The sequence below is a fragment of the Carassius auratus genome, chromosome 21 (assembly GCF_003368295.1).
Source record: "Carassius auratus strain Wakin chromosome 21, ASM336829v1, whole genome shotgun sequence".
Taxonomy (NCBI): Eukaryota; Metazoa; Chordata; class Actinopteri; order Cypriniformes; family Cyprinidae; genus Carassius; species Carassius auratus.
The window spans coordinates 2,725,441-2,795,718 of NC_039263.1; the positions used below are offsets into that span (position 1 = coordinate 2,725,441).

The window sequence follows — 70,278 nt, forward strand, 5'->3', positions numbered from 1 at the left end:
ATACTTTTAATCATACTTATTCAATGTGTTATTTCTGTTCTCTGACTGATATAAATAAAGCTTCTACCCTCTTGATGAACAAAAGTGATGGTTTTATTTCTCCTCTGTGCAGATCTCTAGAAGACAAATCAAGCACCTCATTATAGTTTCTTCACTCGTTCTAAAATCTGTTGATTCAAAAGAGGAGCAACGACAGTGAAGGATGAGAGAGGACCAGGACTGGGCATGACAGCCCCTCGCGGATGACTGCCGCGAACAAACAAAAACCAAACACAAAATAAAGCCCAGGCCTGTTCCTCTCTCGTCCTTCACTGTCATTGCTCCTCTTTTGTATCCTTTTAATCTCCTCCGTGGGACTCGAGACCGGTGAGTGGAGCAGGTGTCGCTCATTTCCCAATTCACCGGCCTCGCTCTGTTCCCACGGCTCTCAGCCCCATCCCACTTGTCACAAAGGGTTTCATAGCTTATCTCTCCTCGTGTATATATTAGAGCTGTAGTCAAGTCCAGCTTTGTCGAGTCCAAGTCAAGTCCAAGTCCAGAACTAGTCGAGACCGAGTCAAGACCGAGTCCAAAGAGGTTCGAGTCCAAGTCAAGTCCAAGTCCAAAAGTTTAGAGTCCAAGTCAAGTCCGAGTCCAAATAAGAGAAAAAAGGGTCCTCTTCAAGACCACATACTTAACTACTGATAATGTTTGTGATGCGAGAGAAAGCATATCTCCTATTCTAAGTAAATAATTTTACATTATTATTTGTAATGATCAAAAAGCATGTGCAAAGTAACAACTCTGTAGGACAGGGGTCTCCAAACTACATCCTGGATGTCCAATGTCCTGAAAAGTTTAGCTCCAACTGGCCTTAACACACCTGGAAGATTAGTGTGTCTAGTAAGAGCTCGATTAGGTTCAAGTGTGTATAATTAGGGTTAAAGCTAACAGGGGCGTTACACAAGATCCTGGGCCCTATGCATAGGCAGTCCTGATGGGCCCCCATGCCCCCCACCCATGAAAATATCCAGGTAAAATAAAATATATTTCAGATTCATACTTTTCAAGGGCCCTCTCTTCCTTTGGGGCCCTGGTAATCAGTACTGGTTTTACCCCCATTCCGATACTGGGAGCTAAACTATAAAAGACACTGGCCCTCTAGAACAGAGTTTGGAGCTGTAAGGTCAAATTATTTTTATGTACTTTATTTTCATTTTATTTACTTAATAATGCTGCTTTTGCTGACATTATGTCTGGGGTCAAAATGTATATGACTGATGCCTTGGCACAGTGCACAGACACAACGCAAAGCTCGGGATATGACAAATGAGTGCAGCAAGGAAGGGATACGTTTGGCTCTACTGGGCATGCGCACATAAATACAGCGATATTTTTGTCATACTGTACTAGTGCTTGCATACATTGACTACTCGGCGCTGTCGGAAACAATCAACTACTCCAGCATGCATTAACCATGATGCATACAAAGTGTTTGCAAGTATGACGTGTATTTTAGAATTACAATATTACGTGGAGCTGTTACTATATGACCTTAACTATGTTGCATGTAAAAATAAAATATGAAATGTAATAATTAGGGTTGTGCCTGAAGCCGAATACCTTATTCTGAATGGCAAGGATAATGGCTTAAAAAACGAATAACGGACAAGGAATAATTCTGCCTGAATACTCGGCTGAAGCTGACACAGTCTGGTGTTTGCTAGATAACAGGTGAGCCAGGGCATCAGCGCCAGAAGTGAATGAATGTAAACTTTATGAGTGAAAAGAGCGCAAATCAAACTCCACATTGTTGTCGCCTCTCTGCGCATCTCTCAGAAATCAGAGTGTTGCAAGAGTAATTTAACCTATAGGCTACATCATACACGTTATAGTATTTGTATACATTTAAAAGGCAATGATTTAAAGCTTAGGCTACGATATGAAACGAATGATTAAGCACAGCGCGCTCATCAATCAAACAGCCACGCTGCGCGTCTCTCAAAAACCAAACCAGTTCTCTCTCAAGAGTAGGCTAATAATCAGCTTAGATACGGATACGTTGTCTACTTGTCCTACATGTTTGCATCTTTACCTTTTGCTGGTTTGCGTGGCACACGCACATTTGTTTAGTGAAGTTCATTAACATTAAGACTCGCTTAAAGTGTTCTGCGTAATGAAAATGTGCGCATTGAATGGATTGAGAAAGGATGTTCAAATGATCACTAAACGTTTGTCATGACATCTCTCTGCTTGCATGATAGATATTATTTTAGAAATTAATAGTTATTTTAGTTTAACACGACATACTTGTTCAGTGATAACTACGAAAAAAATATAAAAAGTCATAATGGTCTTATCAAGTAACTGTACGATGTTGTATCCGAATGCAGATAGGAAAAATTTTGTGATTGTTACAGATTCAAATACTAAACTTTTCAGGTCGCAGCAAGTGCACCGCTGGTCATGCACATCCTTCCCCGGGAAAAATACTTAAAGCTAAGATGGAGAAACAGATGATCATAGCTGTACAAGGATAGACATTTTTTAAATGAATCTATTATCAGAGCTACTGAAAGGGATGTTTAGTGCTGGAAATCCATTTATTCTTTGCTGAAACTTCTACGTCTTCATGGAGAGCGGGTCATGGTTGACCAGCAACAGCAGAAGCCACTGGAGCGCAAGCACAGATTACAGAGTGCTTTGGAAATAAGGAGAGCGGCGCGCCTAGCTTTTTCCACACGTTTTCAGTCGCGACATCATGCAAATGTGGTTTTGTTTTGAAGGATAATTTTTCTCTCTGTCGAGACCAACTAGTAGACTTGGCGAGTCCAATGGCCAAGTCCGAGACAAGTCCGAGTGCAAATGCAACGAGTCCGAGACAAGTCCGAGACCACAGAAAAATGTCTCCAAGACCGGACTCGAGTACTACAGCCCTAGTATATATATAACACATTCTATAGGGGTTAAAATAGAACTTTAACAAAAGAAAAAAGTAAATAAATGAATAAATTGTTTTATTTACAAATTACAATTGTACCTCTTGACAATTAACCATGGGCTATAACTTTATTATGACTCTATTTTATAGTCTCAAAATTTCTGAAAATATGCAAAATAAAATTAAGCAGTTTTACTATGATAAAAGCATGGTTTATTTTTGGAAGGGTTTTAATATGCACATTTTTTTGTTGAAGAAATTATAAAGGCTGTGTCATCTATAAAAAAAAAAAGCTGGCCAAAAATGAAAGATTAAGTGAATATTTGAAATAAGTGTTTGGTCAGTAGCTTAAACAAGGATTTGATCGTCCTGTTAGTGTAGCAGCAGCAATTACATGGCATTTGGCTCCCTTTGCAGGTATTTGTAATAACATGTTATGTACATAAATAGTTTAATTTGTATTAGTCTACATTATGTATTTTACCAATGTTATTATCCCATATCATCCCACAGTCCATTGATTGTGTCTTTTACGTAATATAGGTGCATACAATGCTATTATTATTTTTATCAATATATATCTATTCACACACATTACCATTGCTTTACTCACTGTTACTTGCTTTAATGGTGGATTAATATCTACCTTTGATTGCAGGTGAGGACACGTTCGAGCTGCATTCAGTGCAGCTTAAGCTGGAGGCAGTGGAGAAGCAGATTTGAGGAGCCTGATCGAGACGGTTCACAGCACGACACCCGGTCCTTGTCAGGACCACTGCCCACGTATCGACGAGGACATGAAAGGTTCAGTAGACTTGTTGCTTTAAATGAATGGTTGTTGTCATGGTGTAAAGAACAGAAACTGCTATTTGTTAATAATTGGAATCTTTTCTGGGAGCGTCCTAGACTTTTTTTCATCCTGATGGCCTGCACCCCAGCAGAATCGGAGCAGAACTCCTGTTGAAGAACATATCCTGGACACTTCGCTCCATATGACTAGTGTTTTGAAGAGAGTCAGAGGCATTCGGATCCATTTGCAGAACTTTATTCAGAGAATGGTCGGACAGGCAGAAATCAGGAATGGCGTCAGGTATGTTAGGGGTAACCAGAATCGAAAACAGAACCAAGCAGAGATCGAGCCAGGCAGCAGAGAATCAGAGTCGAAATACACAATCCAAGATCAGACACGGGAAGAACAAATACAAGAGAAAACGCTCAGAAATGCTAGACAGGCTAAACAAGACTTTGCAGTGAGTGAAAGTGATTGTGGTGCTTATATGTGTGTGTAAATGAGGTGTAGGTGTGGCTAATGAATGAGGTGCGGGTGCTGATTTGAATTTGAATTCGAAGTTGATTGTGATGCAGTGACTCATGGGAGATGTAGTTTGGGTGTGGTGCAACAGTATGATAGATGCTAGTGTCCAAGTGATGATACGGTGACATCCAGTGGTTGATGGGTGGAATGGTCCTGAGTGGAGTGCCCTCTACTAAAGTTTGTGGGCACTCGAGCTAATGATCGTGACATAGCCCCCCCCCCCCCAAAAAAAAAAAAACAATCTAGAAGGGCGGTGGAGTGGAGGCGGAACAGGGGTGTTCTTAGTTGGTGGGCCCCTCCTATTATTCAGATATATGTAACTGCATGCTAGTAAAGGGGACAGTGGCTATAAACTGTGACTTGACTAGGCTCATGAAGACCGTTGGCGACTTGACTTGGCTCATGAAGATCGTTGGCGACTTGACTCATGAAGATTGTTGGTGACTTGACTTGGCTCATGAAGATCGTTGGTGACTTGACTTGGCTCATGAAGATCGTTGGTGACTTGACTTGGCTCATGAAGATCGTTGGTGACTTGACTTGACTCATGAAGATTGTTGGTGACTTGACTTGGCTCATGTAGGTCAACTGTGACTTGATTCCTGAAGATCAGCTGTGATTGACTTGGGTCCTGAAGATCAACTGTGAATTGACTTGGCTCATGAAGATCAATGGTGACTTGACTTGGCTCATGATGAGGCTCTGGGGGTTCGGCTGAGACGTGACGAGGCTCTGGGGGTTTGGCTGAGACGTGACAAAGCTCTGGGGGTTCGGCTGAGACGTGACGAGGCTCTGGGGGTTTTGCTGAGATGTGACAAAGCTCTGGGGGTTTGGCTGAGATGTGACAAGGCTTTGGTAGATCCATGGTGATATGACTGGGTTCATGAAGATCGTTGGTGACTTGACCTTGCCCATGAAGATTATTGGTGAATGGACCTTGCTCATGAAGATCATTGGTGACTTGACCTTGCTCATGAAGATCGTTGGTGACTTGACTTAGTTCCTGAAGATCAACTATGACTTGACTTGGCTCATGAAGATCGTTGGTGACTTGACTTGGCTCATGAAGATCGTTGGCGACTTGACTCATGTAGATCGTTGGTGAATTGACTTGGCTCATGAAGATCGTTGGTGACATGACTTGGCTCATGAAGATCGTTGGTGACTTGACTTAGCTCATGAAGATCGTTGGTGACTTGACTTGGCTCATGAAGGTCGTTGGTGATTTGACTTGGCTCATGAAGATCGTTGGTGACTTGATTTGGCTCAGGAAGATCGTTGGTGACTTGACTTGGCTCCTGAAGGTCAACTGTGACTTGACTTGATTCCTGAAGATCAACTGTGATTGACTTGGGTCCTGAAGATCAACTGTGAATTGACTTGGTTCCTGAAGATCAACTGTGAATTTACTTGGTTCCTGAAGATCATTGTTGACTTGACTTGGTTCCTGAAGATCATTGGTGACTTGACTTGACTCATGAAGATCATTGGTGACCTGACCTAACTCTGGACGGTTAGCGGTGACCTGACTTGGCTCATGAAGATCATCGGTGACCTGACCTAACTCTGGACGGTTAGCGGTGACCTGACTAGACTCTGGGAAATCAACGGGGGCTTGACTTTACTCTGGGATCTACAGGGAACTGATCAACGGGGACCTGACTTGACTCTGGGAAGTCAATGAGGACCTGACTTGACTCATGAAGATTAACTGCTGTTTTACTTGACTTGGTTGTTAGTGGAGACATCATTGCCCTGTTCCCGATTTCCGATTTCCGATTCCCATTCCTTTTCCTTTCCTGTTTGTTTATTTGTTGGATAGATTTATGGTTTTGACCCCAGCTTGTTGATTTCGATTTGGATTACCCATTAAAACCCACACTGCGATTGGATCTCTTGTCTCCCGTGTTTCCCTGGGTCTCCTATCGTAACAGAAGGACTCCATCTATGTCGAGATCCAGCGGTGTGGGACTTCATTCCCGTTCCCCAGCCAGTATGGTGGAGCGGAGGGCGAAATATTTAAAATTAACCACCCTCCGCCAAGAGGTCAATGAGGTGGGTGCCATGGCACATGTGTTCTGGACCTTGGCGGAGGGTATGGGATATAATGAGGTGGCCCATAAGGACATTTTCAACACCGGTCTGAATGAACCGGTACCTCACATGGAAATGGAACAGTTGGACGTGTTTGGGTTCTGGGAATTCACTTTCTACTTACCACATCGGTCTCTGTGGAATACCCTAGCCACACCCGTCTCTCGGTGGGATGGCCGATTCTAGACCGGGGTCTACAAACAGGAGGACCACCAGCCCAGCGCCACTGCACAAGATGGCCACCAGCCCAATGCCACAGCACAAGGTGGTCGCCAGCCCAGCACCATGGTGCAAGATGGCTGCCAGCCCAGCGCCACAGCACAAGGTGGTTGCCAGTCCAGCGTCACGGTGCAAGATGGCCTCCAACCCAGCGCCACAAAACAAGATGGCCGCCAGCCCAGCGCCACAGCACAAGGTGGCCCAGTGCCATTGCCCAAGATGGCCGCCGGTCCAGCACCTCAGCACAAGATGACAGCCACAGTGGACCCTCCAGTGTCGAGTCAGGTTCCTGTTGACCCTCCAGAGTTGAGTCAGTTTCCCGTTGACCCTCAAGAGTCGAGTCAGGTTCCCGTTGACCCTCCAGAGTCGAGTCAGGTTCCCGTTGACCCTCCAGAGTCGAGTCAGGTTCCCGTTGACCCTCCAGAGTCGAGTCAGGTTCCCGTTGACTTTCCAGAGTCGAGTCAGGTTCCCGTTGACCCTCCAGAGTTGAGTCAGGTTCCCGTTGACCCTCCAGAGTCGAGTCAGGTTCCCGTTGACCCTCCAGAGTCGAGTCAGGTTCCCGTTGACCCTCCAGAGTCGAGTCAGGTTCCCATTGACCCTCTAGAGTCAGGGCTAGTCACCGTTGACCTTCCAGAGTCAGGGCTAGTCACCGTTGACCTTCCAGAGTCAGGTCAAGTCACCGTTGACACTCCAGAGTCAGGGCTAGTCACTGTGACACTTCAGAATCAGGGCTAGTCACTGTTGACATGCCAGAGTCAGGGCTAGTCACCTTTGACACTCCAGAGTCAGGGCTGGTCACCTTTGACACTCCAGTGTCAAGTCACCGGTAATCTTCATGGGCAAAAGCAAGTCACCATTGATATTCATGGACAAGGGCACCTCACCATTGATCTTCATGAACAAATGCAAGTCACCATTGATCTTCATGAGCAGACTCATGTCACCAATGATCTTCATGAGCAGAGTCATGTCACCAATGATCTTCATGAGCAGAGTCAAGTCACCAATGATCTTCATGAGCAGAGTCAAGTCACCATTGATCTTCCTGAATCCAGTCTAAACACCACGGAATTACCAGAGTCTCTCCACGTCTCAATGGAACTACCAGAGCCTCCCCACATCTCTGCTGAACCACCAGAGCCTCTCCACGTCTCTGCTGAACTACCAGAGCCTCTCCACGTCTCTGCTAAACTACTAGAGCCTCTCCACGTCTTGGCTGAACTACCAGAGCCTCTCCTTGTCTCGCCTGAACTACCAGAGCCTCTCCTCGTCTCTGCGGAACTTCCAGAGCCTCTCCTCGTCTCTGTGGAACTTCCAGAGCCTCGTTACGTCTCAGCCGAACTCTCTGAGCGCTCGACTGATCCTGTCGTGGCCACGGAGTCCACCCTTAACTTGTTCATGTTCTCTGTTTCAGACTTGCCTAACCAGATTTGCTCTCCTGTGTCATCGATCCCACTGTGGTGGTCTTCTACACCACCCTTCTGGGCTTCTGTCTCGACCACATGGATGTGGTGGTCTTTTGCGCCGCCTTTGTGGGCATCTGTCTCGAGCGCACGGATGTGGTGGTCTTCTGCACCGCCCTGGTGGGCTTCTGTCTGATCCTCCACCGGTCCACCTCCCTCCTGGGCTCCTTGTTTTTGTTTTTGCACTTCTTGTCTCTGTTTCCCCATTTTACCTGGTCCTCCGTCCCTCCCCCTGGTCCTCCACCGCTCCACCTCCCTTCTGGTCTCTGTGTTCCTTGGTCTCTTCTTGTCTTCAGGTGGAGCATCTGGTAGCTGCTCCGTAATGTCATGCTGTCTGGTCTCTGTTTCCCTGAGTCTCCACTAGTGGTCTCACGTCCCCATAGGCACCTCACTGTAGGCACTACAATTCCCACAAAGCCTTGTCCCTTCATCACAGTAATTGCACTCCTGTTAATGGCACTCAGGTGTCTTCACTTGATAGTTATTATCCTGCCTATATTAACCGGTCTTATTCTGTTTGTCTTCATGGAGTCCTTTCATTCCGTCACCCAGTTTCCTTGCCTTCCGAGTTCCTCGTCTTCTGAGTTCCTGTTCCTGTTCCTTTCCTGTTTGTTTATTTGTTGGATGGATTTATGGTTTTGACCCCTGCTTGTTGATTTCGATTTGGATTACCCATTAAAACCCACATTGCGATTGGATCTCTTGTCTCCTGTGTTTCCCTGGGTCTCCGATCGTATCACCTGACTTGACTCAGGGAAATCAACAGGGAACTGATGTGCAGTGGCGTTGGGCTGGCGACCATGACGTAAGTGAGTCCAGAGTAATGTGCCTCCTCTACACCCACAGTGAATGCTGAGCCAACAATCAGCAATGCATAGTCCATAAACTGACCAAGAGATGAGCGGGGACCCTCACTGATTACTGGATTACAAAATCCACCAGATCATAGAAATAAGTGAGGCCTAAGTACTCTTGTACATAGTCCTTGAGCGATCCAGTGCCCTGCTTGAGGGCTAATAACCAGTGTCCATACAAAAAGCTGCTGGATCCTGAGTGGCGAAGTCTTCTGTTATGAAGAGAGTCAGAGGCGTTCAGATAAATTTGCAGAACTTCATTCGGAGAATGGTCTGACAGGAAGAAATCAGGAATGGCGTCAGGTATGTTAGGGTAAAACAGAATCGAGAACAGAACCAAGCAGAGATTGGGACAGGCAGCAGATAATCAGAATCGAAATACACAATCCAAGATCAGACACGGGAAGAACAAATACAAGTGAAAACGTTCGGAAATGTTAGACAGGCTAAACAAAACTTTGTAGTGAGTGATAGTGATTGTGTTGCTTATATGTGTGTGTAAATGAGGTGCAGGTGTGGCAAGGAAATTGGCTCTTGAATGAGGCTTCATTGGCTGATGAAAAATGTAAAGTAAATGAACAAAAACAATTTTTAAAGTTTGGGCTCATAAATATTAGATCACACACCCAAAGCAGTTATTGTAAATAAAATGATCATAGATAATAGTTTTGATAGTACTCTGCTTGACTGAAACCTGGCTAAAACCAAATGATTATATTGGTCTAAATGAGTCCACTCCACCAAACTACTGTTATAAGCATGAACCCCGTCAGACTTTTTGTGGAGGAGGTTTTGCAACAATATATAGTGATATTCTCAATGTTACCCAGAAAACAGGATACAGGTTTAACTCATTTGAAATACTTCTGCTTAATGTTACACTGTAAGACATGCAAAAGAAATCTAATGTATCTTATGCTCTGGCTACTGTGTATAGACCACCAGGGCCGTATACAGAATTCTTAAAATAATTTGCAGATTTCCTCTCAGACCTTCTGGTTACAGTTGATAAAGCACTAGTCATGGGAGATTTTATGTTGATATTCATGTTGATAATACAAATGATGCATTAGGACTTGCGTTTACTGACCTAATAATCTCTTTTGGAGTCAAGCAAAATGTCACGGGGCCCACTCATCATTACACTAGATTTAATTATATCGCATGGATTGATCTTACTGATATAGATATTGTACCTCAAAATGATGATGTTACAGAACATTTCCTTATATCGTGCATGCTGCGTATCACTGATATTAACTATATGTCACAGCGTTATCGTCTGGGCAGAACTATTGTTCCAGCCACCAAAAACAGAATCACAAATAACCTGCCTGATCTATCTCAACTGCTATTTGTACCCAAAAATACACATGAACTAGACGAAATGACTGGCAACATGGGCACTACTGTATGTTCTCTAATACATTAGAAGCTGTTGCCCCCATCAAATTGAAAAAGGTAAGAGTAAAACATACTGCACTGCGCCATGGTATAACAGCAATACTCACTCTCTCAAGACAGAAACTTGTAGTCTTGAACGCAAATGGAGAAAAACGAACTTGGAAGTTTTTAGAATTGCATGGAAAAACAGTATGCCCAGCTTTAGACAGGCTCTAAAAACTGCTAGGGCAGAGCATATCCACAAACTCATAGAAAATAACCAAAACAATCCAAGGTCTTTAATAAGCACAGTGGCTAAATTAACAAATAACCAGATGCCACCCGATTCAAATATTCCATCAACTTTTAATAGTAAACATATAAAGAAAATATAAGAAATACAATAGCGAATGTAGATTCTACAGCGTCTAACACTTCAGTTTCATCCATTGCACCCAAAGATAAAATGCAGTGCTTTACAACTATAGGACAGGAAGAGCTAAATAAACTTATCACTGTATCTAAACCAACAACATGTTTATTAGATCCTGTACCCACTAAATTACTGAAAAAGTTGTTACCTGTAGCCGAAGAATCGCTTCTCAATATTATTAACTTGTTGTTATCTTTAGGTCACGTCCCAAAACCATCCAAGCTGGCGGTTATTAAACCTCTTATTAAGAAACCAAAACTAGATCATACTGAATAGGCAAATTATAGGCCTATTTCAAATCTTTCTTTTATGTCTAAAATTTTAGAAAAAAGTTGTGTCTGCTGAATTGAGCTCCTTGTTGTCATGACATACTCATAGATCGATTACAAACCTATACAGGTATTCAAGGGCAGGCTCTAAGATGTTTTAGATCCTACCTGTCCGATTGCTACCATTTTGTTTATTTAAATGGGGATTCATCTCATTTATCACCAGTAAAATATGTAGTGCCACAAGGATCTGTCCTAGGTCCACTTATATTTTCAATATACATGTTGCCCCTTGGTAATATTATTAGAAAATATGGGATTAGTATCCACTGTTATGCTGATGATACTCAGCTATATATCTCAACGAGACCAGATTAAACTTCTAAATTATCTAAGCTAACAGAGTGTGTTAAAGATGTCAAAGATTGGATGACCAATTATTTTCTCTTATTAAATTCGAATGAGACAGAGATATTAATTATTGGACCAAAAAACAGTACACAGAATCTTGTAGATTACAATTTGCAACTAGACGGATGTAAAGTACTGTTACTTACTCCACAGTCAAAAATCTGGGTGTTATATTAGACAGCAACTGTCACAGTTCAGTGTGCTTCATCGGCATTCCCTGTTGTCTGTGTCCTGTCATTGTCTGCAGCTCAGCACATCGGCGCTGGTGTGTGCAGATCAAGAGCAGATTGCCCTCACCTGTCGCTTGTTCCCAATTTCCCTTATATTCCCTGCTGTGTCTGTCCCTTGTTGTCAGTAGATTTCGTGGTGACTTTGTGACTGTACTGTGTGTCTGTTTCATTACCTGTTTTCCACTCTGTTGCTCAGGACGTCTAGACGAGGAGTCTTACGTTGGCCATGTGCCCGAGATCCTCTGTCTCGTTTTTCCACGTCCCGTTGGGCATTGCACCAGTGGTGATCTCCACAGCCTGTGTCCGCAGGTGACTGTACGGAAGGCTCTGGAGTTGTTACACTTGGGTTTTTGTTCGTGGGTGTCTCTCACACATTGGATTATTTTTGGATTCACGGTTGTACCAAATAAACTGTTTCACTTATCCTCTGCGTTTGAGTCCTCTCTCTTCACGCCTGACAGAAACTTGTCTTTTGAAAATCATATTTCCCATGTTACAAAAACTGCATTCTTCCATCTTAGAAATATTTCCAGGCTACGAAACATGTCACCTATTTCTGATGCAGAAAAGCTCAGACGGTGTTTCAGTACTGCCCGCCCCTTGCCAAAGCAGCAAGTTCCCTCTGATAAGGATGACACCAATATTGCCATATCAATTTGATATTGTTTTGGAAAACAACTCTGTAGTCCACACAAGCCGTTTATTGTAGTTCTTGAAAAGGGATTTAAAAAAAATTAAATATCTCCCTTTGGAGTGGACTTTGAGAATTTTAACTTTGTAGATCTTTGTTATACCCAAACATACACACGACACACTGACTAAAATCATAATAGGACCCTTTAAGAATATCTGCTTGTTACGTCTGACATCATCCTTCACCACTTCTGGGACCTAATGCTCTGCCAGACGCCCCCCAAAAAACTACAAACTGATTCAGCTAAAATATGAGTGTCTGAGACACTGTGAGCACGGAGACTGTAGTGTGCACAGCAAATTACGCTTAGCTTAAATAAATAATATTAATGAAATAGTGTTAATAAATGGCAGCTGAGATAATGGATAGTATTCTCAAGTGAAATGAGTAGAGGCTTGGACCCAGAAACAGCAGTTCTTACGTCATAGTTCTCCCAAGCCATCAAACTGACTTCATTAGAGCAAGAACGCCATTCCAGAGCCGGAAGCGACGGCAGACAATTTTTTTTTCCACAGTGTATTCACTTGCATGGTTCAACTATTTGCTACAAGACTAGTACAGTGCACTAAAAAGCAAGTAGGGTTAATTTGGCTGCAGACATAGGGCCGAGTGGAGCTCCATTCAAGAGCAGAAATACGTCAACTCCACTAGCGACGCCGCCGCCATGTTGTTTCGGGCAACACTTTCCATAGAATTATGTCACCTCCACCAAACTTTCGTTTTGTATTATTAATTGTTATATACATGTATAAAGGGTGCTTTGCAAGTTATGTCACCTCTTTGTACGTTATGTTAATATGTTCTGTACTTTTATCTTTGTTACTTTTACCTAGTAGAAATAATAAGAAAAATAATAATATATACTAATCTTTACGGTTTATGACACAACAGCGTTTTTTAATATCCCCCCAGCTATTTGCACCACAGACAACCACAATCCATATTTTGAGGGCTTCTGCCGTTTGTTCATATTTGTTTTGCCAATGTACAAATGCCAATGTAACATTCCATACATTTTAGAAAGTTAACCTTATGTTTTATATATTTAGCAGTGAAAAATAAATGAAATATGAAATAAATTATTAAAATAATACCTCAACCAGAATTTTGTGTGTTGAATTTAGAATTTTAAGCAAAAAACAACATACAGAATACACAAATAAACCACAGTAAAATAATGAAGAATAATTTCGACAATTTAGCAGTTTTAATAGTTTTTGAGTAATAACAATAATAAACACTACATCTTACACTACACTGAAAACACATGAACTGCAAGCGCACACACACTTTACTCTTAAAGACCTCCATCGTCTGTGAAGCAATCCCAGCTCCAGTAGCCAGGGTGGTCATCTGAGGAGTAAAATCAATCAATCACCTTTATTTATATAGTGCTTTAAACAAAATACATTGCGCCAAAGCACTGAACAACATTCATTTGGAAAACAGTGTCTCAATAATGCAAAATGATAGTTAAAGGCAGTTCATCATTGAATTTAGTTATGTCATCTCTGTTCAGTTGAAATAGTGTCTGTTTTAATTTGTAATCAAGTCAATGATATCGCTGTAGATGAAGTGACCCCAACTAAGCAAGCCAGAGGCGACAGCGGCAAGGAACCGAAACTCCATCGGTGACAGAATGGAGAAAAAAAAAACCTTGGGAGAAACCAGGCTCAGTTGGGGGGCCAGTTCTCCTCTGACCAGACGAAACCAGTAGTTCAATTCCAGGCTGCAGCAAAGTCAGATTGTGCAGAAGAATCATCTGTTTCCTGTGATCTTGTCCTGGTGGTCCTCTGAGACAAGGTCTTTACAGGGGATCTGTATCTGGGGCTCTAGTTGTCCTGGTCTCCGCTGTCTTTCAGGGCAGTAGAGGTCCTTTCTAGGTGCTGATCCACCATCTGGTCTGGATACGTACTGGATCCGGGTGACTGCAGTGACCCTCTGATCTGGACACAGACTGGATCTGGTGGCCACGGTGACCTCGGAACAAGAGAGAAACAGACAAATATTAGCGTAGATGCTATTCTTCTAATGATGTAGAAAGTACGGTGTTATGTGAAGTGTTCCGGTTCCAGTTTACCTAATTAATGCAGCCTGAAAATCCTTTAACGGGTTTGGATATTAAAAGCATATTAGTATGTTATGTGTATGCCAGGTTAAAGAGATGGGTCTTTAATCTAGATTTAAACTGCAAGAGTGTGTCTGCGTCCCGAACAATGTTAGGTAGGTTATTCCAGAGTTTAGGCGCCAAATAGGAAAAGGATCTGCCGCCCGCAGTTGATTTTGATATTCTAGGTATTATCTACTAGCTCATTCAAATACTGAGGTGCTAAACCATTCAGGGCTTTATAAGTAATAAGCAATATTTTAAAATCTATACGATGTTTGATAGGGAGCCAGTGCAGTGTGGACAGGACCGGGCTAATATGGTCATACTTCCTGGTTCTAGTAAGAACTCTTGCTGCTGCATTTTGGACTAGCTGTAGTTTGTTTACCAAGCGTGCAGAACAACCACCCAATAAAGCATTACAATAGTCTAACCTTGAAGTCATAAATGCATGGATTAACATTTCTGCATTTGACATTGAGAGCATAGGCCGTAATTTAGATATATTTTTGAGATGGAAAAATGCAGTTTTACAAATGCTAGAAACGTGGCTTTCTAAGGAAAGATTGCGATCAAGTAGCACACCTAGGTTCCTAACTGATGACGAAGAATTGACAGAGCAACCATCAAGTCTTAGACAGTGTTCTAGGTTATTACAAGTAGAGTTTTTAGGCCCTATGATTAACACCTCTGTTTTTTTCTGAATTTAGCAGTAAGAAATTACTCGTCATCCAATTTTTTATATCGACTATGCATTCCATTAGTTTTTCAAATTGGTGTGTTTCACCGGGCTGCGAGGAAATATAGAGCTGCGTATCATCAGCATAACAGTGAAAGCTAACACCATGTTTCCTGATGATATCTCCCAAGGGTAACATATAAAGCGTGAAGAGTAGCGGCCCTAGAACTGAGCCTTGAGGTACTCCATACTGCACTTGTGATCGATATGATACATCTTCATTCACTGCTACGAACTGATGGCGGTCATATAAGTACGATTTAAACCATGCTAATGCACTTCCACTGATGCCAACAAAGTGTTCAAGTCTATGCAAAAGAATGTTGTGGTCAATTGTGTCAAACGCAGCACTAAGATCCAATAAAACTAATAGAGAGATACACCCACGATCAGATGATAAGAGCAGATCATTTGTAACTCTAAGGAGAGCAGTTTCAGTACTATGATACGGTCTAAATCCTGACTGGAAATCCTCACATATACCATTTTTCTCTAAGAAGGAATATAATTGTGAGGATACCACCTTTTCTAGTATCTTGGACAGAAAAGGGAGATTCGAGATTGGTCTATAATTAACTAGTTCTCTGGGGTCAAGTTGTGGCTTTTTTATGAGAGGCTTAATAACAGCCAGTTTGAAGGTTTTGGGGACATATCCTAATGACACTGAGGAATTAATAATAGTCAGAAGAGGACCTATGACTTCTGGAAGCACCTCTTTTAAGAGCTTAGATGGTATAGGGTCTAACATACATGTTGTAAGTTTAGATGATTTAACAAGTTTATACAATTCTTCCTCTCCTATAGTAGAGAATGAGTGGAACTGTTCCTCAGGGGGTCTGAGGAACTCTCCCTGTTGTCCATTTCCCTGGTAACCAGACCCACAGTCTTTGTGAAGCAATTTTGTAAATTGTTTCTTAATTTGCAAATGTTACAGTTATGTGTCAAGGACTTGATATTGAATTCTGTAATAAAAAATAAATAAAAAAAATCTAAGCCTATGAAAAAAAAAATCAATGAAAAAGTAAAAAAGAACCATTGCGCATTTTACAGCTAAAAAAAGTTTTAATGTGTGTTTTTGTCACCAGCAATACAGTATGTTGCTCAGTTTTGTTACAGGAAGTTAAGCTCCGATTTTTTTTCAAGTTTCAGTGAGTTTCTTCTGTTGTCCTGTGAAAAAAAAAAAATAATAAAAATAATAATTAATCAGAAAATATCGTGCTTGTAGATTTGTCAATAACTGACACAATACAGACTGGATTTAACCGAACGTGTTCCTCGTTTATTTTCCTTCTCTCTCTAGCTTACACTTGTGCACACTGGTGTACCCCGACCACTCCCACCTTCCCATGTAACATCACCCTTAAAAGGCTATAGCATTTATCAGCTATGAAATAACATTTATCAACACTACATCCCTTCCCTTAAGCTAACACTCACCAACTGAACATATGACTAAACAGTATAACAGGTAACACTGTAATAACTGTGACGGGCATATCTAACCAGTTACATAGTCCTGATAACGTGGGTTAGGATGGCTAACTCTCCCTGAACGAGTCACTACAGGTTGGGCAGTTTGAGCGACAACACCAGTGGCAGGTGTTTCGCTCTGAGGTGGTGATACTGTAGATGACAAGAGGTTTGTAGGAGGTGACACTGGTGGAAGTGGCCTGTAATCATCTTCTGAACAATCAGTGGACGCAGGCTCTTGAACACCGAGGAGCAGACGTCGATTTCTTACGTATTGTCTGCCCTGAGAGGTCACCACATAGCTGTTAGGTTGAGCAGCATGGCCCTGTACAACTGCCAGTTTGTCGAAACCGCGAGCCGTCTGCATCCTTACTGTCTGACCCTGTTTGAGGGGTGGAAGGGTATGGGCATTGCGGTCATAGTATGCTTTGCTTTCCTTTCTCCTCCTGATAAGAGCTGCCTGGACGTTGCTGCATACAGAGGGCATCAGCCTGTCTTTCAGCTCAGGAAGAAAAGTTCTCGTCCGTCTAGAGAGGAGCAGTTGGGCAGGTGATGGCAGGTCAGCGCGTGAAAGGTTACGCAGGTGGAGTAAAGCAGCCTGAATGTCACTGTGCTCTCTATGGCATTTCTCTAGCAAATGCTTGGCAGATCGCACTGCACGTTCTGCTAGCCCGTTGGATTGTGGGTAATATGGGCTACTACGAATGTGCTCAAAGTCCCATGCACGTGCAAAACCAGAAAATTCACTACATACAAACTGCCGTGCATTGTCTGTCATGAGCGTCTGAGGAATGCCGTGGACGGCAAAGTGTCTCTTAAGTTTCGCAATTACAGTGACACTTCTCATGTCAGGTAGGTGGTCAAGCTCGAACCAACCGGAGAATGAGTCCACTAGAACCAAATGCATTTTTCCATGCCATTCAAATATGTCTGCCGCAGTGAACATCCAAGGAAGATCAGGGACATTGTGTGGTTGCATCGGTTCATGTGATTGATGTGGTCTAAGGGCGTTACAAGGTGCACAACGAGAGATTGCTCTCTCTATATCATCATTCATCGTGGGCCAGTACATTGTTTCTTTTGCCCTGCGTTTTGTGGCCGCCAGACCTGGATGGCCTTGATGTAGCTGAGTCACGTAGTAACTTTGTAGCGATGGTGGTATCAGGAGTCTCTGTCCTCGAAAAATCAGTCCATCATCAACAACAAACTCCTCTCTCATGGAAAAGAACGGGCGGAGGTCATGTGAGAGCTCTTTGAAGGAGTTCGGCCAGCCATGCATTATCATGTTAACCAGTCTTTGGCATGTGGGATCAGATTTTACAACAGTTCGGAGTTCCTCTGTCCGCTGTGATGAGAGAACTTGAAGTGTCATAACCTCTAGTAGGTCATCCGAAAGGGGAGGGTCAGTGGAGGGGAGATGAGCACGTGATAGGGCATCAGCGACAAAGAGTTCCTTGCCCCGTTTATAAATCACGTCGAGACTGTAACGTTGGAGCTTGAGCATCATACTTTGAAGACGTGCTGAGGCAGTGTGTAACGGCTTTTTTAAGATTGTGATGAGGGGCTGGTGATCTGTTTCCACGGTGACAGGTCGACCATAGATGAAGTCGTGGAACTTCTTAGTTGCAAATACTAATGCCAACATTTCTTTCTCGATTTGGGCATACCGAGATTCAGTTGGCGTTAGGGCGCGTGAAGCAAATGCAACAGGAGCGCCCTGCTGAAGACACACAGCACCCAGTCCATGTTGGGATGCGTCAGCTGAAAGGATGACAGGTTTGGTGACATCAAAGTATTGCAATACTGGGGGACTGGACACAGCGTCCTTCAGCTTTTGGAAAGCGGCATCCTGCAGCTCATGCCATGACCATTCCACATCCTGCTTCAACAGTTCACGTAAAGGGCCTGTAACATCACTGTATTGTGGAATGAATTTTGATAAGTAGTTGGTCATACCAAGAAATCGTTGTAAGGCCTGTTTGTCCTCAGGTTTTGGCATTTGGCGAATAGCTGTGGTCTTGTCGGGGTCGGGTTTGACGCCATGAGCAGTCAGGAGATGGCCTATGTAGGAAACTGAGGTGACACGAAATTTGCACTTGTCGGGGTTTAATTTCATGTTACAGCTGCAGATTTTGTGGAGTACCTGTTTCAGTCGCTCATCATGTTCCTGTAGTGTGCAGCCCCAGACTAGTATGTCATCTACCACAATTTTACATGGTTGTGCATCAAAGAGCTGCTCCATGGATCGCTGGAACACTTCACTGCCGGTGGAAATTCCATACGGCATGCGCAGGAATCTGTACCTGCCAAAAGGTGTCATGAATGTGGTCAGCTTCGAGGATGCCTCGTCCAAGGGGATTTGCCAAAATCCACATTTTGCATCGAGAATACTGAAAACCTTGGCACCCGGCATGTCAGCGATGACCTGCTCAATGGTTTTCAGTGGATGGTGGGGCCTTAGGAGTGCCTTGTTGAGATGCACTGGATCTATGCAGATCCTTACAGAGCCATCTTTCTTTTTGGCAGCGACCATGGCAGACACCCATTCAGTGGCTTCGGTTTCAGGGGTGATTACACCCAATGTAGTCATTCTCTCAAGCTCTGCCATGACTTTCCCTTTCATTGCTATGGGCACTTTCTTAGGTGCACAGACAGAGGGCGCTATTGACATGTCTAATCGCATGTGATAAACAACAGGCAGTTTGCCAAGCACTGTGGTGTCAAACAGATCACTGAACTCTTGTACCTCTGGTTCTTGGTTTTGTACAGCATGCACATGTGGTCCTAACTGTATCAAACCCATAGCTATACTGTCTTGCAATCCTAGTAGTGGTCTGACATTGCGATTTACCACATGGAATTTTAGTTGGCCTTGTTCGCAATCTAGTATCGTTGTGCCCTCAGTATTGATGGTTTGCCCACCATATGCAATAAGATTGACTTTTTCAGTATTGTTTATGTGAGCTGAGGGTGCGATGAGATGTAACTGGTGGGCGGATATAACGTTGCACTTGGCACCTGTGTCCACCTTTAGTTTCAATTGGCCAAGCCCGTGAGTCAGTTGCACTGTTGTGAATATTTCACCTTTCTGCGAAACATCATCCACTGTCTCACAATAGAAGGTGTCCTCAGGGGCATCCAGATTCGTGCCTAATTCATTCACCCGATTAGGCTTATAGTTTCTGAATTGTGCAGTAGTTCGTTTGGGATGGTAATCACGAGTTTGTGACTGTGGCGCCGTTTTGTATGATGGAGTTGATCTACAGCATATTGCAAAATGGTTCCATTTTCCACAGTTGTTGCACTGTTTATTGAAAGCAGAGCACTTGAGTTTATCAGGGACGTGATATCTGTTGCAATTGATGCAGCGCTCTTGTATTGCACATACTTCAGTCTCGTGTTTCAGTTCTTTTGTGCTCTTTTCAGATTGCTCATATAACAGGCATATATTAACTGCAGAGTCCAACGTCAGGTTTTTTTCGCGGAGCAGCTGTTTCCTCACGCCGTCACTTTCAATCCCGCAAACTATGCGGTCACGGATTAGCTCATCATTTAAAGTTCTGAAATCGCATTTTTTTGCGAGTAACTTTAAAGTGGAAACATACGACTGAATGGACTCACCAGGTTTTTGATTAGTCGTGTTGAAGACGTGTCTGTCCATTATAATGTTCTTTGTAGGCAAGCAGAGTTCTGCAAACTTTTTCAGTAATACTTCGGGATCTTCTCTGTCCTCTCCCTCTGCAAACGTGAAAGCCTCGGATTTCTCCACAGCGTCCGGGCCCGCTAAATTCAGCAGAGTGTACGCCTGCACCTTTTCCGATTTGTCTGATAGACCAGCATTGCAATATATGCGCCATTCTTTTTCGAATTTGCTCCAGTTGTCAGCAATGTGCTCGTCGAAGATGAGCGGATCAATACGGCGGAGACCTTGTGCCATGTTCGACCTCTTCTGACACCATGTAGATTTGTCAATAACTGACACAATACAGACTGGATTTAACCGAACGTGTTCCTCGTTTATTTTCCTTCTCTCTCTAGCTTACACTTGTGCACACTGGTGTACCCCGACCACTCCCACCTTCCCATGTAACATCACCCTTAAAAGGCTATAGCATTTATCAGCTATGAAATAACATTTATCAACACTACAGTGCTGATGCACGAAAGATGCCTCCAGTTGAAATGCATTAGTTTAAAAAACGTGCTGCAATCACGAAAATAACGAAATAAACGTGTGCCTGGCACGAATAAATAGATTAAATTACGTGACAAAATCACGAACTGCTGTGAGACTGGGTTTCCGTGTGTGGACCACGGAAGATGAGTGTAATTGACTTGCGTTAGAGTTATCCGTGATCTCAGCACAGACTCACTCCGTGCTCCTATCACAGATTTTAGTTCTGACTATAGCCAAAATGTGTGTAAAACGCCATCAAACTGGATTTTATGATGACAGGACGAGAAAAAATGCCAAGTTAATTACATGGCATTGCAACAGAGTCGACGAAAAGCTTACAAGTTCCTAAACAAGTGAGTGAGGTCAGGTTGTTTAAGTCCGTGCCATCACGGGACTTTGGTTATCTAACTGAAACAAACGTAATTTTTATGCTTACAGGACAATGCAATAACTACAACAGCTGTCTGGTTAACGTCATTATGGCATTTGATGTTGGAAAAGAAACAAACACTTCAAATGTTGCGTTTCCAAATGAGAAAGCACGTCCGTTCAGCGAGTTCTGTAGGCCTACTCCGTCATTGAAACGGGTATCCGTGTGTGGACCACGGGAGGTCAGCGTCATTGACTTGCGTTGGAGAAATATCCGTGGCCGCGGCACGGAATTTGGGGCAATTCCGTGATGGCTTCACGGATTTTGAGTTAAGGGACCGTGGACATTTCACGGAATTCTGTGAGACCAGGTTGGTGAAGCTGGCTACACTGTAGGCGACTGCACCTAGAGATGATGTAAGGCTTTCTGTACTTAAGATTGTGATAGTGTCTCTTTAAATATCTTCACTGCACCTGTTCAGTATCAAATAAATAAATACATTTTCATGTGTCAGTTAATAGAATAATAGAACAACAAAATAGAAAAAAAGAATATGTACATGTTAATGTCACATGTAAAAAGACTTTTACTTCTAAGGTGGCAACATATATTTAAAATGTAAAGAGTCCTGCATCTTCTGCCAATCCTATCCCTGGAAGTGAATGAAAAATTAAATATGAAAACAACCTCCTCATATGACCTTTTTAACATTATATAACAAATGCTAGAGGCATACACATATAAAACGATCATGTCCTTTCATTATTCTCTAAGTTATTTTAACACAAGCCAACAAAAACTAAGTTACACCTATGCTATCCGTCATGTACTCAAGGTAAAAATTTAAAGAGCAAACAATTAACAAATAATTTTATCAGAAATTTATTATCCAAACTGTACTTCCCCAATCAACTGAAAAGAAAGTATGTTCTTCAAGAATTTAGTGAAGAAGAGGCAAAGAAAATAAGGAAGCGTTATTTTACTTATCCAGTTCTTCCTAAAGCCAAATAAGTAACGTTTAAAATTTTAAATGACATTTATCCATCTACAATTCATGCGGGTTCTGTGAGAATGATATTGGAACTGTATATGTATATAAAATATGTTTTTCCAATGTGAATCTGTACAGACTTTTTCGATTGTATTTCAAAAATGCCTTCATTCCAAACAGATATCAATACATCCTTTGACTGTGATCTCGGTTAAGGTTGGAGTATTATTGAAGTAAAAGATCCTAGACTTTTTGATAAATAACTTAATTACTTTGTGCAAATACTATATTCATAGATGTAAATTTTTAAAGGTTAAACCTCACTTCAGCGGATGGAAGAATGAACTAAAGATATTTGAAAAGTCTCTTTATTACATAATGGACAGGAACGCCCAGAAACTCTTGTATGCTTTGAACTTGTTTTTGCTGTTAGAATAAGACCCTCATCCTTCCTTTTCTTTCCTTTTTTTATTCTGTTTTATCTGATGGTGTGATTATTGTTATTTGTTTTGTTTTCATCTTTTTTCTTTCTATTTGGCTGTATCAACACTAATAATATGTGTTCAGTTGTTGAAATGTGCCGTAAAGGTTTATAATTGAACTTGATAACTTAATAATAATAATAAAAAATAAATACTTGGCCAGACACACTGATCTATACATGACTATATATGGTGTATATATGATTTATAGATCAGTGGCCAGACATCAACATGGCTCATGATATAAAAGAAATCTATAAATTTATAGTGTTTATTAATCCTTTTGTGAGTAATTTCACGCAAGACCTGTGCGTTTTTCTTACACTGCACGTTACAACAGTGTCAGTTCACCATTTTAGCGATGCTGAGATAAAAGTAACTGAGTTTAAGTTTGAAGAACTCACGGCAATGCCATCTTGCTGTTTTCAAGTGGAGGTGACGTATTTCTGGTACGAGAATGGAGCTCCACTTGCCCATGGTCTGCAGCCAGACCCTTCTCGACAGGTCCGATGGAAGGGCTTATGGGATATTTTACAGGAAAATACTAAAATGCGAAGCGGGAAAAAAGCTACTAACTACACTTTTGAAACACATAGTTAAAAGTACATGTGTGAATGGTTGTTAGCACTAACGGTTACTAAAATAGCAGCTAGGTGGAGAACAGCTTACCTTTGTCCAGATTACTGTATTACTGTATGGCATCCCTATTTAGCGTATCCCTGTAAATCCCACAACCTTTTCACGATTTTAACATCTTTTTTTTTCCCTCCAAACTCTGCTTCTTCTCGTTCGACTTGCTGTATGTTTACATTCGCAAGGCCATCAACATGGCCTCCACGTCCCAGAATGCAATGCAGCACCCAATCCGTATTGACAGGAGACATGGGAAAATGAGTCATGGAACCGTGTCAGATATTTCAGTCTCGGCATCAAAATATAGATATTTATAATAACATTACCATGTAGCTAGTTAGTTTCTACAAGCTCTGAGCTCCCTCACTGTCTGATCAGTTCTTCACCTGCTGCAGCGGCACTTTTTATCAGCGGTTTACGATTGGATATTTTTATTGGCTAATGAAGTGTTGTCAAAAATTTGAATATCAATTCAAAATGTGTGCATACTCAGTAATGAACTGTCATTTAAAAGTAACAAAGTAGATTATTTTGCTTAATTGTGACCAATCACGGAAAGTAGGGACACAAGTCGGTTCTGGGGCATTTTGAGTTATTCACAGATTCTGAAAGTGTAGTCTCCAAGCTTTCCAACGATGTGTAACACATGGAAATCTGATAATATTTGGAGAAGTTGGGGCCATTTGAAGGTAGGCACTCAAAAAAGCTCAAAAGGGAGAAAAATGGCCTCTAAACATTGTGCAGTTCTCACCTGTTCTCACCTGCTGGGAGTGACAATAGGGCTCATTTACGTCTCATTTAGATAAGCCATACCCCCTGTAAAGCTCCCCCTGTAAAGCTGCATGGTTGCATAGCAACGACAGACACAACGGAAAAATCGGATCGCATACTATTAATAATAAAGGAGAATGTGCATGGTAAATGTCAGTAATTTATCTTTTTTTGACTTTAATAAAAATGATTTAGAGGCTGAAATATGTGAGTTTTATCTTTTTATAAAACCTTTTTTTGTCAAAACTCTATTTGAACTTGTGCAGTGTAGATAATGTTGCAAGACACTCCTTTAAAATCTGGCCATCATTTTTTATGTTATTATTTTAATGTTTATGTAAACAAAAAGTACATATTGATGCTAATTGTATTTGTTAATTGCTGGTTTTCTACATAAAACTTGGTGTATTGATTTCATTGTGTAGCATAAGGACTTTTTGAACAGGATTCTGTGATAACCGTGATCATTTTGGTCATTTGGTCAACGACAGTCCTGAGCTAGCTAATAACAATAGGTAGATATGGGAAGGTTTAAACATGGAATAAACATGAGATAACGTGTACGTGTTCTTAGAATGAACACAAAACGACAAACTTTGATGTTTATGGAAACTCACCCCATAAGAAACAGAAAAGTATTCTTGCAGATCTCGATGCCTCCAATGAAATAAGTCATTCGGGCACACTTTCTTTTTGTCGGGTCTCCTTTGAGGATGTAACCATCTCCAAAGTTTGCACTGTGCGTCTGTTTGTCCAATAATTTGCATGTCCTGCCACTCTTTTTCCGCAGCTAAAGAATCCAGCCGTATGTTGTACATAATGTCTGGAGAAAGCTTCTGGCTACAGGACTGTCTCCCATGCAGAGAGTTCTCTTTTCTCCTCGTTTAGCATTTACAGTCAAAGTTACGGATTTTCCCCATTTCTCTGTGTTTATCCCCATCAAATGTTACTATCGATATAGCCTCTGATATCTTACGGTCTAACTCGTGTGACGCCAGTCCAATACATTCTTCCTCGTCTTCATCTTCGCTCAGTTGTAGATTAGGGATATTATACAGTCTTATTATGCTGCTTTCATCGTCGCTCAGATCGTCTTCAGAATCTGTGAGCGCTTGTTCATAAACATCCGGCTTGTCGAAGAAGTACTGCAAAACATTTTCGGTGTAACGGCCACGGTTCAGCTCGTCTGCGATCATCTTTGCAGCGTCCATCTTCATTGAATTTTGATATCAGCTAGAGCCGACTTGTGTCACTGGTTTCCGTGATGGGTCACAATTTGTACTTAAGTATAAGTAAAAGTACAGCTTTACAAATATACTCAAAAAAGTACAAGTACGTGAAAAAACTACTTAATTACCATAACGTGAGTAGTTGTAGTTTGTTACCTCCCACCACTAGAAAACTAGTATACATGCCAGGTCAGTATGTGGCGCAGTAATTTTGCCACAGAGATACACTAAAAATGAAGAAGATTTGCAGCATGTGCATAAACCTTGCGCGCTGTATACAAACCATTGTTGTTGTTGCTCTTTACGTGACGTATAGGTCGACACGTGGGGTGATGACATCATAGTTTCAGAAAATATACGGATGGCCCCGTCCACACGAAAATGCCAGATTTGTGTGGACGAAATGCCTATCCAATAAAAAATTTGTGCGTATTCACAGAAAGGCATCTCCATGTGGACGGGGCCTAAGTGAAAGTTACCGTGCCTAGCATTTTCGGCTCGGACATTACATGTAGCATTCTGAAGTCACATGTCTTTACGGGACCTTTATGGGTTGTGTCACAGTGTATGGTTTGTGTGCCCTGGGTAACCACTAGATGTCCTCATTCCCCATTATCCCTGTCTCCTCATTGCACTCAGCTGTCCCTGTTCATTAATCATTGCACACAGTCTATTCCCCATTAGCATCTTCATTTCCCTGTGTATATATACCCTGTCTGTTTTAGGATGTGTTACGGAGTCCTTGTAGTTATCATGCCACTTCTAAGTCCTGGGGCCTGTACCATGATGGTAGCTGAACAAATTCAGAGTTACAGGATTAGTTTTGAGTTGACAAAACCAAACCCCTCCAATCCGGCTTTGTTGGTACCATGATGCTGTTCATCAACTTTCTTTGTCAACTCAGGCTTTGATCCTGAGTTTGTGGAGCGCGTGCACATGATTGTGGGACATCACTGGCGAACAGCCAATCATGAGCCTTGCAACCCAAAGCAAGTTTGATTTACTTCTCGCGAGAGACCCAGCGAGATTCAAAACTAAAGGTTAAAGGTTTTGCTAATGTTTAAGAGATTGAAAAATATGACAAATTTAAACATCAAGAGAATAATGAAGGAGGACTAATAAAATAAATGATCTTGCTCCATCAGTGTAGTCACAAGTGGAACTTGTTAACTTAGTTTATACATTTGAAAATATATAGTGATAAAGACTTGAACATGTAAGTTCAGATTTGTAATTTTTAAAATAGTGCAATCTTTTGATACTAAAGCTTATTTATATTACATGATGTGTATACATTAATATGTATTTAAAATAATTTATAATAGCTGTTAAACTAAAATTGCTTGTATGTAAGAGATAAATAATAATATGAATCACAATAATTATATAAATCATAAAATTACTCAGTTATTATCATTAAAGCCAGACTTCTATATATTACGCCGTGCAGCGTAAGATACCATGGCAACGAACACCGATTAAAGCCGATCTACTTTCATAGTACCTAAAACCCAGGGTTGGCGGAAACTAAGCTGAAACATAGCTGGCTAGCCACCTAATCCAGCTTCATGGTACAGGCCCCTGTTCTTGCCCGTTTGATTTGTGTCTGTTTATGTTTGATTTGCTACTTTGGTTTTGACCCCTGCCTGGTGGACTGGATTACGATTTGGATTACCCTAATAAAGACTGCATTTGGATCTACCTGTCCTCTGTTCTTGTGTGGGGATCGTGACAGGTTGTGTGTGAACGCACGCACAGATTCCGGGTAATCACTGGCAGTGTGAAAGGGGCAAAATCTAGCAACCCCGGAACAATTGCTGGGGCACATTACCAATGTATTTTCCGGAATTGCAGTGTGAAAGGGGCTTTACACTCTCACACTACATTTCCCATCAGCCCCGTGTCTAGCATTGATCACTCAGCCCGGCTGTAGCCCATTAGCTGGCCTACAGTATATAAGCAGTCTGTTCCTACCATCTCATTGCGAAGTCTTCTATTAACGTTGTTTGCTTTTCTGAGCATTCTCCTTTGTAGAGCTTGCCTGTTGTGACCTTGTCTGTACCCTGTGTTTGACTCCCTGCTGCCTGCCCCGACTTTAAGCCTGATTACTGACGACGATTGTGTTTGCCCTCTGTCACTGTGTTTGACCATTGCCTGTTTGACCACGATTCTAATAAAGCCTGGTTATGGATCCCACTTTAAATGATGCCTCGTTACAATAACAAAGTTCATGTTCAAATTAAACAAAGTATTTGAAACAAAGGTTTGTTTTGAGTTTTATTTATTACTACTAAACCACTAACCCATCTAAGAACCACTATACTAGGAACTACAATACATTTTTTGCAATTAAGGTGTAAAATGTAATCGTAATTAAATTTTGACACACATGATGTTAGTAGCTTATTTAAACACATTTTGAAAGCAAACCACTTATTCATAATATTTTGAGGTATATTTTAGAATATTTTTAGATTCATTAAAAAAAATCCATGAATGTGATGTTTGCATTTATATTTGAAAATTACAAAACTGTTTTCAGATGCTGCATTATTTTTAGTTCTCTAATTTGTGACATTCTGACTCTTGTTCTGACTCCTGTACTGAGTGTCAGGTTTCCTGGATTTGGAATATTCTCAAATCAGTAACAGAAATGAAATTACAAAGAAGCAACCCAGAATAAATCAGACATTTTACATTTTCAATCTTTTTGCTGGCTGATTTAGTCAAATTATCTTTATATAAAGGCATTCTAAGTGGAAGTGCTCAGGTTTACGTCGTGTCTAGATCTTCAGGGTTTGGTTGGGTTTTAAGATCTCTGATGAAACACTGAGAGCCAAGCTGAAGGGTCACTCAAGACTGACTGGAGTTGATGGGAAGTCTTTGGCCCGTTCAGGAAAGGAAACAAAAACTGCCTCATCAGGATCAATCATCAGAGCATCTCCATTCTTGCTTTCATCTTTCACGAGAACAAGAAAAGCCTTGGCAACAACATCAGCCCTGCGATGAAAACACAATTACAAAGTTTCTCAGTTTCAATGTTAAATTCAAACCCTTGCTTTATCTGTTCCGTATCTCTCCCTGGATACAAAGGATTGTTAACTCACTCCAGGCAGCCGTGGTCCTTCATCATCTTCTCTGCAATTCCCCTCAGTGGTAAGAAACTTCCAGCATGCTCTTCTGAGCTCATGGTGGACAGAAGATTGGTCTTCACAAACCATGGACATAGAATGTTGATCCTCACCCCATAGTTAGACAGCTTGGAAACGGCCTGTTGATGAGCAATTTAAACGTCAAAGACTTTCTCTCTCTCACAAAAAATCTGTGATGCTTGATATATAAAATACGTACTGCCATGGCACGACTGAATCCCACCACGCCGTGTTTGGTTGCAGTGTAGATGGGTGCCGTCGGCAAAGGTCCCAAACCTGCAAAGATTCACTTCAGAGAATAAATGGAAATTCTGCATCATTTACTTCATGCTGTTACAACAAAAAATAAAAAAAAATAAAAAAATATATTCTCTGTGTTTCTTGGGGGTCCAGAGCAATGTCGGACCCCATTGACTTACACTGTAAGGACAAAAGCAGTAGTCATTTGTGCCCAGCAGATGACATGAATAAATTATTAAATGATGAGAGAAGTTCTATTTTTAGATAAACTAACCATTGAGAGTAGAATTTCCTTATAGATCTAAGAAAGTTTTTACAGTTTTTCTCAGTCGCTTTGGCTTGGTTCTCAAATGAGAGTATTTTTTTTTTTTTTCTTAAATAGTAGTTTGGATGTCAGAATTTTATTGTTCACATCAGATTTGAGTTTCCTACTGATTTAGGCAAATTGCACGCATTTTGGCACATATGCTAATGAGAAATCCACAATAAAACTGGATGAGTTGACTCTCAGTAAGATTGTCAAACTCTTCAAAACTTATGTTTATAAATATCTTACATGGAATGGTTGTAATTTCTGCTGAGTTGGCAAATGACTTCTGGAAACTTTCAAATTATAATTTTTTTTTGTATATTTCCATCCCTTTGCAGCCCTACTTGCCATTGGAATGAATTATGAATCATATTTATGGTGTGTGTTTATTGAACAAAGAAGAACATTACTTGACCAGCAGCGGCTGCAGCAGTGCTCAATAAACACATTATATTTTACAGTACTTTTATCTGCAGAAATGTGTTACATGTAAACTGTGAAAATTCACACTTGCTTGTCCTAAAAAAGCAAGAGGAAGACATGTAAGAATGTGTGGTTGTGGTGATAGCAGAAGACAACAGTGTGTGAAGATGAATAAGCATTGGTGAATTTTCAGTTTACATGTAACACATTTCTGCAAAAGATTTGTACTGTATGAAAAAAAAAAAAAAAAAAAAAATCTATTTGTGTACTACCGTTTTTCCCAATACATTTTTATCTACTGTTAAATGCTAAAATCAAAACCGATGCTCTTCTTTAGTATAGAAAGCTGTCTGTCAACAAAAAGAAGAACACAAGAAGAAAACAATTGCATATAACAAAATTAAATTTGCCTTTAACATAAAATGAAATGAAATGAAAATTGCATATGAATAATCCATATAACATATAACATATAACATGAAATAACATTAAATTTGCATATAACAATTATTATTATTATTATTATTATTTATTTATTTTATGATTTCTTTTTGGTGGCCCCGGCCAACTCACTGACAAAATAGCTAGGTTTTGAAGCATGAATTAAATGTTCCTGATGAGTTCTGATGTTCCAGCAAACAGTTGTGATAGCAGCACTTACAGTTTAGAGAATGTTAAGACTGTTTCGAAAAATGTGCCAAAGCAATTAAGAAAAATTGTAATAATGTAATTATTTTGAATAGAGATGGTATCAAACCTGCCATAGATGAAACATTAACAATGACTCCTCCATTCCCACCATTTTCCTTCTTCATATGTTCTAGAGCGAGATACGTTCCTCTGACCACTCCACCCTGAGATGAACACAAAACACCTTCAGCTGAAGCAGATGGAGAGATAGAGACAGATGGAGAGAGAGAGAGAGAGAGAGAGAGAGAGAGAGACAGACAGGCAGGCAGACAGACAGACTCCAACACAGACAAACAGACACAAACACGGACAGACACAGACACTGACGGACAAACTCATACCAGGTTGACTGCAATAGTTTTTTCCCAGTGCTTTTCATTGATGATCCCTGCATTGTTGCACAAAATGTCTATGCGGCCAAATATTTTAACAATTTTTTCAAAAACTCCTGTAAGGGACAACATGAAAGCATTCAGAGCATACCCACATTCAAGTGACTTGAGTAATAGCAGCATTGTGATACTGTAATTCATATCAGTCTGATCATCATGTAATCATTCCCAGACAATAAAACATCTCTTAAATGTTCAAAAACCTTTAAAATCTTCCTCTGATGTGACGTCGGCTGAGTAAAATTCAGTCCTGCCCCGTCCATACTCCTGATCAAGTGTGTTCTTCAGTTCATTTCCCAGCGATGTATTCACATCGATTAAAGCCACCTGTAATCAAATGAATCTGTGAGAGCGATTACAGTACAGGACTCTGAGATTCAGAAGTCTACAGTAAAGCAGAGCTATAAGTGACTATTGTGTCCCTCACACATTTTAATTGTTTCTATTTATTCTCTCATTATGTGTATTTTACATTTTAATAGTTAGAATATGAATTTGAAAACAGGGCATCTGAAGAAATAACTCATTTACAAATAAGCACCTGGTAGTTAAGACTTTGCAATGACTGACTAAATAAATTTTACTCTTCAGGCGTTTTAACAAAATACAATCAAATCTGATGAGCAGGAACAGTTCCGTTCTCTAAAACACTTTTCAACTTTGACACAATTTTACGCTAATCTTTCTTATCGATGACAGGTTTTTTTTGCGTTTTTTTTTTTTTAAACAGATTTAGAATATAAATTTTAATGAAGAGAAATTATTTTGCCTGTTTACTTTTTTCAAGGCAACAAGGTTTTCTAAATGGTTAAACGTTAAGAAGACGCCTCATTGTTTTCTAAAATAATTTATAATACTTATCTGTATCGCTTTTACGACTTTTCCTAGATAGTGTCAGACTATCTTATTGTGCATATATAGATACTTTGGTCCAGATCAATGTTCAACCTGCTTTTATTCTGCATCGCAAACTTGTAAATTATTTGTCGTTCTGGCGCGCGCATTCCTTGTGAGGTGCATTTACAAAACTGTATCGATAATACAGAAAGGTTTATATATATATATATATATATATTCTTTTTTACCTTTGCCCCGTTTTTTAGAAGTATTTCGACAAAACTTCTGCCCAAACCCTGAGCTGCTCCGGTCACCACAGCCACTTTCTCCTTCAGATCCATCACAACACACACCTGTCACAGAAACCAGAAGACACAGCAGCACTAATGACTAAAAACTATCTGTTGAATAACTAACAGTTACCAGGACAGAGCCAAGGGTGAGTGGGAGGAGTTGCACAAACCCACACACACACACACACTGTATATAACGGCTTTGCCACAGATGTATGAGGAAACACGTGCCAATGTGTCTTGATGCAACATTCTTCTAAAAACACTCTAATAAAACCTGTGTGTATTGTAAAAATCCTGATAGGTTTCTCAAAGTATCCTGGAGACACAGTTCTTTTGGTTTGAGTCTGTCTCAGTGTGGTGTTCTGAGTTAGCCTCTAGAGGGAGCTCTCAGTTTGAGTGAAGGTAGAGTGAGCGATAACAAAAGAAGTGAGATGTAAGTGTGGAAAATAAAGGAGGTTACACACAGTTTGAGACGGAGTGCATTTGCTTTTAATTGAGACACTCAACATATTGGTGACGAGGATGGCTTTGAGTCTGCGCCAACCTGCCCTAATCCTACAAACACTGGGTGAACCACCGTGGATCAAAACTTTCAATTTTTTTTTTGCTGGCCCTGGGTGAGCAGCTCCCTAATGCTAGGAAGCGCGCACTTCTAATACACTGCCCTGGAGCCAAGAGTCAAAGATTGTTCTACACCCTGACCATGCGTGATCAGGGAGATGATAGGTACGCTTCTGCTTTGAGTGCAATAAGGGAGTTTTTTTGTTACTAAAGTTAATGTAGTTGCTGAACGTTATGTGAACTATGTGAACTGGCTGTCACCTGCAAATTTGGCGTGATGGAGGACGAGATGATACACGATCAGCTGTTCGAAAAGACAATTAATCTCGCATTAGAGAACGGCTGTTGCTGTCGCCCGGCAAATTGAAACTACTATGGCGGAGGCAAATGCAATGATTGCGTCATCCGACAGCTCAGTACAAGCAGTTCAACAACATAACACGGTTTGACGGAGCAAAAGAAAAATCTACGCCTTGCGGGGACCTCTGAAATTTACCCATGCACATACTTGCTACCGTTGCGGATCTGCGCAGCACTGTGCAACCAATTTTCCCGGATTCCCGGCAAAGAATGCGGTGTGCAGGAACTGTAACAAAACAGGACATTATGCAAAGATATGTCACGGAAACAAACAGGTGAATGAAATTATAGTACCTGAAGTGACTGTGTTAAATATTGAACATTTTGCTCGTGACTGTGGAAAAATAATGTGCAAGCACAGGACAAACACGGGACATTCAGTTAATGGTGGACATGGGATCGGCAGTGTCCATATTACCAATGTCCATTTACGCTGGATCTTTCAGTCAAGCACCCCTTTCACCTCCGAAACTCAGTCTAGTTAGTTTTGGGGGTGATGCAATTGAAGTGAAAGGATGCCTGCCAGCCAACATCTCGTATGGAGGCCATTGAACTTCCACAGACTTAAACATTGTTTAAAAGGGATCAGCTGTGCTAGGCAGAGACCTCTTTACTGGACTGTGCTTACAACTCTGTGATGGTCAGGTCAGTACGGACCAGTGCACACATACTGCCTTAGCTATAGATGCAAAGTCAGAAAACAAGCTGGGATGTGCAAGAGGATTTGTGCACCGTGTTCACATTTGGCCTGGTATTCAGCCTGTGCAGCAGAAACTGAGGCGGTTACCTTTCTCAATCCAAGGAATTACAGAAGCTTGTACAACAGGATGTGATCGAGCCTGTGGATGCATCTGAGTGGGTCTCTCCAATAGTTGTCTCTGGAAAAAAAGGTGGGGGGATTCGGCTCTGTGTCGACTAATGCGAGCCTAACAAGGCAGTGGTAGTAGACAGCTTATGGAGGAGATGTTTGCAAACCTGTGTGGAGCAACAGTGGTTTCCACATTAGACCTCCAATGTACATATCACCAGGTAAAGTTGCATGAGGACAGTCAAAACCTTACTGCGTTTATCATGCACAATGGGCTATTTCGTTTCCAAAGGGTTCCATATGGAATGGCCTCATCTCCAAGTTGCTTCCAGAGGATGATCTCTGAAATCCTTAAAGGTCAGTCTGGAGCTCATTGTTACTTGGATGACATCATGGTCACAGGAGCAATGCTCAAGGAACTTGATGAAAATCTAGAAGCTGTGCTGCAGCGAATTGATGAAGCAGGCCTCCAATTGAACATGGCAAAGTGCCACTTCAGAAAAGCAGAACTGTCATTCCTGGGTCACACCCTGTCTGAGAAGGGATTACAGCCTGATGCTTCCCATGTCTCTCAGTGTCCGATGCACCACCTTCTGCTGATGGGGTTAGCCTTCGTCCATTTCTGGGTCTCACGTCCTGGTATTCTATATTCATACCAAATTATGCTACAGTAGTGGAGCCATTGCGTGTGCTTTTACAAGGCTCTACTCCATTCGTTTGGTCACCTGAGGCTAAGGAGAGCTTTGAGACCATTAAGAAACTGATCATGCATAGTGCTGCCCTTGCACTTTTCAATCCAGAACTACCTACTATAGTCACCACAGTTGCCTCAGACTATGGGATATGAGGTGTTCTTACCCAGATACATTCAGATAACACAGAGAGAACAGTGGCCTTTGCTTCACACACCCTTACCATAGCAGAACGGAAGTACTCCATGGTAGAAAAGGAGACACTAGCATGTGTTTGGGCCACAGAGCAATGGAGAACCTACTTGTGGGGACGACACTTCACACTGCGTACGGATCACAGCCCTCTGACCACCCTTCTGTCATCCAAGGGTCAAGGCAGAGCAGGTATGCGCATAGCAAGATGGTCAGCTAGGCAGATGGCATTTACCTATGATATTCCGTATAAGCCGGGCCATGAAAACGTGACTGCAGACTGTCTATCTCGCTTACCACTCCCTAGCATTGAACCTAGATTGGAACATGATTTAGAAGTCAAAGCAGCATGTGATCCTTGTCCTATCCAAGCTGAGCTACACAGAATGCTCACCTCAAAATGGTCAAAGTGTGCAAAGGCACAGGATCCTTTTTAAAGCCGTATTTTAAAGCCGTATGCTTTTGCGCCATTAACTTTCACTTCAGGATGGTTGTGTGGTGCGGGGAACCACACGCCTTCTGGTTCCAGAAGGTTTCCAGCCCAAGTTCATTGCACTCGCACATGATACACATCAGGGCATTGTGAGTACAAAAAGGAAGCTGAGAGAGCTCTACTGGTGGCCTGGCATGGACAAACAAGTAGAAACAGCTGTCAAAACTTGTGTCACTTGTCAGTTACGTGACAGATCAGCTGTTATACATACCACTCCACTCCAACCTGTACCTTATTCTACTGACGCCTGGGAGAAAATGGCCATAGACAATCATGGGTCCTTTTAATGCAGCACCTGCTGATTGTCGTTTTCTGGTCACTTTGGTGGATTATTACAGTAAGTGGCCTGAGATAGCATTTGTCTCACATCCTACCACCCAGGCCGTGATACAGTTTTTGTCTACAGTGTTTAGCAGGGAAGGGAATCTGAAAGAGCTGATTTCTGATAATGGAGTACAGTTCACTTTGCACGACTTCAGGCTGTTCTTGCAAAACAGAGGAATCTTACACAGGACATCATCTGTGTATTACCCAAGAGCAAACGGAGAAGTTGAACGTTTTAATCGCAGCTTAAAGGATAGTTTACAAACTGCTATGCTGGAAGGCAGAGGGTGGAAGGAGTTCAACAAATACTTTCTGCAGGCACACCATGCAACGCCACATGCTACAACACAGTGCACACCAACTGAACTTTTGCAGTAATTGTTGTTTGCAACAAGAAAAGAAAAGAAAAGAAGTGAGATGTAAGTGTGGAAAACAAAGGAGACACTTTTAATTGAGACACTCAACACTCTGTTCTGTTTCTTCATGTCACTCCAGATAGACTGATGAGGATCAGATCACATCTCTGCATGGAGCACAAATACTGTATTATTTGTGAAAAGATGACTAGAGAAAGATCAGTTTCAACACTTGCAGTTCCACTTTTATAATATTATTTTCTTTCATGCACTCCTCACATCCTAGTTCTCCATTGTCCCCTAGTGCCTATATGCGGGAACTACATAACACATCAGAATTACAAATCTATATTCAACAACTTACTATGTCAATGAACAAAATATTGCAGCTGTGCAAATCATTAAGGTATAATAACCCACCAATGAAACAATCAGTATACATAAGAAAAAAATATAACAACATATTTATATCAATGTTAGTGACAATATACTTATATAGATATATTTTACAGGGCACCGATCTGGCTAAACCCTTTACAATTACAGATCAAGGACAACTCTTGGTTTCACATCCTGGTTTCACATCCTGATCAGGTCACATAATTTGGCGTAACTGAATCAGTGTTATCTGTGTCTGTCTGCTTTGGTTGGTTATTGGGTACTGTGTACAGAGTGCTAGAAGAGATTTCAGACTTAGCTGTGATAGGCTGTGCTTTATCTTGCAAAATGTGACAATATATATAATGACTTTATGAACTAGTTTACTTCTAAAATCGATACTATTAGAGATAAAATTGTAACCATTCAGCCATCAGCAACTGTATCGCATCAGACAGTGCACTATAGACCCCCTGAGGAACAGTTTTACTCATTATCTACTATAGGAGACAAAGAATTGTATAAACTTGTTAAATCATCTAAATCAACAACATGTATGTTAGACCCTATTCCATCTAAGCTCCTAAAAGAGGTTCTTCCAGAAGTCATAGACCCTCTTCTGACTATTATTAATTCCTCATTGTCATTAGGATATGTCCCCAAAACCTTCAAACTGGCTGTTATTAAGTCTCTCATCAAAAAAAACTTGACCCCAAAGAACTAGATAACTATAGACCAATCTCGAATCTCCCTTTTCTGTCCACGATACTAGAAAAGGTGGTATCCTCACAATTATATTCCTTCTTAGAGAAAAATGGTGTCTGTGAGGATTTCCAGTCAGGATTTAGACCATATCATAGTACTGAGACTACTCTCCTTAGAGTTACAAATGATCTGCTCTTATCATCTGATCGTGGGTGTATCTCTATTAGTTTTATTGGATCTTAGTGCTGCGTTTGACACTATTGATCACAACATTCTTTTGCATAGACTAGAACACTTTTGGCATTAATGGAAGTGTAATATCATAGTTTAAATCATACTTATATGACAGCCATCAATTCGTAGCAGTGAATGAAGAGCTTTCATATCGATCACAATTGCAGTATGGTGTACCTCAAGGCTCAGTACAAGGGCTGCTACTCTTCTTGCTTTACATGTTACCCTTGGGAGATATCTTCAGGAAACATGGTTTTCGCTTTTACTGTTATGCTGATGATTAGAGGCCTGCATGGGCCTCAAATCTAGGCCCGAGCCCGGCCCTGGCCCGAGACGCTCAGGCCCTAGCCCGACCCGTGTCCGACAGCTCATCAGAATTATCAGCCCGAGTCTGACACGAGCCCATGTTTTTATTTATTTATTTACTTTATTGCACAGCGGAAGCCTGCCCTATTTGCAACAATTAAAAAATGGGTCAGTTTTGTGTTATGTTTCTTTTCATTTCTTTATCAAGTTAATTTAGAAAAATGTTTGGAACATTTTTTTTAAAATGACGATTAATGTTAAACAGCCGAGCCGACAGCGAGTAGTCTAAAACATATTTAATCAATTAAGCCTCTCAAATTGACGCTAAAACTTTACTTGGCTACAATAAAATCCATATATAAAACACTTCAAGCATATCACACAGACAGTTAGTTTAATAAATGTTTATTTATTAAACCACAGTGAGTAAAATAAAATAAAAAAATTGAAATACTGAGGCAGGCTCACAACAGCGCTCGCAAACGAAATGAGAAATAGCCTACAATCTAAACAAATTAAATTAATTAAAAACAAACTTGCAGGTTATCTTACCTCAAAAATGCACCACAGAACATGTCCATTCTTTTTTCCATTAGTTTCCAACAGTTAAACAATGTCTAAGACTTGATGGCTGCTCTGTCAATTCTTCGACATCAGTTAGGAACCTATTATTTGATTATTTGACTACTATTTGATAGCAATGTTTCATTAGAAAGCCACGTTTCTGAAATTGTACAACTGCATTTTTCCATCTCAAAAATATATCTAAATTATGGCCTATGCTCTCAATGTCAAATGCAGAAATGTTAATCCATGCATTTATGACCTCAAGGTTAGAGTACTGTAATGCTTTATTGGGTGGTTGTTTTGCATGCTTAGTAAACAAACTACAGCTAGTCCAAAATGCAGCAAGAGTTCTTACTAGAACCATGAAGTATGACCATATTAGGCCGGTCCTGTCAACACTGCACTGGCTCCCTATCAAACATTGTATAGATTTTAAAATATTGCTTATTACTTACAGTATAAAACCCTGAATGGTTTAGCACCTCTGTCAGGACATAAATGACAGGAAGCAAGTTGCAAGTAACAAGATTTATTATATCACGAAAAGTCAGGCTGGGTTGATGGTGGGTGGCATAGGGACTTCGATGACAGCAAAGTTCGGTGAGTAGGTGAGTAGAGTGCGTAGGTGAGAGATGATGAGAGATCCGGGTGATGATGATGTAATCCACTGAACACCGAACAGGAACGAAGACACACAAAGAATTGCTGAGCAGTGGGGAAACAGACAGGAAGCACTGAGGACCTCAAACAACGATCTGACAAGCAAGAGAGGAAAGACAGGGCATTAATGATGATCAGAAAATGTTCCTATTGTGTGTATTTGAAAACAGAACTGTTCAGCTGTGTTGATGGCGCAAAAATAAACACTGTCAAGCCACTCTTGATAATTGCGATAGCATTGTCTCGTGTTGTTTCCACCAGCGTGGCAAATTTTTTCTTCACTAATTAATGGATGCCTAAAATATAAAGTAAAGAGAAGTTTAAAGCAGGCGGGAGGCCTGGCCCGCGTCTGAACTATGACATGAAAATTGGCCCAAAGCCTGGTTCGAGGGATGTGAAAAAGTCGGCCCATTAAGCTTGAGCTGAAATGCAGGGCTCTAGTGTCTGTTGTTGAACAATAGGGAGACTTACACCTACACCACAACAACAAGCTACACTTACCAATGCTGAACGCTCTTTTGAGATTATAATGTTTCACTGAAGCGCGCGGCTTGAATACGCCCAAGAAAACAGTGAGACTGTTCAAGTTTTTTTATTTTACTGTTTGCTTCGCGATGAGAAGAATAAGACATAATTCACCCCAAAAAGATGTGATGTGGATTACCACAGGATTTGAGATTTGGATTTTCTCAGAAAAAAAAATAATTTATCGCTTTATTCAATAGAGATCAGAAAAATGAGTAAGTCTCTTTTTCAATTTAACCTCCGCCTCTCAGCTCTTTTCAATAATAATAATAATAATAATAATAATAATTGTATATACATACATATATATATATATATATATATATATATATATATATATATATATATATATATATATATATATTTGTGGCATCCTCCGGTCAAGTTAAGTCATCTGGAAGAAGAACAGCAAAAATTAGTCAAAGACATACTTTATGAAGATTCCAATGTATTCTCCCGTGGGGATGATGATATTGGTTGCAGCCCAAGTTTACAGATGATGATTAACCTGAGAGATGACATGCCTGTTCAGCAAGCTTATGCTTACATCCCAAAACCCCTGTATAAGCTGGTGAAGGAATACGTCCAGGATTTACTAGCATGGAGTTGGGTGGTCAAGTCAAAGTCTCTGTATGCAGCGTCGGTGGTGTACGTCTGGAAGAAAGATGGTACGCTGAGACTGTGTATAGACTACAGATTGTTGAATCAGAAGACAGTCCCAGACCGACATCCACTTCCCCGGATTCAGGACCTTATCGACACCCTTCGAGGATACTGTTGGTTTTCAATCTTAGATAAGGTGAAGGCTTACCATGAGGAATTAATGGCAGAGGGATCTCGACACCTTACTGCTTTCACGACCCCTTGGGGACTATATGAGTGGGTGTACACACATTTTGGATTGGATCTGAAGGATCATGGAGTAAAGGTGAGGCCAGCTCTTCAAGAAGGAGGTCAGATACATGGGGACTAGTTTCAGATTATGGTTTCTGCATTGACCCAAAATACCTAGAAGTGGTCCTCTCCCTAAAAAAAAGAAAATTGGCAATGTTGGGGAGTTACGGTGATTGTTGGGGTTCCTCAGTTATACCACACCTTCATCCAGGACTTTTTAAGGATCGCTAAGCTACAGACCAGGCAAAGTAAACATGGATGTCGACATGCTCTCTCAATATCCCCTCGATATCAAAGTTTATAATGGCATGCACTAGAGTTCTTACAGAGGAGGTTGTTCGGGCTACATGGGAAGGACTAGAGGTTAACCAAGAGAATGATGTTACCTGGGTTGAGGCTTTTAATGCATGTCAAGTACATGCACGATGTAGACTGCCGATTTGGAAAGAGGTTCATGATGCTTGACCACTCTGAGGTGAGAGCCACACAGACCGAAGTTCCTGTTGTTGGTAAGGTGACAGAATTAAAGGAGAGTGGTGGAGAACTGACACCTGAGATTATGACAATTGTGAAAGGAGGCCTCAAGAGACTGTTGTATGAGTGGAGAATTGGAATTGGATCTCCAAGAGGGACTGCTCTATCATAAGACCAATCAAAGATCTCAACTTGTTCTTCCAGTTAAGTTTAAGGAGGTGGCCTAGAACCAGCTACACAATGAAAGTGAAAAAAAAGTGAAAGTCGTGACATTTGCCAAGTATGGTAACCCATACTCGGAATTGGTCCTCTGCATTTAACCCATCCAAGTGCACACAGCAGTGAGATGTGAACACACCATGAACACACACCCGGAGCAGTAGGCAGCTATATATCCAGCTCCCAGGGAGTAACTCTGGCTTCAGTGCCTTGCTCAAGGGCACTTCAGCATTGGGTATTGAGGGTGGAAGAGAGTGCTGTTCATTCACTCCCCCCACATACAACTCCTGACCAAGACTCGAACCGGTGACCTTCGGGTAACTAGTCTCTCTAACCACTAGGCCACAGCTGCCCCACTCAATAACATGGGTTATGTGGGGATGGAACGAGTTCTAGACTTAGCAAAGAGCAGATTCTACTGGCCTTTTATGAAGAAGGAGATCGAGTACTATGTCACCCAGCACCTGCCATTGCGTGAAGCAAAAGAAACCAGTGGTGAAGATCAGAGCCCCGATGGGAAGTCTTACTTCAAGTTGCCCACTGGATTTCATGTCCACTGACTTCCTGAAACTGGAGTGGAGATGTGGCGGATACAAATATATTCTGATCATGGTGGACCATTTTACAACATTTGCCCAGGTGTACCCGACAAGAGACAAGTCGGTAAGGACGGCAGCTGAGAGAATATTTAATGACTATATCCCAAGATTTGTTTGGTTGAAGATCAGAGGATGATCAATACTCACCTCAAAAGTATGCAGAGAAGTGGGCCCAACATATGGCTGATGCTTATAAACTAGCTGCGGACAACCGTAAACAAGTGAGTGTGCGGATTAAGAAATACTATAACCAGCACATTCGTGGTGTTGTGCTGCAACGCGGAGATCGAGTTCTGGTTTGGAACCTGAGTGAACGAGGGGGGCCTGGACAGTTAAGGTCATATTGGGAGAGAACTGTGCATGTGAGCAGACATCTCAGAAGAGAAGGACTATACCTGACACTTATGAAAGAGAAGATCGGAGATGGAGAAAGGGTGAGGATAGAGGAAGAAGTAGAATAAGTAGAGGAAGAATACTTACCTGAGTTGGTGGAAACTCACTCATCAACTGACTAACCTGCTACCCTTGAACCTGAGGTCCCAAAGTTAAGTGCATGGACTCTGGAGTGCGCATTTGAAGTGCAAATGCATCACAGCAGCGCAACGAAGGCTGTCCCAAATGTGTTGGTCTTCGAAAGTGCAGATGTGAAGTGTGATTCGTGTCACAGCATCACAATGTAAGCTGTCCCAAAGTCAGAATGCTCCCTCCGAAGATCGCATTTCAAGGCCGATCGCATCACCATGGAGTGACGATTGGTCTTGTCTTTTGTAAACACAGGCCACATTTTGGGACCAGTTGCGGATCTAGAGATTTTTTCCTGGGGTGGCAAAGGGGTGGCATGAGGTTTCAGGAGGGAGGCCAATAGGCCATGGGCATTATTCATAAATTAAAATGCTACGGTTTTCAATATATGTTTCAATTAAATTTTGCCACCCCAGGAAAAAATCTCTAGATCCGCAACTGGTCCCAGAATGTGGCTTGTGTGTACAAAAGACAAGACCAATCCTGGAAAGGTTGTGTCATAGTGACAATGTAGTTGACACTTTGAGCAGGTGATTTAAATGCAGAGATAAAAAATAAATAAATAAAATAAAATAATTAATTAAAAATTTCCACAAACTGGACTGAAGCAGAGACAAGGGAACTTGATGCAAGAGTGTATGATCAAATAAAAGAATGCAGGAGTGTGCTTTCTCAAGAGAAAATCACAGATTTTTTTGGAATTATCTGCGGATCTAGAGATTTTTTCCTGGGGTGGCAAAGGGGTGGCATGAGGTTTCAGGAGGGAGGCCAATAGGCCATGGGCATTATTCATAATTTAAAATGCTACGGTTTTCATTTAATGTGTTTTGTTCTTTACACTACAGTCCATATGAGTCAAACGTGCAGTGCTTGTGCATCACCAGCTTATGATACCGCTTAGATATCTCAGTTAAATTTGGCATGTCGACCATTTTTCATCAAAATTGGATAGTCATAGATGCTGGGAAAGTCGATGCATGCCAATTTTGTGATAGCAGTAGTTTAAACACACACAAAGAGGTAGACTAACGTTAGACCCTTATCTGACCTGATGATCATATAAATATTCAACGAGACTGCAAAGTATTGTGGATGTAAATAACGTAACAATGTGGTTGTCGCAGGGTTAAAGGCCATGTTGCAGGTTAAACACCACTTTCGATTAATGGGTACATAAATCCCTCAAGATATGTATATCATTTTTAAAATGTCTCAAAAATGGGCTTAAAGACCTATTTTTTAAGTTTTGGGTATTAACGTTTTTTTTACGCAACTCGGCAATGATGTCATGTTGAGGAGAGTGAGGAAAGGTAGCCTCAGCCTAATATGATGCAGCGTTCCAGGCAACCCGTAACCAGTGTTTTTCCAACCTTAAACCCGTGAAAGTGCACTGAAACGGCAATCAAATCCGTGACTTCCCACCCGTGAACTCGTGTCTCATACTAGATCGATGTACTCCGAGTTCAGAGGTCACACAGCACGCGAAACAACGATGACAGCCCCTATGAATAATACTGCCTACTGATGCTGTGTTTATGCAAGTGGTACATGTTGAAAAAACTATTTTAGGTCAATGCAACGTTGCAATAAAATAAATAATCTAGTTACAATGCCTGGAACGGTACAAAGTCGTTAGTAGTAGTGGTATGAAATAGTGATTACGAGCTCAAAAACCTGCCTTGAACGCAGCATCAGAACTATAGCGACTGACTGGGATGAGGAAGAGGTGGCGAGAGCAAACATGTATGATGGCCCGCAGCTGTGTAATTTCAAACGAGCCAGCTGTGAGAGGTCAAATGAGGAATTGCCAAGAACTGATGTCCGTCAAAGCCTATGCATGGTCCGAGGAGAATGAGTGGAGAGTTGAAGTGTCCTGGTGAGTTGCTATCATTTAGCATCGCAGCAATGAGCACTGGAGCTAGTTTACGAGCAGCAGTGCGCAATAACGACACACACACATGACACACCGACAATGCACTCAATGGACAAGAACTTCCCCGGATCACTCATGCCACCGAAAGTATCACCCTCATCACTTCTGGCAATCACACTGAAACCCTCTCATTTTTCCTCATGGACTCACCACTTGCACCAGTGGTTTTGGGACACCCGTGGCTCTTTAAACACAACCCCCGGGTCGACTGGTGCACTAACACAATTTCACAATAACCCTAGGGTTAGCAGTCAAACTCTCTAACCACTAGGCCACGACTAGTGGGGATGTAAACTTTTGACCTCAACTTTAGTTAACCTTACAGTAATTGTTTTGGTTGCACACCTGTGTATCAGTAAAACTCCTCCAGATCTTCTCTTCTGAAACAAATGACTCCATCGTCTGTTTGCAGAGTTGTGAGTGTCCTGCCGAACCGTGTTCTGGGCAGCACCTAACGACTCGATCGAGGAGAACGAGATCCAGAGACACACGCTTCCTGGCTAGCTATGCTCATGATCAGCTTGTCAAGTTCTGGACATCTCCAGCTTCCCAGACAACAGACTCAGCAAAAGACAGACACCTTAAAGCAATGAGCAACAAAACTTTCGATACAAGACAGGATTTCTTCACCGGAGTTTTAGACTCGACTGAAGAAAAAGAGTAAAAAACAGGAAGAAGAAGAAGACGACAGTGACAGTGGAAGCAATGGAAAATAATTTTTTGCAACAACTCTTGCAAAATTTGGGTTGTCATTTGTATATTTCGTGTCTATTTTCTAAATCAGTTATGTATTTGTATGATATATAATTTTAGAATCCATGCACTGCTGTCATATTATTTGTTTATAATAAATCTCAACACCAAAGCAGGCATTTCTTGGGTAAAGAATATAATAAAATTCATGTTCATATTAAACACATAGTATTTGAAACAAAGCTTTATTTTATTTTTTTTTTCAAGCAAATAGTGTGACAACAGAAGAATACATAATAATAATAATAATAATAATAATAATAACTTATGCTTGAAATGGAGTGGGGAGAAGTAAAACTTATTGAACCCCACCCCAGTCTGTCAAAGAATTTATACAAACAAAATAGCTGCTGCTTTCTTCAAGTATCTCAAAGAACAAAATAAATATATATATAAAATAAATAATATTAATAATAGTACCTCATTAAGAAACAGTATTATAGTTTCATATGTTCAAAACCACACATACATACTATACATATTCATAATATACAGATATGACCTCAGGTAACAAAGATTATCAAATACCACCAAAGGTAAACGGAGTACCACAAGGATACATAACAATGATGAACTGCTACCAACATGGTAGACGGAACACCATAAGTTAAATACACATGGTAAATAACAACTAATCCAACACTCCACACATTAATACAATCAAACCCCATTATCATTGTAACGGGACCAGACCTTTTGTTTGTAAAGACGTTTGAAAAGGTGAATGCTTCGACATTCCTTTAATTTAAGCCCCAAATTATTCCACAATTAACCCCACATACAGTTATAGAAAAACTCCTCCTGCTGGACCCCACCATTAGGACCACAAAGTTTCCAGATCCTCTCAAACTGTATGACTGCTCTTTATGAGAAAACATATTTTGTTCACAGGTAATAGTGATACTCTTTAAACATGAACTGTGCATGCTTTATGTTTTGCTTTTTATTTGCGCGCATCAGTCGTCCGTGAGGTTTTGTTTATTTTGTGATTATTAAAGTTTCATTTTGATTGTGCGCCGGTTCCCGGTTCTCGCTTCCTTCTTCCCGATGAATATGGAGATTTTATTATTACAGTGGTGCCGAAACCCGGGAGAAGAAGGGACGCGCTGCTGAAGATCCCTCACCGCTGTGGTGAATCCGCGGTGCCCTAGAGCTGGCGAGGAGTGTGCCGCCATGGACGCTAGAGGAGGTGGGCTGGAGCGAGTTGCCGGGGATGGGCGAGCTCACTGCCGGCCGCCTGCGATGTGGAGGGGCGGCTGCCGTCTGTGAGGGAGCGAAAACCGAAGGAGCCGTCACCGTCCACCGGGCGGCGGAGGAGTGTCGTGCTGTCCGCCGAGGGCCGTCCAGTGCCACCGTCAGGCACCGCAGAGGAGATCACCCAGCTGGTGGAGGGCCGAGCAGCAGTGCGTCTGGGAACCAGAATTTTTATTTTTTTTTATCTCTCCCCTTTCTCGTCTCTGTCGCTCTTCCTTCCATCTCCTTTTCTCTCGCCTCGTCTGTCCTACCCCCAGGTTCCCGCAGGTCCCCGTGAGCAGTCCCCCCCAGAGGGAGGGGCTGGGAGTAGAGCGCAGTCTCGAGGGTACCCCCCGGCCTGCGAGGGGTGATGGGGGTATGTGGCGAGTGGGGCGGGGCCGAGGGACATGGGAACGAGGAGTGAGGCCAGGTGTAGTGATTGGAGATGAGCTACACCTGCGCCCCACCGCCGGTCTCGAGTCCCACGTAGGAGATGGAAGGATATAAAACTGGAGCGACGATAGTGAAGGACGAGAGAGGACCAGGCCTGGGCCATATTTTATGTATTGCTTTTTATTTGCGCGCATCAGTTGTCCGTGAGGTTTTGTTTATTTTGTGATTATTAAAGTTTCATTTTGATTGTGCGCCAGTTCCCGCCTCCTTCTTCCCGATGAATATGGAGATTTTATTATTACAATATGTTTAACTCTACTAATTATAGCAAGGCTTTTAGAGACTTTAGTAACTATATATCCGATGTGGGCATTCCAACTTAACTTATGGTCTATCATTACACCTAAAAAATATTTTCCTGAACATTTTCAATGTGTACTCCATCTATCTCAACCAGTTTCTGTGAATTGGCTTGATACTTTCCAAAAAACATCACTTTAGATTTATCTATGTTTAAGGATAATTTATTACTTTCTATCCATTTTTTAAATTTACTTAATTCTTTATTTACAACGCTGATTAGCCACTCCAAATTGTCGTCACTATAGAAAATGTTTATATCATCAGCAAACAATACACATTTAACCAATTGAGAAACATTAAAAATATCATTAATATACAAATTAAATAATTTGCGGCCAAGAGCTAACCCCTGGGGGACACCACAAGCAATGTCAAGACATTCAGAAGAGAGCTCACCCATTTGGACATACTGTACTGTAACTTTCACCCATTTCCCAGCCACCCCCAGTATTCCAAATCGTTCTAATTTCTTAAGTAGTATTTCATGGTTGATGGTATCAAATGCTTTTTTGAGATCAATAAAAATTCCTATTGCAATTGTTTTTATTTGTTAAAGGGACACTAAGCAGGATTTACTCCCATCTAGTGGTGAAATTGTATTTTGCATTCAAACTAATTTTGCTCTCCAGCGCCTCGCTTTTTCAAATGCGCGTTGCATCTACAGTAGGCGATATGTACCAAAAAGCTTTGACAGGATGTCTTCTAATAGCACTTCGTCGAGTTTTCCTTCAGGTGAACAGGTGTGTTATTTCAAACAAACTGCAACATGACAACTAACAAACGAATGTTACAGTATGAATTACTGACTGTGGAAAACATGAAATATTGTAATTAGTAGTTATGTCTAATTTATTCGTTATATTTTCTGAATTATATGCATTGTTAGATATAAAAAAATATTATAATATAGACTGTAACACTAACTTACCTGTCGAGAAGAAAACGGGCCACTTCAGCGTCTCTTTTGAAATCTTTATCCAGCATTAGCTCTTTCCACCTAGAAAAAGCTTCCCCGACATTAACTCTTGTTTTCTGTAATCTACGGTCACGTTTCCTTTTACGTTCTATTTTTGACTGTTTTGGCGACAATGTTTTCTTCTCCTGTGGCGTGGCATATGTATGGTCCATAATAAGAATGCAATCCAGACTTTTAAACTTGCCGGTGCAGTTTCAAGCGCCTCTCACTGCTCTGCACCTGCGTTTCTGGCTCTGACCGAAAACGCGCTGTGGAAACGCGTTGGCTTAGTACTTTTTGTCCCTCTCTGCTATTATAGTTTTGCAAGATGGCGGAACTACATGGAAGCCTCCGTCGACCTACCGTCCCATGTATATAAAGATAATAAATTCTTCATTTACAAGGATTAGTTTAAACATTGGCATAGGTATTTGTACACCATTGAGGGCATATTTATGAATAAAAATATTGATTTTAGATAATAAAATACCTAAAAAGTTACTTATTGTCCCTTTAATGCCTTCGATATTTCTTCTGTGGCATCAATTATGGCCATTGAAGTGGATCTATTGGGTCTGAACCCAAATTGTCCTTCATTAATTAGCTTATGCTTATGTATGTATGTATTTTCTAACCATTCGTCAAAAACTTTTTCAGGGATTTTTGAAAACTGGGGAAGGAGTGAAATGGGTCTGTAATTAGTGAAGTGATTCCTTTTTAAATTTTTGAACAATGGTATGACCTTAGCAATTTTCATTTTTCTTGGGACATTTTTAAGCGACCGGTTACAGATATGTGTTAGAGGCTTTATGATACTTTTAATTGTCTTTTTTTATTAATACCATATTGATTGAGTGACAGACTGCAGGTAACTTATTTGATTTTTGAACAATATTCGTTATTTCACACTCACTGACAGAAGAGCAGGGGTGGTAAAAGTACTCAAAAGTTATACTCAAGTAAAAGAAGAAAGTCCTCCATTCAATCTTCACTTGAGTAAAAGTACAAAAGTATCCGATTTAAAACATACTTAAGTACCGGAAGTAAAAAGTAAATATTCAAATTAACTGTAAATATCAATAATTAAGCAGATCAGTTGTTTTGGGAGTTATATGCAATGTTTTAATTGAACAAATGATGAGATCAGATACTGCAATTAAGAATTTGTTAGATTTACAATCAAAAGAGACAATGAAGCACCTTATCGCAGTAGGGGTTGAACTTTCAATAGACATGTTCATCAATATGCGTTAGCTAACTTGACTAATGTTAACTTGCTATTAACAAGGCACGTTTCAATATGAAATCAATTGGCTAGCAATAGTAACAACATTAACGTCAACTCACCTCAATATGTTTTCTCAGATTCGAGGGTGCCATTGTGAAGTGACATCACTGACTGGAATTTTACACAGTGATGTCACAGATCCAACTAATCGATAATTAATTTTTTCTTGATTATTTACCTTATCGATTAGTTGTTGCAGCCCTAAAAAATATATTATTTGTCTACACAACTATTTCTCATTTAGAAATAAATTAAGTAAGTCGACATTTGAGCTGGGCAGGATTTGTTGTGAAAACCTGGCATCCCTGATCTGAATGCACATGCTGGAGATATACTTCTAATTACAGGAGCGTCTTTACTGATGAGATGCTCATGAAAATCGAATTCTTTTTTTTGAACAGGCCTACTGAAATTTAATTCACCCCTGGCAGGCAAAGAAAACATTTCAGCCGATAAGAATCTCCCTTGACTTCAGTGAATTCCAACATATCCTAAAGATATGGCCATGGGTGATCCCTGTCGGGAATCTCGGGATCACCTGTTTCAGCAGTCATCTTCCACCTCAAACTAACTGCTGTGTGAGCGTATGTTTGCCAAGAACTCGCAAAGTTGCCCGTTCTTTTTTTTTTTTTCAAAAGAAAACCACATTTTTAATTGGTTTGTAAAATCAGTGTAATAAATACTTGGAGAGGGCATGGGGAAATGTATCAGAGTAAAAAGTAAACTTTGTCTTTAATATAGTAGTGGAGTAAAAGTGAAAGTAGATGTAAATAAAACATAGTCAAGTAAAGTACAGATCCCCGAAAAAAATACTTAAGTAAAGTAACAAAGTATTTTTACTTCGTTACTTACCACCACTGCAGAAGAGAGGAAATAGTATGGTCGTTTCTTTCAGAATTCAGCTCCAATTCTTGGTTTGGAATATTGGCTGCTAAATCAGGGCCAACGTTTACCAAAAAAAAATATTGAAATCATTTACTAATTCATTCATGTCATACAGTAGTTTTCTCCATTAGAGTCAATAAAATCCGTTTTATTATATCCTTGCTTAATGGGTGCCCAGGTTTATTTATCATGTTAGATTTATTAGCAAGTAATAATTTTTCATAATATTATTTTTCCACCATTCTCATTATAGCTGTCATTTAATTTTTGTTCCTGCTTGTATCTATCCTCAGCTTCTTTGGTTTTTGATTTAACAAACAATTTATAAAGATTGTTTTTCTTCTGGCATGCATTCTACAGGCATTTGGAAATCCAAGGGCATTTTATCTTTTTTTTTTTTTTTTCGGTTTACTAAGTCTGATGGGACAGTGCTTGTTGTACAAGGAAGTAAATATTTCTATAAATTTATTGTAAGCCACATCAAGTCTGCATCTCTCCATAAATAGTGTTCCAATCTTGTGACCTTAATTATTCATTAAACCCATTAATAGCTTCCTCAATTCGTACACGTCTATGATTCACATTGCAGGTTATATTACGTTTACAAACATTACAGTCATATATTGTAAAGACTGGCAAGTGGTCAATGATATCACAGATCAATAGACCATTGACAGTATTATTTAAGAGGTTGTTAGTAAAGATGTTATCAATTAATGTTGCACTGTGAGAGGTGATCCCACTGGGCCTTGTGATTGATGGAAATAAAATAAAAACTATCAACAAATTCACAGGTAGGTTTGTGTTTGTTTGAGTTCAAAAGGTCAATATTTAAATTACCACATTTAAATAAGGGCTTATTTATTACTTCAGAAAACAATTTCACCATCCATTCATTGAATAAGTCTACGCTTGATCCAGGTGACCTATAGACACAACTTATGATAATATTCTTTTGATTTTCATTTTGATATGAATAGTTACGATAGTTATACATTCCATTACATTATCAAGTGCTTATGACAAACTATTTACTATTGAAAAGTGTATTGTTTTGTGGATGTACAATGCTACACCACCACCTGTTTTGTTTTGTCTATAGACATAGTTGAGATCATTGTCATTTATTTAAGTTGATTCCTTTGTCATCATTAAACCAAGTTTCGGATATTGCTATGACACTAAAAGGATAAACAAATGACTCTAAATAGTCACATATTTCACTTTAATTGGAGCACAAACTTCGACTTCAACTTTATACTGTGCATTAGTATAATACTTGCAATTAATATTAGCAGAAGAAAGAAAATTGTTATCCGGGTCAATGTCTGTCTCTGTGTCATGATTGTTGTATTCTGTATATCTAAACATATTCAGGTCCAGCAGTTGGAGTTCATGGATTCTCTGCAATAGTTCAGTATTATTGTTCTTTGGATTGGACATACTGTATAGTTATCATGGTTCAACTGTAAATCAGAAGTTACCTTGATGTATTCGCGGAGGCATATGCCCAGACTCTTTACATTCACTGATACTTGTCTAGTTCCTCCAAATGTCTCACGGTGAGAATCTTCTCTTCCTCCGCTGAGCAATTCAACTTGATAAAATATTTGCAGTTGATTACCCATGTGTTTTGTATTTTATGTTGTTTCTTGAGGTCTCTTGCCTTCCAGGCTATTTCGGCGTTCTTCTTTGTCAAGTGCTCGTTCAAGTAACACGATTTGTATTGTGTTTTATGTATTACTACTAAACCACTGACTTGTCTAGGAACCACTATACTAGGAACTACAATACATTTTTGCAATTAAGGTGCAACATTTCATTGTAATTAAATCTTGACACACACATGATGTTAACAGCTTATTAATTTAAACACATTTGAAAGCAAAACCCTTATTCAAGATCTTATATCAAGATCTCTGAGGAAACACTGAGATCCAAGCTGAAGGGTCACTCGAGACTGACTGGAGTTGATGGGAAGTCTTTGGCTTGTTCAGGAAGAGTAACAAAAGCTGCCTTGTCAGGATCAATCATCAGAGCTTCTCCATTCTTGCTCTCATCTTTAATGAGAATAAGAAAAGCCTTGGCAACAACATCAGCCCTGCGATAAAAACAAAATTACAACGTTTCTCAATTTTTATGTTAAATTCAAACCCTTGCTTTATCTGTTCCGTATCTCTCCCCTGATACGAAGGATTGTTAACTCACTCCAGGCAGCCGCTGTCCTGCATCATTGTCTCTGCAATTCCCTTCAGTTGAAAGAAACTTCCGATATGCTCTTCTGAACTCAAGTTGGACAAAAGATTGGTCTTCACATACCACGGACAGAGAATGTTGATCCTCACCCCATAGTTAGACAGCTTGGAAACGGCCTGTTGATGAGCAATTTAAAAAAGTCAAAGATTTCCGACTTCCTCTCTTTCACAAAAAAAGCTGTAATGCCTGATATGGAAAATACATACTGCCATGGCACGACTGAATCCCACCACACCGTGTTTGGTTGCAGTGTAGATGGGCAACATCGGTAAAGGCCCCAAACCTGCAAAGATTCAGTTCTCATGATAACTGGAAATACTGCATCATTTACTTCATGTTGATACAAAAATATTCTCAGTGTTTTTTGGAGGTCCAGAGTAATGTCGGACCCCACTGACTTACACTGTAAGGACAAAAACAGTTGACATGAGGTAAATTAATAAATGATCAGAGATTTATATTTTTAGATGTAGTATCAACTGAGTGTAGAAATTACTTATAGGTCTAAGTCTTCACAGTTACTCTTCATGAACTCGAGCTGCGTCGAAACGCTATGGGAAACGCCCTCTGCATGACCGTGCTCTGAATCACATGTGTAATCAGCCCAATGGAAAGCCGAGATGTCATAGGCAGGTGACGTCATTGACCAGGAAGCTTAAAAGCACGTGCGGCAGTGCCAGCATCAGCCTTCTGTCATTTCAGCACGCGCTCTGTGTATTGTCAGTCTCAATCTGTGTTGTGAGTCTTATTTGCTGTTGTCTGTCCTACAGAACCCCTGAATAAGCTCCAATATGCTGAAAGCTCAGTCTAAAAAGAAGCATAAGGGTGAGACCGAGTCACGTTTTTCTCTATGTGCGGCACAGTTGGCTCTCGAGGGGGCCGACTGCCTGTATTGCGTTCCTCGCGGTACTGGTCCCACTTCCGCCGAGGCGAAGCGGCGGCTACATTCGTGGGGATCTATCTGCTGGAAGGAACGGACACGAGTGCGTGCCTATCTTCTTCCTCTCCCAACAGATCTGCCCAATCTCTGTGTTCGGAAGCCTGCACCGTGGCTACTTCCTACTTCCTCCCAGGGTGAAGGCTCGGCACTTAGCCTGTCTTCCTCTGAGGAGGTTGATGTAGAGAGCGTCAATGAGGTCTCACTCGCGCCCCTGTATGAGAATCTAGTCGAGGTGGTTACTCGTGCGGTAGCCCGGTTAAATAACGATTGGCCCGCCGACAGTCAGACCAAGCCGCAGCAAAGCAAGTTGGATGAATGCTTCCTGAGGTCAAGGACACCACCTCCATGCCGATGTCTGCCATTTTTTCCCAACCTACACACCTAGGTGTTGAGGTCGTGGGCTAAGCCATTCTCGATCCGCCTCTTCATCCCTACTTCTGATTATTATTGAAATGTGGCAGGGCTGAGTGATCGCCGTTACAGTGCAATGCCCCGGGTTGAACAGACGCTTGTCAGCTATCTGTCCCCAGGTGCGGCATCATCCCTGAACGCTCCGGCACTGCCCTCCAAGCCACTGCGTACAATGTCAGCGCTGGTGGGCAAGTGGTACACCACAGCAGGTCAAGCCAGTGCGTGTCTGCACACAATGTCTGTGTTACAGGCATACTAGGCAGACCTGCTTAAGAAGCTTGATGAGGGAGAGGGGCTGAGCTCTGATAACATCACAAAGCTGAGGAGAACCGCTGATCTTGCTCTCTGTGCCACCAAGGAGACTGCCTGTGTCATTGGGTGGTCCGTGTCAGCTATGGTGGCAGTGGAGGGACATCTCTGGTTAACCTTGTCCAACATGAAGGATAAAGACAAGGTGTTTCTCCTCGATGCCCTGCTTGCGCCTTCTGGACGGTTCAGCGATGCTGTCAAATCAATCATTGACTGGTACCAGGAGGCCCGTAGACAACTAGCGGCATTTCCTCCCTCGCCGCTCTCTAGCTCCAGGGTCTGCTGGGAGCAGCCCCCTCCATGTACTGGCTCCTTGCACAGGGAGGTGCAGAAACATGTACTCCCCCAAAGCAACGCTCTGGGCCAGCGACTTCCCAGCCTAAGCCGTATCTGATGGCCGTACTTCAGGCTAGTAGGTCCTCGGCCAAGAAATCCTGATGAGGGTTGCTCAGGACTGCAGAGGGCGGCCCCTGCTGGGGTAGAGCGGTGTTTACACGAATTACACGGTACCCATCTCTTCTCAGTGCCCTCGGGAAATTGATCTACCAACGCTGCAAGAATTCCAGGGTGCAAACGGCTTCCAACGAGCACTGTTCTCAGTATCTTCCACCCACGAGCGTAGCTGAGTTGCTGGGAATGGTGCTCTACTTCAGGCAACGATTTAGATGCCTCAGTTAGACCAGAGGTCAGTCTTGACAGACTGACTCCCTTAGTAGATTATTTAACAGCATTTGAATGACTGGCAAATGTATCTCAATGGGTCCTGCATATGGTAGAAAGGCTATTGCATTCAGTTCGGCTCTTACTGCCGAAATTCAATGGGGTTATTCCGACGTTGGTCAGACCCCAGCAGGGTCTGGTTATGGAACAAGAAGTGAAGCTTGGTTTAAAGCTGGGTTTAAGACTGAATGCCAAGTGTTCTTTCTCCAGTTCGGAGAGCCACCTATCTAGGCATAGTGTGGGATTTGACCACGATGCAGGCACGTCTGTCTCCTGCTCATATCGAGTCGATCCTCATGTCAGTCAAGAGAGTCAAAGAAGGCCAGTCACTCACCGTCAAACAGTTTCAGAGACTGTTGGGTCTGAGGGCAGCTGCATCCAATGCGATACCGATTGGCCTGCTGTACATGAGACCCCTACAGTGGTGGCTCAAGACCAAGGGATTTTCCCCGAGGGGGAATCCAAGTTGAGCTATCAAGGTCATGCAATGATCCCTTCGTGCCTTAGACATGTGGAAGTAACCTTGGTTCTTGAATCAGGGCCCAGTGCCGTGAGCTCCCTGTCGCCGTGTGACAATAGTAATGGATGTTTTCCTCACCAGCTAGGGTGCAATCATGAGTAGCCACCCTGCCCGTGGTCTGTGGAGTGATCACCATCTGACATGGCATATCAATTGTCTAGAGATACTGGCTGTGTATCAGTTGTACCAAATTCACCTACAGTTGTCTGTTGATGTTAAGATGATTCGAAAAATGTGCCAAAGCAATTGAAAATTGTAAAACTGTAATTACTTAATCTGTGTTTATTTTAAATAGAGATGGTATCAAACCTGCTATAGATGAAACATTGACAATGACTCCTCCATTCCCACCATTTTCCTTCTTCATATGTTCTAGAGCGAGATACGTTCCTCTGACCACTCCACCCTGAGATGAACACAAAACACCTTCAGCTGAAGCAGATGGAGAGAGAAAGACAGATGGAGAGAGAGAGAGAGAGAGAGAGACAAACACAGACACAAACACTGACAGACAGACACACACACACACACACACACACACACACACACTGACACACACACACACACACACACACACACATTAACACAGACACAAACACTGATGGACAAACTCATACCAGGTTGATTGCAATAGTTTTTTCCCAGTGCTTTTCATTGATGATCCCTGCGTTGTTGCACAAAATGTCTATGCGGCCAAATGTTTTAACAATTTTTTCAAAAACTCCTGTAAGGGACAACATGAAAGCATTCAGAGCATACCCACATTCAAGTGACTTGAGTAATAGCAGCATTGTGATACTGTAATTCATATCAGTCTGATCATCATGTAATCATTCCCAGACAATAAAACATCTCTTAAATGTGCAAAAACCTTTAAAATCTTCCTCTGATGTGACGTCGGCTGAGTAAAATTCAGTCCTGCCCCGTCCATACTCCTGATCAAGTGTGCTCTTCAGTTCATTTCCCAGCGATGTATTCACATCGATTAAAGCCACCTGTAATCAAATGAATCTGTGAGAGCGATTACAGTACAGGACTCTGAGATTCAGAAGTCTACAGTAAAGCAGAGCAAGTGACTATTGTGTCCCTCACACTTTTTGATTTCATCTTTTTTATTATAATATATGTTTGTGTGTGTGTGTGTGTGTGTGTACGTTTGTATATAAACATATATATTTAATATGTTTCTATTTATTCTCTCAATGTATATTTTACATTTAAATAGTCAGAATATGAATTTAAAAACAGGGCATCTGAAGAAATAACTCATTTACAAATAAGCACCTTGAAGTTAAGACTTTGTAATGACTGACTATGATGATAATGAACTTTACTCTTCAGGCGTTTGAACATAATAGAATCAAATTTGATGACCAGTTCCATTCTTTGAAACACTTTTCAACTTTGACACAATCTAACGCCCATCTTTCTAATCGATGCCATTAAAAAAAAAGAAAAAAGAATTAGATCTAAATTTTAATTAAGATAAATGAAAAATACAGCAAACAGGGGATGTACCCCGGACTTTCCGAATGTCTCAGGTTATGTATGTAACCATGGTTCCCTGAAAATAGGGAACAAGACGCTGCATCCTCTAGAGGGTGCTACGGGAACGCTGTCTGAAGCGTTGACCGGTGTCTGAAGCATGAATGAAATAATGACAATGAACCTGACATTGGCAGGTGGAAACCTATGACGTCAGTAAATGAGCTAAATAATAGATCTGGAGATATGGAGAACAGAGGCTTCAGCAGAATGACTCTCTGAAACGAGAAGAAGCCTAACATGCTTGCCCTAGTAAGGGAGCTCTTAAGAGTGGAGGCCTCAGCATAACAGCTCTCTAAACCGAGAGGAGGTCTGACAACACTTAGTGCTAAATACAGTCATTGAGGCTCATAAAAAAAGGAGCCTACATTCTTCAGTACTCTCTAGCAGAGATCTGGAGATCTGAGGCTTCAGCAGAAAGACACTCCTAACAGAGAGGAAGTCAACAGGAGCACCCTGCTCACCATAGCCCTCCATGCTGAGGGGAGCAATGCTTCAAAGTGTGTTAGTAGAGACACATTGGTTGAGCGGAGCCCAAGGAACCAGGGTCTAACCAGTGCGCAGAGTCTTGCATGCGCACTGAACACTTATGTGTATTTCAGGAAGTACACAGATGCTCAGTGTGTGTACTTAACTTCCTAAGCAATGCCTCGGGGAGCGGAGGCTTCAGCAGGATGGATCTCTAAATGAGAGGGTACCTACCCTGCTCAACCCTGGTAGGGGAGCTCTTAAGAGTGGAGGTCTCAGCGTAACAACTCTCTAAACGAGAGGAGACCTGGCTTCACTCAGTGCCGGAGGCAGTTAACGAGGCTCAAAGAAGAGCCTCAGGAACTTTTTTCCCCCCAGACCTGTTGCTTTCTGCGTTTCCACCGTGGTGTAAAGTACCGGGAAGATTAGGCATATAGACTGGTGTCTTAGGTCTGCGCGTGTTTCTCAGTACAAAGTACGCTGTGCATTCAACTCAGGAGTGTGATGTCTGCGACGACACAAATCTGGTAATTCTGCAAACAGCAGCATACTTGATAACTTCAGTCAGCTGACCATGGCTACTGCAATTTTCCTCTCTGTATATTTACAATAAAATGAAATATGATATCAAATACCACTGCCTCCTTTCGTTTTCATTTAAACATAATAACAGCTGCAGAAATGTACTTATTTCAGGGATATGTGTATATATACAGCCATTACAATGATATATAAATTTGCCTTTTTTATTTTCATTTTGACATATAGATAAATTTAATACAGACCAAAGATAACCTGTTAGATTTACCCAAAACAAATTATATGTTATGTTTAACCACTAAAGAGACATCAGAGCCAGCGGCACATATCAGAAGGTCTAGCCGAGGTGAGGCTGCTTCTCGGTGGATAGATGAGGACTGAGATCCTGCTGATCGCGTGGAGTTCACCGTCTCAGAGATCGGCGAAATACATTTTTAAATAGGCGCTGTCTTTATAAATAAACCACAGATTTGAGTTTTAAACAAGTACATTCTCTCCTGAAATACTTTTAAAATTACATTTCATGATAGGGGTGCTCCGATCACGATCGGCCGATCGTTATGCGCATCTCGTCAGTAAAGCCGGTTTTAAACATCAAAATCATAATGCTAAATAAATATCTTAAATAATATAACTGAACATATAGGCGATCTGATCATTAAATATCTTGAAAAACACATTATTACACATTATTATTATTGTAAGACACATAACTGATTTGGAAAGCTGAGACATTAAAAGTGGGTCTATCAAAAGTACAAATCTTATTACTATTGGGTGGCTGGCACACTACAAATAACGAATGCAATGGAAGATATGAAATATTATTTCCAAGCATACTGTCCCCACGAGTATGCCACATGGTATGATTTATGCTAATAACCTCACATATATTTATAGTGTATTTAAACAACCTGATGACCTCTCTCCCAGGCCAAGGCTTCATTCATTAGAAATGGGTGTATGGCAGCATCATAGATGTATTTTACAACTAAAAAAAAACATAAAATAAGAGAGCTACAGCGCCCCCCAAAGGAATGTCGATTTGGTGTGTGAACTGATGTTAAGATAAAAATTTCCTGTTCAGTCTGTTAATAAATATCATATTCTTGATATTAAGATTTCCGCGAGTCCTTAAAATTGACTCTTCCTCATCCCAGTTAGATGCTGCGGCCGCTCGGACACAACAGTCTTCAAATCAAACCCGGTGGTCTGCACCTTCTCCCATCGCTCTCAATCCATGACATTTACATGTGCAATAAAGGCTATACTCTCATAATAATATTACTTTTTTTTCTATTCTTTAAATCCTATAAACAATTAGACTTTGTTCTCGTAGTATTTAGACTTCTCGTAGTATTTAGACTTTATTCTCGAGGTATTTCAAGTTTATTCTCTTAATATTTCAAGGTTATTCTAAAATTATTTAGACTTTATTCTCGTAGTATTTCGAATTCATTCTCGAAACATTTCGACTTAATTCTCATAATATTTCGACTTTATTCTCAAAACATTTCAACTTTTTTTTTTTTGTAATATTTTGACTTTATTCTCGAAGTATTTCGATTTTATTCTCAAAGTATATTTACATTATTCTCAAAGTATTTCGACTTATTCCGAAAGTATTTCGACTTTATTCTCGAAGTATCTTGGCTTTATTCTCAAAGTATTTCGACTTTATTCTCGAAGTATCTTGACTTTATTCTCAAAGTATCTTGACTTTATTCTCAAAGTATTTCGACTTTATTCTCATAATATTTCGACTTTATTCTCAAAACATTTCAACTTTTTTCTTGTAATATTTTGACTTTATTCTCAAAGTATTTCGATTTTATTCTCAAAGTATATTTACATTATTCTCAAAGTATTTCGACTTTATTCCAAAAGTATTTCGACTTTATTCTCGTAATATTTCGACTTTATTCTCGAAGTATCTTGACTTTATTCTCAAAGTATTTCGACTTTATTCTCAAAACATTTCGACTTTATTCTCAAAACATTTAGACTCTATTCTCAAAACATTTCGACTCTATTCTCAAAACATTGCGATTTTATTCTCATAATATTTCGACTTTATTGTCCTAATCTTTTAATCAATTTGTTTTCAACATGGCACTAAAACGCAGTCATAGAGCTATACTGCATGCAGTAAAAAAAAGAAAAAAAAGAAGTAATGTAACCACATTGGGAGATAGGACCAAGGAGTGTCGATCAAATGAGCACGAGTGAGGGCACGCAGCGTGTATCCATGGCAACGCTCAGCTGCTTAGTGACAGTGATTCCCTCAGACATTTACTTTTATATAGACATTATAGCTACCGTAACCAATGTGTATTATGCTTACATTTTACGAATACAACTTTACAATTGTTCAATTAAAATAAAGCTATTTTGCTTCATGCACGTACATGTCTAATTTCCTTGATTAGCCTAAAAGTGAATAAAATGAAATTCAGAGGACATAAAGCGAAAGTCCCTTAAACGTCCGAATGGCCGCTGCGTCCTGTGAACGTCCCCGTGAATGTCCGGGGGAGGGGGACCCTACACGCTGACGACCGGGGTACGTTCGTAGAGGCTATTTAGGGGACGTCCTGGGGACCTTTTGTGTTAGCTGAGAGGGTTTTCTAAAATATTAAACGTTACGAATAAGCCAGCATTAATTTTGTAATAATTTATTATACTTATCTGCATCACTTTTACAACGTTTCCTAGACGGTGTCAAACTATCTTATTGTGCGTGTGTGTGTGTGTGTGTGTGTGTGTGCGCGTGTGTAAATCGCGGCGCGTTGAAATCCTGACGCGAGACAAACGTACAGTAGGCTTTAACGAGCCTTTACCACACTGTATCGTTGATTTCTGCTACTTGGCGTTAATACAAATATAAGCACAAAATATCTAATATATATATATATATATATATATATATATATATATATATATATATATATATATATATATATATATATATATGTATGTATGTATTTATTACCTTTGCCCCGTTTTTCAGGAGTATTTCGACAAAGCTTCTGCCCAAACCCTGAGCTGCTCCGGTCACCACAGCCACTTTCTCCTTCAGATCCATCACAACACACACCTGTCACAGAAACCAGAAGACACAGCAGCACTAACGGTGTCTAAAGAAGATCTGTTGAATAACTAACAGTTACCAGAACAGAGACAAGAGGCTTGGGTGAGTGGGAGGACCCAGCCAGCTGATGAACGACCTTCAAAGTTGAAATATGGTTGAAATAAGGTCAGCTGTTGTTTTAACGTTGAAACATGTTTAGTGCTTGTAACACTTAATTACCACTTGTTAATGAACATATTTTATTTTATAAGATCTGTATGTTGAATCAACTTAATGTCTCCAACAGCATACAAGATAAATGTCTGACTTTATAATTAACTATATTAAATTATTTAAGATTATTATTATTAGTATTATTTTAATAGCATTTTACAATATTTTAAATCTGAAGCTATATGTTAAATATTGTCATTATTAGCAACAATAATTTCGCTGCTTTATCACGCTGACACAGCGTTCTTATTGGTTGTTTTACTATATTTATTTGATCATGATTGTTTAATCTGGCTGTCGTCCAGGAAACTGGACAATGAAACGAATCCCGCCTTCTGAAATTTGAAAATATGACCGTTATTATCGTCTTTCTGTGAGTGAGGCAGCTGTGAGCTGCTGCTGTAGTATATGCCGCTGCATATACAGTAGGTAATTAAAGGAACACAAGTCTGTGAGTATTGATGCTAGTTACATTAATGTCCCGCTAGAGGGCAGTGTTCTGTTGTGGATGTGTAGAAGTTGTTGCATCCTGTCGGTGTGTGTTCTAGTGCGGTATAAAAGCTGATCATCAGTCACAGTGCTCTCCTCTGATGTTTTATATGAACAAACCCACATAAGCAAGGACATGATAGCTGCTTGTTGTAACTGCTCGGTCAGTCTCAAATTATTTAATATTTGCCTGTTAATTTTTATTTTGATCAAATTTGAGTCATGGCATGTCAATGGAGAACAAAGCTGTGAACATGGTCAGATGTGTTCTGCGAGGTCCTGCAAACATGCTGGCAAAATGTGGTAAGAAAATCGTTATCTTTATTATCTTTTGAAAATAGTAAAGTTTAACGTTACCAGAGTTTACAAATGGGTAAAAATGTAAACTGAAGAAGATAAATAGCCTACCTGTGTGTGTATTTGTGTATTGCTTTATCACAGATGCTCAGATGCTCATCTGATGTTGTGTTGCTGGTAGGTTATGTGTCAGTGTCGGTCTTTTAGAGATTTTTCAAAATTAGGTGTGTTATATACATATAATTTTATTATAATAGTCTCAAAGATAACATGTATCTGAACTATATAATTGCAAATATCGGTACAATTTAATTGAATTAAGATTGTAGTGTCAGGTTTTCTCTGGTACGCAAAAAACAAAATAGTTGATTCAACTTAAAATAATTTGTAACCTGGCTGCCTTAAAAAAAAAATGTTCAATAAGTTAAAAAACATTTGTTGTTTACACATATATTGGAGTTATTAGTATAGTTGGGGTAACAAAGGTGAAGCTGAATCAACTTTATATTTTGTGTAACCAACATTTTTTTAGTTAGCCCAACTAGACGAGAACGTTGTGCTAACCCAAATTCAAGTTGAAACATAAAATTAGTGAGACCAACAAACGTGGAGTTGTTTGAACTAAGCATTTTGTTGAATAATCTTGTAAGTATAAGTTGTGCAAACTAAATACAAATTGTCCAAACTAAACGTCTTGTTGAATTAACTTATATTTTGAAGGCAGCCAGGTTACTTTTTCAAGAATAGTTCATCTCACTCGTAATGTTAAGTTCACTCAACTGGCCGAACTATGTAATTTGCCCACACAACTCAAGTTTCTATTTTATAATACCACATAAAAACGGAGTGGACATTTAACAACATGCAATGTATTTTATTCTATTTCAAAACTGACAGCATACTATTTAGTGTTTAGCACATTTCATATTAACTGTGGAAACAATTATCTAAAAGAAAGTATGAAAACTAGTACATGCAACATGTTTTGGTTGCTAAGATTAACTCAGTGGCATTTTAGAACAAATATGTTAAGCTTTTTTATAATCATGTAAAATGGTAGTGTAATGCAACTACTGATTAGTGTACAAACAGTAAACATTTGTGTAACTAACAAATCAATGCTACCCACTGAAACTGTATTGATGGCATTAACTGCCAGTGACCATGAACACTTTTTGCATCACCTCGAATGTGTACTTCAGTCGCTTGGGATAGTCTATATAAAGACAATAAAGAAGACCCATGAGTGTAGCAAAGGCATTAGCAATATCTCCTAGGTCATGTTTGACAGTCTGCTCCTCCAGAACCACAGCAACATCCACCATCTCCCTTTCTAGCAACACTCTGCTGCTCCCGCCGTCTTCAGTGATGAGAATGCCAACATCAGCTTCATAATTATGATATCACTGCTTTTGAAGAACACTGAGTAGAGTGTGCGTGCACTATTGATTAAACTCATGTACAGTCAAATAGCTCTGTCTCACAGACACATGCAAAACAGTAAGGCACGCGTGTGGTAAATTTACTGATCACTGAGTACCCCTGCCACCCTTTTTCAAAAACTTATCAGGTCTGGACAAAAATAATAAATTACAGAATATTTACGTACATTTTTACAGCTGGTCTATTCACACGGGATTAGTATTACCTGGGTTTTTCTTCCGGACGTTTTTATAGAAGGGAAAAGTCGCCGTAATCTTTACTGACATCATCTATAATTATTACTGGGATGGCACATTCAGACGAGACTAAAATCACTAGGAAGCTCTGCTAAAAATGACTTTACCCACCTCTCCATGTAAAACTAATCCTGTCTGAATAGGGAATTAGGCTGCTGCTAATACTACAAACCCGATTCCAAAAAAGTTGGGACACTGAACAATTTGGGATTAAAAATTTAAGTTAATCTCATTAATTTATATTTTATTCACAATAGAATTTAGATAAAATATCCAGAGCTGTAGTCAAGTCCAGCTTTGTCGAGTCCAAGTCATGTTCAAGACCAGGACTAGTCGAGAGGTTTGAGTCCAAGTCAAGACAGAGTCCAAAAGTTTCGAGTCCAAGTCAAGACAGAGTCCAAATGAGAGAAAAAAAGGATCCTCTTCAAGACCACACACTTAATTACTGATAATGTATGTGATGTGATGCTTCAAAAACGAATAACGTACAAGAAATAATTCTGCCTGAATACTCGGCTGAAGCTGACACAGTCTGGTGTTTGCTAGATAACAGTTGAGTCATGGGATCATCACAATATTATACACAGACCTCTAAAGTCACGAGTGTGATGTGAACGTAAACTTTATTGAATGAAAAGAGCACAAATCAAGCACTGCATTGCTGTACCCTCTCTGTGCATCTCTTAAAATCATAGCTTTGCAAGAGTAATTTCACCTATAATAATACATCATACACAATCCATTATTTGTATATTTAAACGTCAATGATTTAAAGCTTAGGCTACGATGTGATACGGATGAATGGAATAAGCACAGCACGCTCACCAATCAAACAGCAGTGCTGCGCGTCTCAGTCTCTCAAAAACCAAACCAGTTCTCTCTGAAGAGTAGGCTTATAATTAGCTTAGATACGGATACATTTTCTACTTGTCCTACATGTTTGCATCTTTATCTTTTGCTGGATTGTGCGGCACACGCACATTTGTTTAGTGAAGTCCCAAAAAAAAACAAAAAACACTCACTTAAAGAGTTCTGCGTAATGAAAATGTGCAAATTGAACGGATTCAGTCTTGTTCAAATGATCACTTTACGTTTCCATTGACAACTCTCTGCCAGTATGATAAATATTATTTTAGAAATTAATAATTATTTTAGTTTATCACAACAAACTTGTTCAGTGATAACTATGAAAAATAAGATAAAAAGTCATAACAGTCTTATCAAATAACTGCCTATGACTTTGTCTCCCAATGCATATATGTATTTTTCATAATTATTAAGTTTTGAAAATTTACTAGGGGTGTAACGGTATGCAAAAATCACAGTTCAGTACGTACCTCGGTTTTAAAGTCACGGTTCGGTTCATTTTCGGTACAGTAAGGGAATGAAATGCAAACATTAAACTGCAGGTTGTTTATTACTATAAACTTTTTTTTAACAATTTGTTAACACTTTTTTAAGTACTTTTAAATAAAATATATATAAAATAAAGAATAATAAATAAATTACTGCTGCAAAGTTCTCTACTAAATAAAATACTCTCAGTCTCAAACCAATATCATATAACAAAATATAATGAAAAATATAAATAAATAACTATGATTACAGTGCAGCATTACCAATCCCAGCTTGTAGGCCTGCTCATATTTAAAAAAAATATAACTTTTCCAAAGTGTAAAGTGCAGCACCAACAGTTTTTAGACCTGCTCAGATTTCGTTATTGCATTGGACCGATCAGAATTAAGAGCAAAGGTCTGTTTAAATGGCGACGGGAGCTGCGTTTGAATTACAATTGTTTTTTTTTCCTAGTTGTAGTGATGTTCACACTCGCGTGATGCCTTTTGAAAACCATAGGTCGGTGACACACTGGCATATTGCAATTGTCAATACTGTTGACAGTGTCCTTTATCAGTAGGCTTTATATTTATGCTCAACATGAAGTATAGATATTGTTGTCGTGAAGACAAGATCCTGGTCTGTCGGCGGCCTCCCTCTATCACCTACAGTAGCAGCAGGCATGATTCTGGTGTGTAAAGACACAGAAAATGCGAAGCAACTGACACGCAGCAGAAACACACGCTCACGCCACACATCCAGTGTGTCACCGGCCCTTAGAATCAGCTGCAGGGCGGGATTTGCGCTGAACGCGGAGACTTCCGCCACTTAATATGTTTGTTTGGAAACACGAAAATGTACCTATGTTCCGCACACAAAATATTGCATTCGGTCATTCAGTACACACGTGCACCGTACTGAAAGCCCTGTACCGAAACGGTCCGGTACGAATACACGTACCCATACACCCCTAAAATTTACATATGTTATCGTTGCATAAGGCTAAAAATTTATAAGCGTTTATTGATAAAAAAAAAAAAAACTATTTAATGTGTTTTCATTTACAATAGCATGAACCACGAGTAGTCGAATAACTAGAGTAAAAACTCAACTAGTAAAAATCATTAGTCTTGCAACCCCTATACTGTACAACATTAATTAGTATTTCATTATTGTTAAGGGGGAAGTGTAAGGCTAAGTGTATACGTAAATTAAACACAATCTAACAGGAAGAAATCCATTTATCCTTTGCTGAAACTTCTGCGTCTTCATGGAGAGCGGGTCATGGTTACCTAGCAGCAGCAGGCTACAGAGTGCTTTGGAAAAAATGAGAAAGCGGCGCGCCTAGCATTTCCACACGTTTTTTTTTAGTCACAACATGCAAATGTGGCTTTGTTTTGAAGGAGTATTTATTTATTTTATTTTTTTGCTAGACTCGGTCGAAACCAACCAGAATATTTGGCGAGTCCAATGACCAAGTCCCAGACAAGTCAGAGTGCGAACACCAATGAGTCCGAGACAAGTCCGAAACGATAAAAAAAATTCTAGAATCTGGACTCGAGTCCAAGACCGGACTCAAGTACTACAGCCCTAAAAATATCAAATGTTGAAAGTGAGACATTTTGAAATGTCATGCCAAATATTGGCTCATTTTAGATTACATGAGAGCTACACATTCCAAAAAAGTTCGGATAGATAGCAATAAGAGGCCTGAAAAGTTAAATGTAAATATAAAGAACAGTTGGAGGACCAATTTGCTACATATAAGATCAATTGAAAACATGATTTGGTATAAAAAGAGCCTCTCAGAGTGGTAGTGTCTCTCAGAAGTCAAGTTGGGCAGAGGATCACCTATTCCCCCAATGCTGCGGTGAAAAATAGTGGAGCAATATCAGAAAAGAATTGCAAAGAGTTTGAAGTCATCATCATCTACAGTGCATAATATCATCCAAATATTCAGAGAATCTGGAAAAATCTCTGTGCATAAAGGTCAAGGTCAGAAAAACATACTGGATGCACGTGATCTTCAGGTTCTTAGACGGCACTACATCACATACAGAAAAACTACTGTAATGGAAATCACAACATGGGCTCAGGTATACTTCCAGAAAACATTGTCGGTGAACACAATCCCTTGTGCCATTCGCCATGGCCGGTGTCCTGACATTTTATCCTACCCTGTCAGATTTTCCTACCCGGGTTTACTGCGCACGCGCATATCAATATCGCGTCCTTTGTCTCATGCTAAACAACGATATTTAATGTATCTGCATTACTGTAAGGGTAGGTTTAGGGTTGGGGTAGGTGTATACTTTAATAAAAACGCAATCTAATTGGTAGACAATAATATTTATTGTTGGTTTCCTGTAGCTGTATCCCTTCTAGCGACAACCACGAATATAACACATATTTACTGTATTTGCAGTACTGTAAGGGTATGATTAGGGTTGTGGTAGGTGTAGACGTTAATAAACCATAACTTTACAGTAGCATTTTTCGTTGTGGAATTGTACCACCCACTGTTTTAGTGGGAGGTAGGAAAATCTGACAGCGTAGGACAAATCGACAGAACAGGCTAAAACTCTATAGGTCAAAAAAGAAGCCATATCTAAACATGATCCAGAAGCGCAGGCGTTTTCTCTGGGCCAAGGCTCATTTAGAATGGACTGTGGCAAAGTGGAAAACTGTTCTGTGGTCAGACTAATCAAAATTTGAACTGGGAAGCCATGTCATCCGGACTAAAGAGGACAAGGACAACCAAGTTTGTTATCAGCGCTCAGTTCAGAAGCCTGCATCTCTGATGGTATGGGGTTACATGAGTGTGTGTGGCATGGGCAGCTTACACATCTGGAAAGACACCATCAATGCTGAAAGGTATATCCATATCCTAGAACAGCATATTCTCCCATCCTGACGTCGTCTCTTTCAGGGAAGACCTTGCATTTTTTAACATGACAATGCCAGACCACACACTGCATCAATTACAACATCATGGCTGCGTAGAAGAAGGATCCGGGTACAGATCTTTCACCCATAGAAAACATTTGGCTCATCATAAAGAGGAAGATGCGACAAAGAAGACCTGAAACAGTTGAGCAACTAGAAGCCTGTATTAGACAAGAAAGAAGAAACAGCCGAGCAACAAGAAGAACAGCAGTTGTAAGTGTTTTAGCCTCGTTTTTTATTAGACTACTGTGTGATCATCATTGCTAGGAAAGTATGGTTTAAATAGTATGTCTTACCCTGGTAAATACGTGCTGAAAGTGGCACTTGGTTTTGCGTTTACGGGACTGCCCAGTTTCGGTCTACTAAATAGTGAGGCATGGCCAGCTGACTTCAATTACAGGTAATCAGGCAAATATAAAAGCGGTTGGTTTCACCGCGGCAGACTTCGTGTGAATCCTCCTCATGCGAAGACCGACAAGTGTAAAGACCATCGATTCTACCTGCGCGACTCCACCGAGGAAGGACACTGACAGGGCTCTTGATGATTGCTTTTCTCCCCTTTTTAATTCTTGTATAGCTTGTTCTCAAATACTTATTTAGGTAACTTATAGTCACTGTGTGCTATCAGATCTCTACTATTACTAGTCACATTCGAAGAGCACGCAATGTACGTCGAAGGAAGGCCTGTCTGACAAATCTACTGTCTGTCCCTCTGACCTCTACTTCTATGCTTTCGATTCTTGTTGGTCTCTGGAACTGCCAGTCTGCTGTTAACAAAGCTGACTTCATTTCTTCTATTTATACTCATTCCGGTCTCAACTTCAGGTTTGATCCAAGTCTCAGTCAGTGCCATGAAGACACTGCCACTCCAGCAGCCCTCTCCACTAATTTCACTTGTTCCCATACTCCTCGTATGACTGGGAGGGTGGAGGTACTGGTCTCCTTATATCAAAAGAATGAAAATTTGATCTTCAACCATCACCTACAGGTAACAGTTCATTTGAATCACATGCCATTACTGTAACCCACCCTGTTAATATCCACTTTGTGGTCATCTATCGTCCCGCAGTTCAATTGGGAAACTTCTTGGAGGATGAAACTTTCCTGAGGATGGTACTCCTCTGGTACTGCTTGGTGACTTCAACATCCCCCTAGATACTTACTCCTGAAGCCGCACACAGTCCAACGCAGGTCACCTTTTGACGGAACCTACGCTCACTCTCTACATCTCGCCTATCTTCTGTGGTTTTTCTCTCAGTTTTCAGTTCTGGACACAAACAGTGCTACGGACACTCTTTGCTCCACTCTAACCTTTTGCTTGGACAGAGGTTCTCTGTGAACATCGCTCTGAACTCAGGGATGCAAATAAGACAAGATCCATCAGTGACCAATTCTCCACACCGCAGACTGAAGATAACTTCACAAAGACTGATGCACACTCTCTCTCCTCCTTTTCTCCACTCTCAGAGATGGACGTTTCCAAACTTATCCTGTCCAATCATCCTTCTACTTGTCCACTTGATCCAATCCCCACTCACCTCCTTCAAGCGATCTCTTCTTCAGTGATACCTTCACTTACTCACATTATCAACTCCTCTCTTCACTCTGGAACTTTTCCCTCAGCATTTAAGTACAAGTATATAAATAAATAAAAAGAGACTTACTCATGTTTATGATCTCTGGTGAATAAAGTGCTTCGTTCTTTTTTTTCTGAGGAAATCCATTTCTCAAATCCTCAACCACGTCACATCTTATTGGGATGAATTATGTCTTATTCCTCTTATCGCCAAGCAAGCAGTAAAATAAAAAGAACTTGAAGAACAGTCTCGCTACTTTTTCTTCTGTGTGGGCGTATTCAAGCTACGTGCTTCAGTTTGAATCTGAATAGAGCGTTCAGCGCGGGGGCGTGGTCACATTAGATATAATAAAAGGAGACGTGAAAAACGGACATCGCGTTGTTTTCTTATGAATTACTTTATCACAGAATATCTGTTTCCGGCAGCACTTGTTTAGTTTAAAAGTAGACATGTCAAGCTTTCTATAGATATCTCTCTCATGTCTCTTTGTTGAGTATTCACTGAGTTACAGTTAATTTTAATGACGTGTTTGTAAATGAAGATCAGCGCAGACAAAGGCTGGAGCCAGCACACCTTGTTTGTTATCTTTATTTTATAAGTGCACAAAGTTTTGTTGTTATTATGTCTGTATCCAAAAAAAAGTAGACCCTTTACAGATTTGATTGATGTATTGCTCTTATCTGTACAATTAAAACTGAAAGTGTAATTTAAATTATTTTCAGGGTTATCAGTAGAAAATGACTCATAACGCGTATCTGCGTATCCACTACAGACCGTTATCCCTCCTTCCATTCATTGCAAAGACACTTGAGCAAGTTGTGTTCAACCAGATCTCTATGTTCCTTGTGCAGAACAATCTCCTGGACAGCAACTAATCTGGCTTCAAAAGATGCCACTCAACTGAGACTGCTCTGCTCTCGGTTACTGAAGCCCTGCGACTGGCAAGAGCAGCTTCAAAATCCTCGGTACTCATCTTACTGGACCTGTCTGCTGCTTTTGACACTGTTAATCACCAGATTCTCCTGTCCACCCTCAGAAAGATGGGCATCTCTGGAACCGCACTTTTCTACTCTCCGATAGATCCTTCAGGGTTTCAAATCATTTAATCACAACTTCTCTATACAGCTGGGTTCATCAACCATAACTCCTTCCAGGAGAGTCAGAAACCTAGGAGTTGTGATGGATCATCAGTTAAGCTTCACTGACCACATTGCTACAACGACCCGGTCCTGCAGATTTGCCTTATACAACATTAGGAAGATTAGACCCTTCCTGTCAGAGCAAGCAACCCAACTTCTTGTCCAAGCTCTTGTTCTCTCCAGACTGGACTATTGTAATGCTCTCCTGGCTCTTCCTGCGTGTACTGTCAAGCCTCTGCAACTGATCCAGAATGCAGCAGCGAGGGTTGTCTTCAATGAGCCAAAAAATAAGCTCACGTTCCTCCTCTCCTCATCAGGTTACACTGGCTACCAGTAGCCGCTTGCATAATTCAAGTTACTGATGCTTGCCTACAAGACAACCACTGGCACGGCACCAACATACCTAAACTAAAAGGGGACTGCTCTTTGCTGGTTCAATCTTATGTGCCCTCCAGAAGTTTGCGCTCTGCAAGTGAATGACGCCTTTTGGTGCCCTCCCAAAGAAATTCAAAATCACTCTCACGGACCTTTTCCTGGACT

General features: G+C 40.6%; 2 protein-coding genes across 3 annotated transcripts; both read right to left on the minus strand.

Annotated features, from left to right (window-relative positions):
* Nucleotides 1–27,693: 27,693 nt before the first annotated feature.
* On the minus strand, nucleotides 27,694–60,197 carry LOC113038216 (15-hydroxyprostaglandin dehydrogenase [NAD(+)]-like). 2 transcript variants are annotated; one of them, XM_026195481.1, is made up of 8 exons: nucleotides 59,965–60,197; nucleotides 55,294–55,417; nucleotides 55,040–55,146; nucleotides 54,732–54,828; nucleotides 51,729–51,805; nucleotides 51,475–51,638; nucleotides 51,216–51,367; nucleotides 27,694–28,102 (listed from the first exon to the last, which is right to left on the minus strand). In XM_026195481.1, the coding sequence occupies exons 1-7, from the start codon at nucleotides 60,055–60,057 to the stop codon at nucleotides 51,217–51,219; spliced, it is 813 nt and encodes a 270-aa protein (XP_026051266.1). In that variant the 5' UTR covers nucleotides 60,058–60,197; the 3' UTR covers nucleotides 27,694–28,102; nucleotide 51,216. The 2 variants fall into 2 exon arrangements, with proteins under 2 accessions (XP_026051266.1, XP_026051265.1); XM_026195480.1 differs by lacking the exon at nucleotides 27,694–28,102 and having other exon boundaries at nucleotides 50,475–51,367; nucleotides 59,965–60,193.
* On the minus strand, nucleotides 28,068–31,709 carry LOC113038217 (15-hydroxyprostaglandin dehydrogenase [NAD(+)]-like). Its single transcript, XM_026195482.1, has 7 exons — nucleotides 31,547–31,709; nucleotides 30,665–30,788; nucleotides 30,411–30,517; nucleotides 30,137–30,233; nucleotides 28,606–28,682; nucleotides 28,362–28,525; nucleotides 28,068–28,254 (listed from the first exon to the last, which is right to left on the minus strand). The coding sequence occupies exons 1-7, from the start codon at nucleotides 31,637–31,639 to the stop codon at nucleotides 28,104–28,106; spliced, it is 813 nt and encodes a 270-aa protein (XP_026051267.1). The 5' UTR covers nucleotides 31,640–31,709; the 3' UTR covers nucleotides 28,068–28,103.
* Nucleotides 60,198–70,278: the final 10,081 nt, after the last annotated feature.

Bases quoted from the DNA above. Each gene is read 5' to 3' on its own strand.
- LOC113038217 (XM_026195482.1), bottom strand. From the start codon at position 31,639: ATGGATCTGAAGGAGAAAGTGGCTGTGGTGACCGGAGCAGCTCAGGGT. The intron at 30,789-31,546 runs GTAAAAAAGAAT...ATTTGATTACAG, and splicing joins TTCTAAAAAACGGGGCAAAG to GTGGCTTTAATCGATGTGAA. The intron at 28,526-28,605 runs GTACGTATTTTA...GCTCATCAACAG, and splicing joins GATTCAGTCGTGCCATGGCA to GCCGTTTCCAAGCTGTCTAA.
- LOC113038216 (XM_026195481.1), bottom strand. From the start codon at position 60,057: ATGGATCTGAAGGAGAAAGTGGCTGTGGTGACCGGAGCAGCTCAGGGT. The intron at 55,147-55,293 runs GTTTTTGCACAT...TGTCCCTTACAG, and splicing joins ATCAGAGGAAGATTTTAAAG to GAGTTTTTGAAAAAATTGTT. The intron at 51,806-54,731 runs GTTTGATACCAT...GAATCTTTGCAG, and splicing joins CAATGTTTCATCTATAGCAG to GTTTGGGGCCTTTACCGATG.